The 72,089-nt window shown below is 34.3% G+C and overlaps 2 protein-coding genes and 1 pseudogene across 2 annotated transcripts; 2 read left to right on the top strand and 1 right to left on the bottom strand.

Moving 5' to 3' along the window:
• Positions 1-40,889: 40,889 nt before the first annotated feature.
• LOC139842388 (uncharacterized) lies at positions 40,890-41,414 on the top strand. Its single transcript, XM_071832532.1, has one exon. It carries the CDS (start codon positions 40,890-40,892, stop codon positions 41,412-41,414), a length of 525 nt encoding a protein of 174 aa, XP_071688633.1.
• Positions 41,415-56,033: 14,619 nt separating this feature from the next.
• LOC139839523 (probable alpha,alpha-trehalose-phosphate synthase [UDP-forming] 8) lies at positions 56,034-60,256 on the top strand. The gene is made up of 4 exons (XM_071829604.1): positions 56,034-56,177; positions 57,241-59,302; positions 59,383-59,656; positions 59,730-60,256. Exons 2-4 carry the CDS (start codon positions 57,333-57,335, stop codon positions 60,051-60,053), a joined length of 2,568 nt encoding a protein of 855 aa, XP_071685705.1. The 5' UTR covers positions 56,034-56,177; positions 57,241-57,332; the 3' UTR covers positions 60,054-60,256.
• Positions 60,257-60,965: 709 nt separating this feature from the next.
• On the bottom strand, positions 60,966-61,941 carry LOC139842387 (RING-H2 finger protein ATL46-like; annotated as a pseudogene).
• Positions 61,942-72,089: the final 10,148 nt, after the last annotated feature.

Below are 72,089 nucleotides of genomic sequence, written 5' to 3'. Positions count from 1 at the left end.
TTTATCTCTATGTATGGGATGTGTATTGAAATATTAAATCTTGTGGTCTATTATTATGATTTGATATATATAGGTTAAACCTATAACTCACCAACATTTTTGTTGACGTTTTAAGCATGTTTATTCTCAGGTGATTATTAAGAGCTTCCGCTGTCGCATACTTAAATAAGGACGAGATTTGGTGTCCATGCTTGTATGATATTGTGTAAAAACTGCATTCAAGAAACTGATTTCGATGTAACATATTTGTATTGTAAACCATTATGTAATGGTCGTGTGTAAACAGGATATTTTAGATTATCATTATTTGATAATCTACGTAAAGCTTTTTAAACCTTTATTTATGAAATAAAGGTTATGGTTTGTTTTAAAAATGAATGCAGTCTTTGAAAAACGTCTCATATAGAGGTCAAAACCTCGCAACGAAATCAATTAATATGGAACGTTTTTAATCAATAAGAACGGGACATTTCATGATGTTCATAAAATCATTCGATTCATACATATAAAGCTATCTTATTCGAAGGTTTAAACTTGTAATCACTAGAACATAGTTTAGCTAATTCTAAACTTGTTCGCAAATAAAAGTTTATCCTTCTAACTTGACTTTTAAAATCAACTAAACATATGTTCTATATCTATATGATATGCTAACTTAATGATTTAAAACCTGAAAACACGAAAAACACCGTAAAACCGGATTTACGCCGTAGTAGTAACACCGCGGGCTGTTTTGGGTTAGTTAATTAAAAACTATGATAAACTTTGATTTAAAAGTTGTTATTCTGGGAAAATGATTTTTATTATGAACATGAAACTATATCCAAAAATTATGGTTAAACTCAAAGTGGAAGTATGTTTTCTAAAATGGTCATCTAGACGTCGTTCTTTCGACTGAAATGACTACCTTTACAAAAATGACTTGTAACTTATTTTTCCGACTATAAACCTGTACTTTTTCTATTTAGATTCATAAAATAGAGTTCAATATGAAACCATAGCAATTTGATTCACTCAAAACGGATTTAAAATGAAGAAGTTATGGGTAAAACAAGATTGGATAATTTTTCTCATTTTAGCTACGTGAAAATTGGTAACAAATCTATTCCTACCATAACTTAATCAACTTGTATTGTATATTATGTAATCTTGAGATACCATAGACACGTATACAATGTTTCAACCTATCATGTCGACACATCTATATATATTTCGGAACAACCATAGACACTCTATATGTGAATATTGGAGTTAGCTATATAGAGTTGAGGTTGATTCCAAAATATATATAGTTTGAGTTATGATCAATACTGAGATACATATACACTGGGTCGTGGATTGATTCAAGATAATATTTATCGATTTATTTCTGTACATCTAACTGTGGACAACTAGTTGTAGGTTACTAACGAGGACAACTGACTTAATAAACTTAAAACATCAAAATATATTAAAAGTGTTGTAAATATATTTTGAACATACTTTGATATATATGTATATATTATTATAGGTTCGTGAATCAACCAGTGGCCAAGTCTTACTTCCCGACGAAGTAAAAATCTGTGAAAGTGAGTTATAGTCCCACTTTTAAAATCTAATATTTTTGGGATGAGAATACATGCAGGTTTTATAAATGATTTACAAAATAGACACAAGTACGTGAAACTACATTCTATGGTTGAATTATCGAAATCGAATATGCCCCTTTTTATTAAGTCTGGTAATCTAAGAATTAGGGAACAGACACCCTAATTGACGCGAATCCTAAAGATAGATCTATTGGGCCTAACAAACCCCATCCAAAGTACCGGATGCTTTAGTACTTCGAAATTTATATCATATCCGAAGGGTGTCCCGGAATGATGGGGATATTCTTATATATATGCATCTTGTTAATGTCGGTTATCAGGTGTTCACCATATGAATGATTTTTATCTCTATGTATGGGATGTGTATTGAAATATGAAATCTTGTGGTCTATTGTTACGATTTGATATATATAGGTTAAACCTATAACTCACCAACATTTTTGTTGACGTTTAAAGCATGTTTATTCTCAGGTGAATACTAAGAGCTTCCGCTGTTGCATACTAAAATAAGGACAAGATTTGGAGTCCATGTTTGTATGATATTGTGTAAAAACTGCATTCAAGAAACTGATTTCGATGTAACATATTTGTATTGTAAACCATTATGTAATGGTCGTGTGTAAACAGGATATTTTAGATTATCCTTATTTGATAATCTACGTAAAGCTTTTTAAACCTTTATTTATGAAATAAAGGTTATGGTTTATTTAAAAATGAATGCAGTCTTTGAAAAACATCTCATATAGAGGTCAAAACCTCGCAACGAAATCAATTAATATGGAACGTTTTTAATCAATAAGAACGGGACATTTCAGTTGGTATCCGAGCGTTGGTCTTAGAGAACCAAAATTTTGCATTAGTGTGTATTATCGAGTTTGTTAGGATGCATTAGTGAGTCTGGACTTCGACCGTGTTTACTTGAAAAATGATTGCTTAACAAATTTTGTTGGAAACTATATATTTTTAACATGTGAATATTATGTGATATATTAATCTCTTAACGCGTTTGATATTATGTGATAGATGTCTACCTCTAGAACAAGTCCCATCGACTCACCTAATAATAATGAAGAGTCAAATGTAAATTGGAATGATTCGTGGACTGATTCAGAAGTTCCCGAAGAGGAACCGGAAGAAGAGTCGGAACTGGAAGAAGAATCAGAACCGGAAGAGGAGGAACCGGAGGAGGAAATAGAACCGGTGGGGGAAATAATAAAAATGTTAAGTAAAAGAAAATCCTCAACCAACCGACCAAGGTTAATTATGGTCAATGGTGTTTCCACCAAGGAAGCAAAATATTGGGAGGATTACCAATTCTCCGATGAATCGGATTCCGACGAGAATTCCGATGATGTTATAGAAATTACCCCAACTGAATTTAAAAAGGCAAAAGAAAATAATAAGGGAAAGGGTATAAAAATAGAGAAATCTAATTCCAACCCCGATGAACTTTATATGTATCGTCAACCCCCGAAGCCCTTAAGTTGTAACAATGACCCGGGAACCTCTAAACCACCAGGTTTTTCTAAACCAATGTGGAAAACGACGGCTCGTATTAGGGGAACATCATATATCCCTAGAAACTTGGCAAAATGAACCAAAACCGAAGAAGAAGAAACGAGCGAGTCGGAATAAGATAATTGTATTCGTGTGGTGTAATATATGTAATATAGTGTGCTTATGCTTTATGATATATGTAAAAATTGCTTGTATTAATAAGTAATTTTTTTTATGAATCTAACTCTTGTCTATTTTACAGTTTAAAAACACAAAATGGATAGACAACCCAATATTTTAAGAGACCTACCCGGAGACGTGATTGATGAAATCTTGTCTAGAGTCTGTCAGAATTCCTCGGCACAACTATTTAAGGCGAAATCAGTTTGTAAGACATTCGAAGAACGTTCCAAGAATGTCTTGATTTATAAGAGACTTTTGTTTAAAAGATGGGGGATATCACATTGGGAAACCCATAAGTTACGATGTGTTTACTTTGGCGCATATATTGCGGGGAACCCAAATGCTATTTTACGCAACGGGTTAAGAAATTATTTTGACTCAATGTATCCGAATATAGGACTTCATGATTTAGAAAAAGTAGCTAACATGCAACATAAAGAAGCATGCTATGCTTACGGGTTAGTAATGTTCGCTTCTCACCAAAGTGAGAACAAGAACATCTGGCTACAACTATTAAACAAAACGTTCCCACAAGTAACGGAGTCGGTATTTGGGGTAAGAAATGAGGTTTTTAGATTGTTACGGGACTGTTGGACATTACGTAACCCTCGTTCCTTTGACGACGTTACAACACGCTGTCTTGTTGATTTCTAAATGCTTGAGCATTTTGTTCATTGGTTTGTTTCTGAGATGTGAAAAATTGCGTTTGAGTTTCAACTAGCTTTGTCATCATATCTTCTAAATTCGGCTTTTTATCATCGGTTTGTTGTGGTGGTTTGTTTTGAAAATTCGGTCTTTGCTGGTTGTAAGTATTATTGGATACTTGTTGATTGGTAGGACCTTGTTGGTTGTTGTATGGAATATTTCGGTTATAATTCTGGTTTTGATTGTAAATCGGTCTTGGCGGTTGATAATTATTCTGATAATTATTTCCAGGCCTTTGGTTTATGTATGAAATATTCTCTCTTTGTTCCATTGTTAATTCAATACTGAGACAATCTTTTGTCAAATGTGGTCCTCCACACTGCTCACAACTAATTCGTATTGAGTGAATATCTTTAGTCATCTTTTCCATTCGTCTCTCCACAGCATCTATCTTTGCAGAAATGGAATCTAAGTCATGGCTAGAATCGGCTCTAGCTGCTTTAGATGATCTAACGATGTCTTTTTCTTGGTGCCACTCATGTGAGTGGGAACCAGTGTTATCAATAATTTTGTAAGCATCAGTTTCAGTTTTCTTCATAATAGAACCACCAGCTGCTATATCTATGTCTTTCCTTGTAGTGATGTCGCATCCTTGGTAGAATATTTGTACTATTTGACAGGTGTCTAAACCATGTTGCGGACATCCTCTTAACAACTTTCCATATCTTGTCCATGCCTCATATAGAGTTTCATTTGGTTTCTATGTGAACGTAACAATTTCTGCTTGAAGTCTTACGGCTTTAGATGCAGGAAAGAATTGTTTAAGAAATTTGTCAACTAAAACATCCCATGTATCGATCGCCCCTTCAGGTAACGATTCCAACCAATCTTTGGCTTCTCCCTTTAAAGTCCAGGGAAATAACATGAGATATATCTGTTCATCCTCCACTTCTCGGATTTTAAATAGTGTGCAGATCCTATTAAAGGTACGTAGATGTTCATTTGGATCTTCCTTCGGCGCACCACTAAATTGGCATTGATTAGTCACCATGTGTAGAATTTGTCCTTTGATTTCATAATCTGGCGCATTAATGTCTGGATGAGTAATTGCGTGACCTTGGCCAGTGCGTTTAGCTCTCATTCGGTCTTCCATACTTAAAGGTTCCAGATTCTCCATAATTGAATTTGTTGAATCAGAATCACTAGAGGATTTTGATTTAATGGTTCGTTCCTCAACAATCTCTGTTTGAATGATTGGTGGTTCCGGGGGAAAGTTTAGTGGTTCAGGATCTACGAACCGTTCCTGAATATTCTCCGGATTCTCAATTGTGAGGTCGGGTTCAAAAAATGGATTATCGGAAATTTGAACTGAAGTACTTGGTCGACTGGATGACGATTCTAAAGAAAAATCAACGGCGGTTATATTTGCTAAATGTCTTGATCTAGTTACAGGTGGTGAACGTACAAAAGGTGGTGAACGTCTTGCTCGGTGCATTCACTGAATATCCTATTAGTTTTAAAACGGAAAGAAAAATTATAATAAGTTATCCAATTAATAGACTTTTCTGATTTTGCCCACGTTTCGAATAGCCAAAAGATGCAGCAGAGGGGTAGGATTCGTTTGGTCTCAATATAATTGAGGACTGTTTGGCTCCAATAACCCGGTCCACGTACAAATCCAACTATTACTACGAACCAGAAAATTTTGATGTCTATCAATTTAACCACTCAAAATAAATTTTCGTAATTTTAAGAAATTTAGATAAGAAGTAGAATAAAAATCTATGTCCTAAAACTAGAATAGCGAGAAATAAGAAAGAAAAAGAGTTCGTCGAAAAAGAAAAATGGTTGAAAAATAAAAGGTGACGGAAAAATAAAAGAAACTTATAAAACTAAAAAAAAAACTTGACTAACCTAACCTTATTACTACAACTAACTTAAAATTATAATCGCAAATTGAAATTACTAATTGGAATGATAATTGATACATAGGTAAAAGTCGTCTAAAAATATTAAAGCTTACAGGAAAAACTAAATCCCAAATGGAAATATCTTAAAAAGAAACTAAAACTTAAAAAGGCGTCGTAAAATTCTAGAGTACCTAAATCTTAGTCTAAAGAAAAAGCACTTAAGGGATTTTACGGCAAAGCCTAAAAATCTAGAAGTAAAAATAATTATGGCAAAAACTATGAATTAAAACTAAATATGAGCTAAAAATACAAAAGTTACGCTAAAACGATTAAAAAGGAAAAAAAATATAAAAATATATAAAAAATTGTAAAAAGTACAATTTTTATAAATATATTATTTTTATATTATTTATTTTATAAAACTATTAATTTTACAATTTAAATAAACTAATTAAACTAAAAATACAAATTAAACTTAAACTAATAACTTAATTAAATAATAAAACTTAATTAGGGTTAATAATAAAATTAATAATTAATTAAAACCCTAATCGCATTAATTGCTGTACGATGATGGCCTGTCAGATACGCTCATGCGATCGCATGAGTTCTAAGTTACCCAGCCATGCGATCGCATGGGCTAGGGTTTCGGGCCAGAGTTGGGCTGCTACAGTACAGGCCGATTAAAATTTTATTTTATTTTTTTTTCTGTTTTTGCTGTAAAATATAAAATATATTTATTAATTAAATAAAACTTATATTTTTACAAAATAATAAAAAAAATAGAAATAAAGAAACTTTATAAAACTTAAATATTTACCAAACTCTAAGAAAAAAAATATTTATATTTTTGTTTTTCTTTTTTTTTCTTATTTTTGAATATTTAAAACGTATTTTTACAAATGCGTACTAAAAGTAAAAATCTTTTTTTTATAGCGTTGCGCTTCCGGCTTTTAAGACGTTCCCCGGCAGCGGCGCCAAAAATACTTGATGTTTTAGCAGAGTGGTATAAAATAGTTATTAATTTTAGCAGGAAATACTATTAAATACGATACAATTTTACACAAGATATTTATTTATTTATAGAATGGATATACTTAAACCTTGCTACAACACTTATAGGCAGTGTACCTAATCGTAAAGTAGTGTAGTTTTTAGTAAGTCCGGTTCGTTTCACAGGGAAATCTTTAAACAAAGCTTAACGCTATATTAGTTTACTTTTATAAAAATACAAATATATATATATAAGTAATATTATTATTATAAAGGGGGGTTTTTACCGTTTAATGATCGGTTTGTCGATTTTAAAACTTTAGTAGCAGTTAAAACCAAATGTAAAATATTAAAAATAAATACAAGACTTAAATTAAAGCGTAAAGTAAATAACGATAATGAAATTGCGAATAATAAAAGTGCGATAAAATAAACTTGCGATAATTAAAGAGTACGATAATTAAAAGTGCAATTAAATAAAATAACAATAAAAATGCGATAATTAGAAGTACAATTAAATATAAAATAAAAGAAATTAAATATGAAATAAAAGAATTATGCTTATTTAAACTTCCGTAATCATGATGTTTGACGTGTTGATTTTAGTTTTATGCCCATGGGTTAATTGTCCTTTGTCCTGGATTATTTAATATGTCCGTCTGGTTTTTGTCCATAACAGTCCATCAGTCATAAATATAAAGTGCGAGTGTCCTCGTCAAATTATCCTTATACCCGAAGTTAAATATTCCAACTAATTGAGGACTTAAACTGTAACAAGATTTTAATACTTTGTTTAATAATTACACCAGGATGTCGACTGAGTGTAACCCAAGGTTTTAATATTTTGTTATCAATTATACCAAGTGTCCTTTTACATAATTTCACCCCTGTTTTAATTATTCTAGTGGCTATTAATCCATTCCCGTGTCCGGTTAAATGAACGATTATTCGTACATATAAATACCCCGCCCATCGTGTCCGATCGAGTGTATATGGTAATTTATAGGGACGCCCAATTGTAAATCTTTATATTAACATTAACAAACTATCATTTAGTTAAACAAATATAAAGCCCATTAATAGCTCATAGTCTAATTTCCACAAGTGTCGTTCTTTTGTTCAAACCCCAATTATGGTACAAAGCCCAATTACCCAATTTTAGTAATTAGCCCAACATCATGATTACTTTGTTTTAAATAAGCATAATAATAACTTAGCTACGAGACATTAATATAAAAAGGTTGAACATAACTTACAATGATTAAAAATAGCGTAGCGTTACACGGACAGAATTTCGACTTACACCCTTATAATATTCGCTAACATACCCTTATTATTAGAATTATAATTAAAATTAAAATATAAATTATAAATATATATATATATATATATATATGTTTTACGTATATATGAGAGAAAAGAGAAAGATGGATATGTTTTTGGTTCACCAAAGCTCGATTTTTATAGGCATGTGGGCTGGAACTGGGGCTCATGCGATCGCATGGATTTATGCCTTCCAGGCCATGCGATCGCATGGCCAGCTGGGGAGGCTCATTTTTGGTTGTTTTCTTCTGCCGACGGTTTTATAAATAATATAATATATTAAATAATTATAAGAATTATTTAAATATTATATTATATTTATGTGCATAGTTGACTTGTAATTTTTAGTCCATTGCGTCGAGCGTTGAGAGTTGACTCCGGTCCCGGTTCCGGATTTTCGAACGTCCATGCGTACAATTTTATATTTTGTACTTTGCGTTTTGAATCTTGTACTCTTGTAATTTCGAGACGTTTCTTATCAATAATTGGAATCTCTTTGATTGTCTTTTGTACTTTTGAGTTTTTTGGTCGTTTGCGTCTTCAATTCGTCGAATCTGTCTTTTGTCTTCACCTTTTATTATTTAAACGAATATCACTTGTAAATAGAATAATTGCAACTAAAAGCTTGTCTTTCTTAAGGAATAATGCTATGAAATATATGTTCGTTTTTAGCATTATCAAATATTCCCACACTTGAGCGTTGCTTGTCCTCAAGCAATATCGTCTTGAAATACTAGAATCACTTCTTTATTCTTCACACTTTGTACATCAGTGATTTCTATACGGCGGTATAAACAATGACAGTAACGATATAACCATGGTTAAAGGTGGGTGTGTCATCCACAGTTGCCTCGGGTTTAGGTCAACGACACTTGCAATCAAATAGCCGATTTACTTTCGGTTTCCAAAGCAAAGTGCACATTTGAAAGGCGGTTTACAGTCCCACATGACTATGAAAATGTTGATCCTTAAGGAAATTGGATCTTTATGAAAATATTTGATCTTTTGAAAATTCAATCTAGCTTTTACTCTAGATAAGTTTTCCGGAATAACCCTTCACCGGTGTTTGCAAAATATTTTTGTGGGTTTGGTGGGTTTCAGATTTGAAAATTTTAGCTCAAAACTTGCGGTTTTGTGTCATCCACTTGCTAACCTTGTATTTGGAAAGCAACACGTCCAGTTTACTTGTCCCGTATATTACCTTTCGATAAACTACCGTCCGGTTGTAAAGGAAAGCGTTGAACAAGCAACTGTTAAGGTAATGTCTCCTGACATGCTTTTAATTATGGTCTATCACGTGTCGGATGCAATTACTATCCTTGGTAGGAGCAATAGTAAAGCTCACCCTTATGATTTTTCGGTCTGGCACAAGGTCCTGTCTTTGACTACTATGCAACCACCGTTCTTACGGTTGACACCCGATTTGGTTCAGGTGACCTAATGAATTCCAGGTGAATTCCTAGGATTTTACGTTCAATGGTAATGAACGCATCGAAAATGGGTTTTCAGAAAACAAATCGGTTTTAATTTGATCAAAATATTTTCTCGTTCAAGCTCGAGTTTAGATATCATCGAATTCCATGAGTTTGTAATTCTCAATCTTTAAGGTCAATCTCTAGGATTGAGTAATATCAGTCTTAAAAGCTGATTTTTAAACTTTAAGGAGATTATCCTTTCTGGGGATCTGATTCATTAGTCTTATCCAGCTAATTTGCATGGTGCCCCCCCATTGTACGAGATAAATCCTTCTCATGGTTAGGATAAATCTGACCACTTGGCGACCCTGTTTTATGCTGACGTCCGTGGATTTCCTGCTGATTTTAGAGATGACTTTTCTAGATTTTTCGTCAACCTACAGCTGGTCTAGACGACAACTTCTTGACCTAAATCAAGAAGCGCGTGTCTTTTTCGGAAGACTTTACTTCCTTTTAATGATGGAATTGATTCATCGTGTAGATCCATCTCTTCTTTTCTCTCATCGGGTAAAATGGTTTAGTTTAGTCCAAAGCAAAAGTATTTTCAGTTATTTGTTACAGATATATGTGACATATGTTTAAGATAACTTGGTAAATTTTCCCACACTTGGCTTTTATTTTCCTTTTTTATCGTCCTCTATTCCATTTTAAATGAATTTCAACATTTTGATTTGTTTCTTAATTTATGTCCTTTCCGAGGTTACAATAATTTCGGTGTTAACACCTAGTTTTATCGTTCATAAATATGTATAAACATGATTTTGAGTTCATTTAATTGAAAATTTTGAAAAATTTTACTAGAATTGGGTAGTCAGTATATAAGACTAGGGCTGTTCTTTATTATCAGAGAGCACTAGATTCTAATACAACTACTATGTTACTAGTATTTTTAATGGTAACCAAGTGTATAAAGATAAAAAAATTTAAAAATCCGAAAGAATTTAACCCCTTCCCACACTTTAGATCTTGCAATGTCCTCATTTGCAAGAAATCAGTACAATTTAAATTATTGAGGGTGATTAGCGTAGAAATGATTAAATTTTACCAAAGTTTCCAAACATATTGGCGTTTGTTTGCTGAATGATAAACGGTGCATATCATTTGTTCATTTCGTCTATTGTTACATCACATTTATTTGTCATCTTGTCGTCAAAATTAGTAGCTTTTGCTGAACTTAATGCCAGTCTTTGAAAATGCGCTGTTTTACCCTGTTTTGTACAATCGACAATATACATACATACAAATATAATCATGCATGGCAATTTGAAATGGGACTTAATATCCCACTTTCAAATTCTAAATATGAAATATTAGTACACAATAATAATAAAATAATAAAAATTACACAAATATATCCAATAACATAAGTTTAAACATGAAAAAGTCAAAAGATAAAAACATAAAAATCATAAAAATAACCAAATGGAACTAAATCAGTCTGGATAGGGGTTCCAGTTCATCTCATCGGGTGGGTTCTATTGTTGGTTATAGGTGTTCTGATAGGCTTGGTCATAGTCATACCGGTTAAAGGGTGGTCGGATATCGGGGCTATGTGGCGGAAAATGAGCAGGTCGAGTAGGTACATAGTTATTTGGTACCTGATATGATAGATGGCTCATGATTTGGTGCTGATGAACTAACCAGCTATCGTGTTGGCGTCGCCTATAATCCTCGTATACTCGCTCGGAGTTCCACTGCTCATACATACTATGTCTTGCCGCGTTCGTCATTGCTTCCTCATCTATACGAACGTGGACGTCAAGAATAGCATCTCGAAAGACATCACTAATGTCTTCCGCCTCCTCCATTTCCTCGTCTGAGCCTCTCTCTACCTGAGGATGAGATCCCTCATAGGGTACTGCCTGGTTACGTCTACTTTTCAATACCTTAGCACCCACATAAACTTTCAATCCTAAGGGCTCAACCTGTTCTCTACAAATCTGTAATGGACCCCCTTGGTTCCTATCAACACCTAAATACTCTCCAATGAGAGTAACAAAAATACCTCCTCCTATTATACTCCCGTCCTGCATTCCCTCTACCATTTTAGATAAATAAAAAGCAACACAGTAAGGGATATTGACCAAGCTTCTAGGATCCCGAATACACTTTAGGTAGAATAAATCATATAAGGTAATTTTTTCTTTATTATGACCTCTTTGTGTAATCGAGTTAGCCAAAAATCTATGAATAATACGAAGCTCAGCTCTGTCAATATGTGTATAGGAGTGTCCTCCTGCTCGTGTAAAAACATCAAAATGTGACATACGCCTCCAAATGGTGTCAGCGTCAAAGTTACTATCTACCCGTTCACCATAATGAATCAAGTTTGTACAATCGGGTAATAGCAACTCACCCGGAGTATATATCTGTAAGGCCCTGGCCATGTCCAGCATTGTAATAACCCGACTTTTTCCGTTAACTTTTCGTTGAGAACTTAACAACCGTTGCTTAAAACTTACAATTTTGTATGTATTTTTTTTAAATATACTATTATTAATATTGGTTATATTTTATTTTTTTAAAACACTACGGTTAGTGAAAACGAGAAAAATATATTTTAAGACAACAAAACGTATGATTATTAATTTTAATAGTTATTATGTTATATAATAATTGAGTTTTGAAAATCAACTGTATTAATTAGGATATTCTTAAACTAAACGCGAGAAAATTAGTTTAAACATTCATGTTTTCAGTATCTAATTTAAAAATATAATAAATAAGTATTTTATGAAACACATCAACTAAGTATAACGTCAAGATTCTAAAAGGTTTTGAACAATATATAAATGTATTTTTTTAAATACAAAATAAATCAATTAAGTAAATCATATTAAAGTAAAATACATTGGGTTTTAGATAACGGATAAGAATTTAATAAAACCCGTGACCATACAGTTAAAAATTGTGACATCTATAATTATAATTGCAAATAGATATAATACCCGTGTTTATCAAATTATTACACCCGTGATATCTTATAACTACCCGTGACTACCACAGTTTAAACCGTGACTTCCCTTTTCTACTTATATTTCTGATCTAGATTCATTTCACCAAACAAACACACATACGTATCTATCTTATTCTCTTATCAAGAACACCCATTACTATTCATCATCATCATCAATCTTTCATCCTCAAGAACACCTTCAATAATCACTTGATCATAAAATCGTTTACATATTCGGACTCCTCTCGAAGAGCTCTACACATCTATACCAATAATTTCTTGATTAGGGTAATTTTCAAAAACTCTAATTTTTGGGTTTTCATGTTTTTGTTACATTTTAGGGTAGATATAGTGTCTAGTGCTCAAGTCCTTGTATGTATGCATGATAGTATTCGTTAATTTAATCGTTTGATGACTTTTTGATGAATCACGAATTTGTTTTGTGTGAGGTCAGAAACTTAAACTTGTTGAATGTATACTATTATGAGATAATTAGAATCCTCTTGAAAAACTAATAAGTTTGGGCTTTGGAATTTCGAATTTTCGTTACCGTATGCTCATGTTATGCTTAATTGAAGTTTTAACTCGTTTTTATGAATGATCACGTTTTTGAATAATATGCTACTGATATGAACATGATATTTTCAGTTTATGAAATAATTATAAATGAAATCCTTGTGAATAATTAATAAGTTTGCTCTTTTGAATCGCATATTTTCGCTATGTATAACTCAAGTTATGATCAATTGAATTATCGTTGTGTTTTATGCATTAATCTGAAAACTGGTATTGATTGGTGATGAATTGGTTTATGTATGTTACATGGTTGAAAAGACAAGTGAAAAACACTCAAGATAGACTCGGATATCATGTTAATTGGATTTTTAAAACTCCCGTTATGCTTAATTGATTATTAGACCCGACTTTTGTTGATCAACGTTTTAAACAGATGAAAAACGCCATTTAAATTGATTTCTGGATTATGAGCTGAGGATTTTTGAAAATTATATGATTAGTACTTCACTTTTCATGTACAGTATGCATGCTAATTGTTCCTAGATGTTCGGTTATATGCGTTCGAATATGACCTCCTGAAACGAATTGAATCTGTCCAAAAAATTTGCAGCGAATGACATAACTTGATTTGTAGATGGACTTAGGAATTGTGCTTCTGGTATGTGGTTATTTACATGTTATTGCACATATGTCATTTGTATGTTAGCTTCTGAAACCGTTGTTTGCTATGCGTTATATGTGTTACAAAACAACATGTCTAAATTCTATCCAAATCAGGAAGTCCGTAGTATTTTGTAAAACTGTACGAATTGGCTATATGAATTGCTTAGATTTATTTACCAGTGATTATTTAAGATGTTTGTGGCCATCTCCAATTGGCCGTTCGTCGTTTTCATTTTTCTAGAATAAATGGCAGAATTTAGAAAATTGGCGCGCGCTGAAAATTTTCTGAAAAACTGTCGGGCGCATTTGAGACTGCTGCGATTTTTCTATTATGAATTAGAGTCTAATATCTGGATATGTTTTAGGACTTTGAGTTACGGAGATTTTGGCATGTATTTTAAGTCAAACGGACCTGTACTTATTTTTATAAAAATTCTGGAAGTTGACTACATTATTTAAGCTAAATATTATGTGCAATTGACTTTGTTTGACCAAATGGGTTTAATGGGTCAAAATGGGTAACGATCAGTGTAGAAAATTCTCAAACGTCGATTTAAGTAAGTTTAAAGGTTGTGGTGTTTAAAAAATAAGTTGTGGCATGTTTTGGTCAAAATGGGTATTTATGATCCATTTGGGTCATACGAGCCTACTTTGACCCATATGCGAAATTTTGAGAACCAAAGGTATGTAACAGATCCCGTATATTGATTTAAGTATGTTTGCATGTTTTGGTGCTTTAAAAATGAGTTTGGGTCAAATTTGGTTTAAAGAAAGTTTTATGACTCATTCGGATCAAACATGCATAAATTGACCCATATGCATAATTTTGGAAAACGAAAATCACCAACACATCTAAAATGTCATTTTTGAGCTGCGATAAAAATTTGGTTAAGTCAGGTCAGCCGAAAATTTTAGTATTTTAACAAAATTGTCAAAATGACTCTCGGACCTACTTTGAGGACTCGCAAGTTGAAATCAGTTAAGTTTAGATAAAAACTATTATTTGGTATTGAAATTATTTGCGACAAACTTTAAAACGATATATTATTTGTATAATTTTGTTGAGTCTAAACAGGTATAAAACAAGCGAGAAAATGGGCAATCGTTGCTGATTTTGAACACTTAACAAAAATTTTATCAGCATTTTATGTTTCGGGAGACTGTTTTCGCGAGGTCATAACTTTAAAACCGTAACTCCGTTTTTGTCAAATAAACTGTCTATAGAAAGGTGGGATGACATAATTTCCAATGGTCATGAACTAAGGTATTATATCAAATTTGATAGGACCCGGAATCAGCTGCAAAATACTAAAAAATACATATATGTAAATAATATAAATTTTTTTAAGTAAAAATGAATAACTTAAGTTTGACCTATGTTTGACTACTTGACCAACTTGTGTAATTTTATGCGGTTGTTGACTTGTGTTAACCATGTTGACTGTGTTTGACTTGCGTTTGACTTACACTTGACTTACTTTGACTTGCGTTGACTTTTGTTGACTTTTGCTAAATTTTGCTAAATTTATGAGTCGGACTTGAGCAATAGGACTATACGAACCCTATGACCTGACCTAGCTTGTTAGACATTTATTAACCAACATATATTCTTTAGGATGAGGTCTACGGTTACTTGCATTCCGAGTATTGGTTACATCTACGTGAATTGTTTATTGGGCTACAAAGGTGAGTTTCATTTGCTCCCCTTTTAATTGCTTTTGCAATATATATTTTTGGGCTGAGAATACATGCGCTGTTTTATAAATGTTTTACGAAATAGGCACAAGTACTGAAACTAATTCTATGTGGGTTTAAACCAGAAATATACCCTTAGCTTGGTAACATTAAACTACTTGTCTATGTACGGTAGGCGCGAATCCTAAAGATAGATCTATTGGGCCTGACAAACCCCATCCTGACTAAAGATGACCATTTTAGAAAACATACTTCCACTTTGAGTTTAACCATAATTTTTGGATATAGTTTCATGTTCATAATAAAAATCATTTTCCCAGAATAACAACTTTTAAATCAAAGTTTATCATAGTTTTTAATTAACTAACCCAAAACAGCCCGCGTTGTTACTACGACGGCGTAAATCCGGTTTTACGGTGTTTTTCGTGTTTCCAGGTTTTAAATCATTAAGTTAGCATATCATATAGATATAGAACATGTGTTTAGTTGATTTTAAAAGTCAAGTTAGAAGGATTAACTTTTATTTGCGAACAAGTTTAGAATTAACTAAACTATGTTCTAGTGATTACAAGTTTAAACCTTCGAATAAGATAGCTTTATATGTATGAATCGATTGATGTTATGAACATCATTACTACCTCAAGTTCCTTGGATAAACCTACTGGAAATGAGAAAAATAGATCTAGCTTCAAAGGATCCTTGGATGGCTTGAAAGTTCTTTAAGCAGAATCATGACACGAAAACAATTTCAAGTAAGATTTCCACTCAAAATAAGATTGTTATAGTTATAGAAATTGAATTAAAGTTTGAATATGATTATTACCTTGTATTAGAAAGATAACCTACTGTAAGTAATAAAGGTTTCTTGATCTTGGATGATTACTTGGAAGGGATTTAGAAAATTTAGAAGTAAACTTGCAATCTTGGAAGTATTCTTGATTTTATGAAACTAGAACTTTTGGAATTTATGAAGAACACTTAGAACTTGAAGATAGAACTTGAGAGAGATTAATTATATGAAGAAAATTGAAGAATGAAAGTGTTTATAGGTATTTTTGGTCGTTGGTGTATGGATTAGATATAAAGGATATGTAATTTTGTTTTCATGTAAATAAGTCATGAATGATTACTCATATTTTTGTAATTTTATGAGATATTTCATGCTAGTTGCCAAATGATAATTCCCACATGTGTTAGGTGACTCACATGGGCTGCTAAGAGCTGATCATTGGAGTGTATATACCAATAGTACATACATCTAAAAGCTGTGTATTGTACGAGTACTAATACGGGTGCATACGAGTAGAATTGTTGATGAAACTAAACGAGGATGTAATTGTAAGCATTTTTGTTAAGTAGAAGTATTTTTATAAGTGTCTTGAAGTCTTTCAAAAGTGTCTGAATACATATTAAAACACTACATGTATATACATTTTAACTGAGTCGTTAAGTCATCGTTAGTCGTTACATGTAAATGTTGTTTTGAAACCTTTAGGTTAACGATCTTGTTGAATGTTGTTAACCCATTTTTTATTATAACAAATGAGATGTTAAATTGTTATATTATCATGATATTATGATATATAATATATCTTAGTATGATATATATACAGTTAAATGCCGTTACAATGATAATCGTTACATATATGTCTCGTTTCGAAATCATTAAGTTAGTAGTCTTATTTTTACATATGTATTTCATTGTTAATACACTTAATAATATATTTACTTATCATTTAACATAATTAACCAAGTGTATCAATATCTTAATATGATTCATATGTACCTAGTAAGACGTTGTTATAACGATAATCGTTATATATATCGTTTTCGAGTTTCTTAAATTAATAGTCTCATTTTTATGTATATAACTCATTGTTAAAATACCTAATGAGATACATACTTATAATAAAATCATGTTAACTATATATATAACCATATATATGTCATCGTATAGTTTTTACAAGTTTTAACGTTCGTGAATCACCGGTCAACTTGGGTGGTCAATTGTCTATATGAAACCTATTTCAATTAATCAAGTCTTAACAAGTTTGATTGCTTAACATGTTGGAAACACTTAATCATGTAAATAACAATTTCATTTAATATATATATATAAACATGGAAAAGTTCGGGTCACTACATTAAGTCTAGCTTGAATCTGAGCAATCTTCTCCGTTGTTTCATGGACTACCTCGGGTCCGGTGATTTGCTTTTTGCCTACTTCGGCCCAACAAATAGGAGATCAGCACTTACGGCCATACAACACTTCAAAAGGTGCAGCATTAATGCTAGAGTGATAACTGTTGTTGTACGAGAATTCGGCGAGTGGCAAATGTCTTTCCCAGGCCTTTCCGAAATCAATGACGCATGCACACAACATGTCCTCCAAGGTCTGAATCGTTCATTCACTTTGTCCATCAGTCTGAGGATGATAAGCAGTACTCATGTCAAGACGAGTTCCCATGGCTTCTTGCAAAGAAAGCCAAAATCTAGAGGCAAAAAGGGGATCGCGATCGGAGATGATCGATAAAGGTACACCATAACGAGATACAACCTCTTTGATGTATAACTGAGCAAGTCTCTCCATTGTATCAGTTTCCTTCATCGCTAGGAAGTGTGCAGATTTGGTAAGGCGGTTAACAATAACCCAAATAGTATCGTATCCGCCCACCGTCTTTGGTAGCTTGGTGATGAAATCCATTGTTATCCGTTCCCACTTCCATTGTGGGATTTCCGGTTGTTGAAGCAACCCAGAAGGTCTCTGATGCTCGGCTTTAACCTTCGAGCAAGTCAAACACTTACCAACATAAGTCGCAACGTCCTTCTTAAGATTCGGCCACCAATATTGTTCTTTAAGGTCGTGGTACATTTTACCCGCTCCAGGATGAATCGAATATCTCGATTTGTGTGCTTCATCAAGTATCAGGTTTCGTAGATCTCCATAAAGAGGTACCCAAATTCTTCCGGCATAACATCGGAGTCCAGACTCCCTAACCTCGAATCGAGAGACAAGTATGTTCAAATGTTCATGAGATATGTTCTCCTCCTTGAGAGCCTCATCTTGGGCTACTCTGATCTGGCTGTTGAGGTTCGAATGGATGGTGATGTTCAGAGCCCTAACACGAAGAGGTGTCGTCCTCTCCTTTCGGCTTAGAGCGTCAGCTACAACATTGGCCTTGCCAGGGTGATAACGGAGTTCACAATCGTAGTCGTTGAGCGTCTCGATCCATCGACGCTGTCTCATATTCAATTGCTTCTGATCGAAGATGTGCTGGAGACTCTTGTGATCGGTGAAGATAGTGCTCTTAGTTCCATACAAATAGTGTCTCCACAATTTAAGTGCAAAGACAACGGCTCCAAGTTCAAGATCAAGTGTAGTGTAGTTCCGCTCGTGAATCTTCAATTGGCGGGAGGCATAGGCAATAACCTTTGATCGTTGCATCAGTACACAACCAAAACCACTATTCGATGCATCACAATAAACAACAAAGTCGTCACTGCCTTCGGGAAGTGATAGGATAGGTGCGGTGGTCAACTTCTTCTTCAAAGTTTGAAATGCTGATTCGTGTGCGGGTTCCCAAATGAACTTCTTGCCCTTGTGAGTCAGCGCGGTCAAAGGACGCGCAATCAGAAAGAATCCTTTGATAAACCTTCGGTAATAACCGGCGAGACCTAGGAATTGGAGAATATGCGTCAGAGTAGTGGGGGTCTCCCACTTGCTGATGGCTTCAATCTTGGCAGGATCAACTTTGATACCCTGGTCGCTCACAACATGACCCAGAAATTGAACTTCCTTCAACCAAAATTCACACTTGGAGAATTTGGCGTAAAGTTGCTCTTGTCTCAAGAGTTCAAGTACTAGCCGGAGGTGTTGCTCATGCTCTTCTTCGCTCTTAGAGTAGATGAGGATATCATCTATGAAGACGATGACAAACTTGTCCAAGTAAGGCTTGCAGACACGATTCATGAGGTCCATGAACACGGCAGGTGCATTTGTCAAACCGAATGGCATCACGAGAAACTCATAATGACCATAACGGGTTCTAAATGCAGTTTTCATCATGTCACTTTCCTTCACCCTCAACTGGTGATAACCGGATCGCAAATCGATCTTTGAGTAAACGCTCGATCCTTGTAGTTGATCAAAAATATCGTCAATTTGTGGAAGAGGATACCGATTCTTGATTGTCAATTTGTTGAGTTCACGGTAGTCGATACACATACGGAAGGATCCATCCTTCTTCTTCACAAACAACACAGGTGCGCCCCAAGGCGAGAAGCTTGGTTGGATAAATCCACGGTCAAGCAGTTCTTGTAGTTGGCTTTGTAATTCTTGCATCTCGGAAGGTGCGAGTCTATAAGGTGCGCGAGCTACAGGTGCAGCTCCTGGCATTAAATCAATCTGAAACTCTACGGCTCTAGGCGGCGGTAATCCAGGCAATTCTTCAGGGAAGACATCGTAAAATTCGTTCACAATTCGAACGTCGTTCACGCTTTTCACCTCAGTTTCTACCGCTTTCACATGTGCTAGGACAGCAAAATGTCCCTTCTTCATAATCTTTTGCGCTTTCACGCAACTAATGAGGTTCAACTTCGAGGTACATCTCTCTCCATAGATAACCAGTGGTTCGCCATCTCCTTGTGGTATGCATAGTGCTTTATCTCCACAGATAATATCAGCCCTTATCTTGCTCAACCAATCCATACCGACGATCACGTCAAAACTTCCCAGTTTGATAGGTATCAAGTCAATTTCAAAATCTGCTCCAGCTATGTTGATAATAGCTCCACGACTAATATGGTCAACCTTTTCAAGTTTACCGTTGGCGACCTCGACAAGCATACTCTCTTTTAACGGGACTAATGACCAATTAATCTTATCGCAAAAATGTCTACATACATAACTTCTATCCGCACCAGTATCAAACAAGACAGAAGCTAAAAGATTGTTGATTTTGAATATACCTGTCACCAAGTCAGGGTTATCGCGTGCATCCCTTGCATTAACATTAAAAGCTCTACCACGGGGTGGTCCTCCGTCTTTTCGCTTATTTGGACACGCATTTCTGAAATGGCCCGTCTGTCCGCATTCGTAACACTTCTTCGGCCTTGTGGGGTTCGGCTTCCCATTCAAAGTGGTGACCTTGCAGTCTTTCCCGATATGCCCAGCCCGTTGGCATTTCTCACAAACAACATTGCAATACCCAGTGTGGTGTTTGTAACACCTCTTGCATTGTGGTAAGGTTCCTTTGTAGTTCGGGTTGGTGTTGGTGTTGTTGTTGGGGTTGAGATTTCCACCATTGTTGTGCCTCTTGGCGGGGGTCGGGACATAGGATCTCCCCCTGTTGTTGTGGTGGTGGTTGTTGTTGTTGTTGTTATTATCCCACTTTCGCTTCTCGCTACTACCAGCTTCAAACTTAGCCTTCTCCGGCTCATCAATAATGATTTGGTTCATGAGATTATGCGCCATGCGCATTGCTTTGGGAACATTCGGTGGTTTGGACGATGTGACGTTTCCTTTGATGGACTTAGGGAGTCCCCAGAAGTATCTCTCCATACGCTTGAATTCCGGGGTGACCATGGTCGGACACATAAGAGCTAGTTCCAAAAATCTCCTGTGGTAACCATCAAGGTCGTTCCCAACGGCCTTTAACTGCATAAATTCAATTTCCATCTTCTGGATTTCGGTTCTCGAACAATACTTATCAATCATTACCGCTTTGAATTCCTCCCATGGCGTAGCATACGCCTCATCAATGCCTTTCGCTTGAGCTAACGTGTTCCACCACGTTAGCGCGCCGTCAGATAGCGTGCAAGATGCAAACTTGGTCTTGTTGTCCTCCGAACAGTTGCTAACTCGAAATACTAATTCAAGTTTCTCGAACCATCTGGTGAGACCAACCGGTCCCTCGGTTCCACTGAAGTTATGCGGTTTGCAGCTCTGGAATTCCTTGTAAGTACACCCATTTCGAACGGGTGGGACAACCGGTGGTGGTGGCGGTGGAGCTTGGAGATTTCTTTCTGCTAGGGCTGCAGCGACACGTTCTTGGATCATCTCTTCAATTTGAGCAGCAGTAGGTGTGGATCGACCGTTAGCCATGATGTTCTAAACAAAAATTTTGACTCAAGTCAAAATCCAGCATGCAAGTAGTAATAATACAGTATATAGTGACCAACATGGAATCAAAACGTCACATGTTATTAAATAACACATCTAGGTACAAATACCACAGAATCATCGTACAGTAATGTAAATAGAACATCGTGCAAGAATTAAATAACGCAAAGTTCCATTAATAATAATAAGTTCCATACATCTGAATAAGTCCGTACAATACATGATTAATACAATAAACTACAACTAGATTACATAACGAAATCTAAATACAAAAGTCCTACGGTGGAGGTGGGTGTAGGATGTCCAAAACCTGAGCCATCTGCTCCTCGAGCTTAGTAACCCGAGCTCGGAGGGTTCCCACCTCCCTTATCAATTCCTCGACAGTGGGAGTTGGTGGGGCAGGCGGTGCAGGTGGGGCCGGTGGAGCGGATGGTGCCGGTGGTGCAGGCGGTGCAGCCCTCACGAAACGAGGTTCAGATGTCCCGGCTCCAGAAATAGTCAGCACATAACGAGGTGCCTTACATATCTGTGGGTCGGCAGGGTACGGCACAAGCCGCTTACGGGCAGTAACCCTCCGACGCCGATCAAAAGCTTCAGTGAAAGCACGACCTCCATTCACCCCTGGAATAACGGTTCCATCAGGACGGTACCGCTTCTTCGGCGGGGTGGAGGGTTCCTGTATAGGTACGTCAGCAGGGTCCTCGTCGTCACTGGAGTCATCCGAAGAGATGTCGTCTGATGGAGCATCAGTGGAAGACCCGTCGTCTGAATCATGTGGTGGGGACACGGGTGGCTCAACTGGCAGTCCGAAGGCGGCCAACATCTGTCTGTGTCTGTCTGGCGGAATTGGCATTAAACGTCCGTCGGGAGTGCGTCGGCAAGGCGTGCGCATATGGTTACGAAATGGCCCTTCCCCGAACTCCGCGGGAATCTCAATCCCACCGATGAGGGGCTGTGACCCCGAGGGTCTGGGAGCAGACAGAGCTGGAATCTCCGTAGGGCCTACGAGTCCATCGGAAGCAGCCACTGGGGCAGGTGTACCACTACTGGCTCCGAAAGTAGAAGCGCCGGGATCACTAATGGGTAGCGGGACCGGTGGATTGACAATGGTGGTAGGTGGAGTAGCTGAAGAGTCTGAACTGCCCAAAACGCTAGCAGGTGGTACATCCGACATCTGAACAAGGAAAATAAATTTTCCATGTCAGTAAGTCATAAAGCAAGCACGTATTAGGCCAACAGTTTAAATCATGTATAACAATTAGTAGCATGGCAATAACAACAAATCGTACGAAGGTAGCATGCAATCGAAAGCAAGTAATAGCATGCAGTAGTGAAATCATGTAATAGCATACGGCATATAGCAGTAACAGTAAGCAGCAGCATGCAGTAAGTTCAGCGCAAACAAGTAAACTAGCAAGTTGTAAATTAGTCCTATTAGTGAATCCTACTCGGGTCGGTCTTAGACTCACTAATGCAACCTAATTCCCTACAACCAATGCTCTGATACCAAATGTGATGCCCCGTACAAAACCGTCGTGTACGATTCATCAACAACAGGATCATTACAAGGTTAAGTACTATATGCATTTTCAAAAAGAGTTTGCATTCAATAATAAAGTGATGTCTAAACCAACATCGAATGTTTTACAATCCAAAAGCATGCTTCATTAAGTAGAAGCAAATAATAAGTGTATGTGACCACAACGGTCGTTACAAGTCATAGTTCAAAAGTACGAATGTTTGAATGCAAAATAAAGTAGTTCATGCGATAACAACTCTAGGCAGCGGGTGTCTACAGCACGACTAGTACACAGCGGAAGCTAACCTCAAGCACCTGAGAAAAACATGCTTAAAAACGTCAACACAAAGGTTGGTGAGCTATAATTTAAGTATAACAGTATGTAAGGTAGGCCACGAGATTTCAGTGCTACAAAGAGCGTTTCAAAACAGTATGATAAAGTATATGTTAACCGTGGGCACTTGGTAACTAAATTAACGTTTATACCCCCTGAAAGTACACATGGCAAGTGCGTATGTATACGAAGTATTAAACACTCGTTAAATGCTAGCGCTACTAGCCCGAGTGGGGATGTCAAACCCTATGGATCCATATCTAAGATTCGCATTCACCGGTTCAAAAACCAATGACTAAACGTTACCGAGCTAAAGGGAATGTTTCTGCCATTGTATAACCCACACATATATAAAGTTTAAGTACTCGTGCCTAGTATGTAAAACATAAAATCCACATGCATTCTCAGTTCCCAAAATAAGTTAAAGTAAAAAGGGAATTCTATAACTCACAATGATAATGTAGTCGTAAAGTCGGTTCGGAAAAGGTGTGCAAGTAATCGGTCCGAAGGTCCTCAACCTAAGGCAAATAGTACTAAGTTAGTAAATCGTCTTAATAGGTTTAAAAGTATGTAAATAAGGTCTTAAGGGTCATCATCATTCATCATCAAAAAGGCGTAAAGTAAGTTTCGTTTATGAAAGTAGTTTTAAAACAAAGGCTGACTTCAGTCAGTCACCACGGCCTCTACCCTTACTAAATTAAGGTGAGACCAGTGGCCATGGCTCCGTCTATGAGTCCTTTAGTTGTGGTAAAATTTACAGAAGCAAACTCATCTTTTTTTGACCGTGGCGACGGTCTAAGTGCGAGTAGGTCAGAAATTTCTGCACAACGTTAAAGGACATAGTGACGATCGGAGGGCCATAAATCCTAAATCATAACTCGGATTAAGACGAGTCCTATATGAAAAGTTATCTACTAGAAAAGTTCTATCTAAAAATCATGGTCTCAGTAGCCCAGGTCTACTGGTATGTTACAGAAACATCAGGTCAGTAGGGTTTGGACAGAAACAGTAAGTTTAAGTGAGTTCTGGTGGTCTTGGTGCTTGATGTTCATCATGGTTCTCATCCTTGATGCATATAGCTTCAAGTGTACAACTCATTGATGTGTCTACATCATCTCAACAAAGTCTTGACCATCATAACACTAGTGCAAGTCTAAGACATGAAGCACAACTCACTTAAGAGTTGCATGTAGTTTGATGAACCAAAGTTACATCAAAGTCTTAGGTTTGACACTTACATGAACTATAAAAGAAATATTGAACTATAAACTTGAAAGTAAACTAACTAATCAAGATCTTAAGATGTAGAACATAGTTCTTAGTTAGATCTTGAAGATCCAAGACCCAAAAGTCTAGATCAAGCATAAGTATACAAAGTTATATTTAAAGAAAACTTATTTATATGTTCTTGAACTTTCAAGTCAACTTTTAGTTCAAGATTAATGAGATCAAAGTTAACTAGTAACATTTGACCAATAATAACATAAATCATGAAATTAAAGTGCAAGTAAATGAAGTAAATAGCTAAGTAAACAAGTAATTAAGTTCATGGTTTGCATACTTTAAAGATTCAAGCCTAAGCTTGATCTCTAAGGAAAGTAAACTTTAAAGTTTATTTCATGAATCACAAGTATGCTTTCAACACATGAACATAAAACTTTAAAAAAAAAAAAAAAAACAAGTGTAGAACATAACTTGAAAGTATATGTTCTTGGTGTTCTTGTTTTAACAAGATAAAATGAAGAATCAAACTAACAAGTTTGATTCTTGAAAGCTAGTAAGTAAGTAACAAAGTAACAAAGTAACAACAACTAGTAACTACAAGTAAACAACAATCAAAGAACAAAGATGATGATGATTCATGTGTAAGGTCACGGTTTTGTCAAGAGAAAAAAGAGGAAGAGAAAGCTTTGAAAGAACTCACACTTTAGAGTGCAAATGAGAGAAAAGTTGTAAGTGTTTGTGTGTGTGTTTGAATGAAAGAGTAATGCAAGTAATGTAGTGATAAAAAAAAAATTTGAAACTCCTTCTATGTGCCTAAAGGCCCATGGCCAGCTGCAGTATAGAAGAGGGAGGGAGTTGTTTTGTGGATACTTGCATGTTAAAGCTAAAAAGAGTGGTTAATGGATGGCCATGCATGGGGATAAGGTGCTAACAAGATTCTAAGTCTTTTAACTAACTAGTTTAATCTTAAAATGATACTTACAAGTGGAAGAGTGGGCTAATAAGTCCACTTAAAAGGTAGGGTGGGCTCATAAGTCTTATTTCACGAGTCCATTAACTTTAAACAAGCCCAAGTCCAATTAATAACAAGTTAATCCAAATAAAACCCAAGTAATTAACTAAAAACCTTAGTTAATTAAAATGATTAATAAAACTAATCATGAATGTAAATAATATCCTACAAATATTATTCGTGAAGTTCCGGGTGTCACAAAGACGTTTCGGGCAATTAAAGTCAAGTTCGGGCAATCATGGCAACATGTAAATGTAATAAGATACATTCGTTTAATCACACGTATTAATAATAATAATTATTAATAAATAAACGTTAGAAAATCCAGGGTCGTTACACGCAGTACAGGCTGCGATGCAAAATAACAATAACTCTGGATCTAGCAGTGGAACTAATTCCACAAGAAATCGTGTCGGATGCTCCTACAAAGAATTCACTACCTGCAAACCTTTGGAATTTGATGGAACCGAGAGTCCAATTGGATTGAAACGGTGGACCGAGAAGGTTGAATCGGTGTTTGCCATAAGTAAATGTACTGAAGAAGATAAAGTAAAGTACGCTACGCATACCTTCACAGGTACGGCGCTAACATGGTGGAATACCTATCTCGAGCAGGTAGGACAAGATGCTGCTTACGCACTACCGTGGTCAGCATTCAAGCAATTGATGAACGAGCAGTATCGTCCCAGAAACGAGGTCAACAAGCTCAAGGTAGAGCTTAGAGGATTACGAACGCAAGGTTTCGATATTACCACGTACGAACGACGATTCACCGAATTGTGCCTATTGTGTCCCAGAACGTTCGAAGACGAAGAAGAGAAGATCGACGCATTTGTAAAAGGGTTGCCGGAAAGGATTCAAGAAGATGTGAGTTCACACAAGCCAGCCTCCATACAAAAGGCAAGTCGAATGGCTCACAAATTAGTGAACCAGATCGAATGAAGGATTAAAGAGTTGATGACTGAAGAGGCTAACATGAAACAAGTCAAGAGAAAGTGGGAAGAAACCAATGACAAGAGTCGCCAATACAACAACAACAATCACAACCACAATCGCAATAACTATCCCAACAACCGCAACATCAATCGCAACAACAACTTCAACAAACGTCCTAACAACAACTACAATAACCGTCCCAACAACAATAACAACAACAACAATAGCAACAATAACAATCCCAACAACAATCTCAATAACAACAATGGCTACAAAAACCAAAAACAGTCATGCCAAAGGTGTGAAGAGAATCACCAGGGGTTCTGCATGACATTTTGCACTAGGTGTAGAAGAAATGGTCATAGTGCGGCAAAGTGTGAGGCCAACGGACTAAAGTTTAACATAATTAAAAGAAAAAATAATGTCGAAACAAATAATGCCACCATAGTTTGCTTTGCATGTGGAAAACCGGGCCACATTAGTAGAAATTTCCCGAATCAGGGGAATACTAGTGGGCAGGGCGGCGGAAGAATTTTCAATATTAATACGGCAGAAGAACAGGAAGACCCGGAGCTTGTTACGGGTACGTTTCTTATTGACAATAAATCTGCTTATGTTTTATTTGATTCGGGTGCGGATAGAAGCTATATGAGTAGAGATTTTTGTGCTAAACTAAGTTGTCCAATGACGCCTTTGGATAACAAATTTTTACTCGAATTAGCAAACGGTAAATTAATTACAGCAGATAATATATGTCGGAATAGAGAAATTAATTTGGTTAGCGAAACATTTAAGATTGATTTGATACCAGTAGAGTTAGGGAGTTTTGATGTGATAATCGGTATGGATTGGTTGAAAAAGGAGAGAGCAGAAATCGTATGTTACAAAAATGCAATTCGCATTGTACGAGAAAAAGGAAATTCCTTAATGGTGTACGGAGAAAAGAGCAATGCGAAGCTAAATCTTATTAGTAATTTAAAGACGCAAAAACTAATAAGAAAAGGTTGCTATGCTGTTCTAGCACATGTCGAGAAAGTACAAACCGAAGAAAATAACATCAATGATGTTCCCCTCGCAAAAGAATTTCCCGATGTATTTCTGAAAGAATTACCGGGACTGCCTCCACACCGATCTGTTTAATTTCAAATAGACCTTATACCAGGAGCTGCACCAATAGCTCGTGCTCCATACAGACTCGCACCCAGCGAAATGAAAGAATTACAAAGTCAGTTACAGGAACTTTTAGAGCGTGGTTTCATTCGACCAAGTACATCACCATGGGGAGCTCCTGTTCTGTTTGTCAAGAAGAAATATGGTACATTCAGGTTGTGTATCGACTACCGAGAGTTAAACAAACTTACCATCAAGAACCGTTACCCATTATCGAGAATTGACGACTTATTTGATCAACTACAAGGCTCGTCGGTTTATTCGAAGATCGATTTACGTTCTGGATATCACCAAATGCGGGTGAAAGAGGATGACATTCCGAAGACTGCTTTTAGGACGCGTTACGGTCATTACAAGTTTATGGTTATGCCGTTTGGATTGACTAACGCACCAGCTGTGTTCATGGACCTCATGAACCGAGTGTGTGGGCCATATCTTGACAAGTTTGTCATTGTTTTCATCGATGACATACTTATTTACTCGAAGAATGATCAAGAGCACGAAGAACATTTGAGAAAAGTGCTAGAGTTGCTGAGAAAAGAAAAACTGTACGCTAAGTTTTCAAAGTGTGCATTTTGGTTGGAAGAAGTTCAATTCCTCAGTCATATAGTGAACAAAGAAGGTATTCTGGTGGATCCAGCAAAGATTGAAACCATTGAAAAGTGGAAAACCCCGAAAACTCCGAAACACATACGCCAATTTTTAGGACTAGCTGGTTACTACAGAAGGTTCATCCAAGATTTTTCTAAAATAGCAAAACCCTTGACTACATTAACGCATAAAGGGAAGAAATTTGAATGGAAGGATGAACAAGAAAAAGCGTTTCAATTATTGAAGAAAAAGTTAACTACGACACCTATATTGTCATTACCTGAAGGGAATGATGATTTTGTGATATATTGTGACGCCTCAAGGCAAGATCTCAGTTGTGTATTAATGCAACGAACGAAGGTAATTGTTTATGCGTCTAGACAATTGAAGATTCACGAGCAGAATTATACGACGCATGATTTGGAATTAGGCGCGGTTGTTTTTGCATTAAAGACTTAGAGGCACTACTTATATAGGGTCAAAAGTATTATATATACCGACCACAAAAGTCTTCAACACATATTTAATCAGAAACAACTGAACATGAGGCAGCGCAGGTGGATTGAATTACTGAATGATTACGACTTTGAGATTCGTTACCACCCATGAAAGGTAAATGTGGTAGCCGACGCCTTGAGCAGAAAGGACAGAGAACCTATTCGACTAAAATCTATGAATATAATGATTCACAATAACCTTACTACTCAAATAAAGGAGGCGCAACAAGGAGTTTTAAAAGAAGAAAATTTAAAGGATGAAATACCCAAAGGATCGGAGAAGCATCTTAATATTCGGGAAGACGGAACCCGGTATAGGGTTGAAAGAATTTGGGTACCAAAATTTGAAGATATGAGAGAAATGGTACTTAGAGAAGCTCATAAAACCAGGTACTCAATACATCCTGGAATGGAAAAGATGTACAAGGATCTCAAGAAACATTTTTGGTGGCTGGGTATGAAAGCCGATGTTGCTAAATATGTAGGAGAATGTTTGATGTGTTCTAAGATCAAAGCTGAGCATCAGAAACCATCAGGTCTACTTCAATAACCCGAAATCCCGGAATAAAAATGGGAAAACATTACCAAGGATTTCATCACTAAATTGCCAAGGACTGCAAGTGGTTTTGATACTATTTGGGTAATAGTTGATCGTCTCACCAAATCAGCACACTTCCTGTCAATAAGAAAAGATGACAAGATGGAGAATTTAGCATGACTGTATTTGAAGGAAGTCGTCTCCAGACATGGAATACCAATCTCTATTATCTCTGATAGGGATGGCAGATTTATTTCAAGATTCTGGCAGACATTACAGCAAGCATTAGGAACTCGTTTAGACATGAGTACTGCCTATCATCCACAAACTGATGGGCAGGGCAAAAGGACGATACAAACGCTTGAAGACATGCTACGAGCATGTGTTATTGATTTCAAAAACAGATGGGATCGACACCTACCATTAGCAGAATTTTCTTACAACAACAGCTACCATTCAAGCATTGAGATGGCGCCGTTTGAAGCACTTTATGGTAGAAAGTACAGGTCTCCAATTTGTTGGAGTGAAGTGGGGGATAGACAGATTACGGGTCCGGAGATAATACAAGAAACTACCGAGAAGATCATCCAAATTCAACAACGGTTGAAAACCGCCCAAAGTCGACAAAAGAGCTACGCCGACATTAAAAGAAAAGATATATAATTTTAAATTGGAGAGATGGTCATGCTTAAGGTTGCACCTTGGAAAGGCGTTGTTCGATTTGGTAAATGAGGGAAATTAAATCCAAGGTATATAGGACCATTCAAGATTATTGATCGTGTCTGACCAGTAGCTTACCGACTTGAATTACCACAACAACTCGCGGCTGTACATAACACTTTCCACGTCTCAAATTTGAAGAAATGTTTGGCTAAAGAAGATCTCACTATTCCGTTAGACGAAATCCAAATCAACGAAAAACTTCAATTCGTCGAAGAACCCGTCAAAATAATGGATCGTGAGGTTAAAAGACTTAAGCAAAATAAGATGCCAATTGTTAAAGTTCGATGGAATGCTCATAGAGGACCCGAGTTCACCTGGGAACGAGAAGATCAGATGAAGAATAAATACCCGCACTTATTTCCAGAAGATACGTTAACACCTCCAACTGCTTAAAATTTCGGGACGAAATTTATTTAATGGGTAGGTACTGTAGTGACCCGAACTTTTCCATGTTTATATATGTTAAATGAAATTTTTATTTACATGATTAAGTGTTTCCAACATGTTAAGCAATCAAACTTGTTAAGACTTGATTAATTGAAATGAGTTTCATGTAGACAATTGACCACCCAAGTTGACCGGCGATTCACGAACGTTAAAATTTGTAAAAATGACATGACGATATATATATGGATATACATATAGTTAGCATGAGATTATGATAAGTAAGTATCTCCATAAGTATATTAACAGTGAGTTATATACATAAAAATGAGACTACTAAGTTAAGAAACTCGAAACGATATATATAACGATTATCGTTATTACAACGTCTTACTAAATACATATGTATCATATTAAGATATTGTTACAATATATTTAACATGATAAAATGATAATTATATATATCATTAAGTATGTTAACAATGAACTACATATGTAAAACAAGACTACTAACTTAATGATTTCGAAACGAGGCATATATGTAACGATTATCGTTTTAACGACATTTTAATGTATATATATCATATTAAGATATATTCATACATCATAATATCTTGATAATGTAATAATTTAACATCTCATTAGATATAATAAACAATGGGTTAACAACATTAAATGAGATCGTTAACTTAAAGGTTTCAAAACAACACTTACATGTAACGACTAACGATGACTTAACGACTCAGTTAAAATGTATATACATGTAGTGTAGTTAGATGTATTAGTACACTTTTGAAAGACTTCAATACACATATCAAAGTACTTCTACTTAACAAAAATGCTTACAATTGCATCCTCATTCATTTTCATCAACAATTCTACTCGTATGCACTCGTATTCGTACTCGTACAATACCCAGCTTCTAAATGTATTTACTATTGGTATACACACTCCAATGATCAGCTCTTAGCAGCCCTTGTGAGTCACCTAACACATGTGGCAACCATCATTTGGCAACTAGCATGAAATAACTCATAAAATTACAAAAATATTAGTAATCATTCATGACTTATTTACATGTAAACAAAATTACACATCCTTTATATATAATCCATATACCAACGACCAAAAACACCTACAAACACTTTCATTCTTCAATTTTCTTCATCTAATTGATCTCTCTCAAGTTCTATCTTCAAGTTCTAAGTGTTCTTCATAAATTCTATAAGTTCTAGTTTCATAAAATCAAGAATACTTCCAAGTTTCCAAGTTTCCTAATCCATTCCAAGCAATCATCTAAGATCAAGAAACCTTTGTTATTTACAGTAGGTTATCTTTCTAAATCAAGGTAATATTCATATTCAAGCTTTGATTCAATTTCAATAACGATAACCATCTTAATTCGAGTAATAATCTTACTTGAACTTGTTTTTGTGTCATGATTCTATTTCAAGAACTTCCAAGCCATCAAAGATCCTTTGAAGCTCAAGTTATTTTTTCATCATTTCCAGTAGGTTTACCTACTAAACTTGAGGTAGTAATGATGTTCATAACATCATTCGATTCATATATATAAAACTATCTTATTCGAAGGTTTAAACTTGTAATCACTAGAACATAGTTTAGTTAATTCTAAACTTGTTCGCAAATAAAAGTTAATCCTTATAACTTGATTAGTATTACATATTATTGATTATTTAATATAACTATATAATAAACATTACATAATAATGTATATGGATTATTAAATTTTTATACATTTTAACATATATTACAGTATACATATAATAATAATTATATATATATAAATCATATATGTAAATTCCTTTTAATTACAACTTAATTATTTATATCTTATTTTACATATAATACTTCAAATTATATTTCGAATTATTATTTATATATACATACACACATATCGATTTACAATTAATTGTTCGTGAATCGTCGGAATCGGTCAAAGGTTAAATGAATCCATGAAAATAGTTCACAATTTTTGAGACTCAACAGTACAGACTTTGCTTTCGTGTCTAAACCATATTAAGATTAAGTTTAAATTTGGTCGGAAATTTACGGGTCGTCACATTCTCCTCGTTCACGGCTACGTTATGGTAGTGATGGTAAGTTCTAACTCCGAAATTCATCTTTAGGATTTGATATTCAAGTTAGGGTTTTGAGCTTTTTAGTTGTAAAACCCATTTAGATGATGAAGTGGGTTTATGGAAACTAGTTATTTTTGTTACATGGCGGGTTTTGGGTTGATTGACGTTTTGGCCATGATTAGGCTTTAGTTTTGGGTGTAATCACTTAGTTTAGTGATTTTGAAAGTGTTGAAACCCTTTTAGGTGTATTTGGGTTGACTAATTTTGAAATGGGTCAAAATTAGGGTTTATGTGTCAAATTGGGTAAGCTAAGTGTTTAACACTTGTGATTTGGTTTAATTTGTGTATTAGGGCCATTTTCACTTGTGTTAGTGATTATTGGCTAGTTTGGGCATTTTTACAACTTTGGTCAAAATGGGTAAATTGAGTTGGGTCAAACTTGATGATGACTCTAGTTTTGGTCAAAGGGGTGTTAAACACTTTTGTTAAGTGTTAAATGGCGTTTTTAATTGAATGTAAACATGGAAAATAATTTCGGGTTAGAATTGGCATTTTAACCAAAAAGTCAAACTTGGTCAACCATGAAGCGGGTTTTTAGGTAATATACGAGATAGTATGCGTTTAAAGGCTAAAGTTGTTGTATTTTGGTATTTCGGGAACGCGGGAACTAGTCTCGTTAGTTTGGACCTTCGGGTGTCATTAAATGTATAAAAAGGTGAACTTTGCACTTAGGTGTCTGAATGGGCAGATTGCGGAGGTAGGTATCAACCCTTGGTTAAGGGTGTTGTGTCGAATTCTCTTGTAGAGAATGTATGTTGATTATGTGTATACCTATATGCGTATTATAGGTAAAGGTTTGCTCGGTGGCGTTTGGAGGCGATTTACATACATGATTTGTGCGGGCGTTTCGAGGTGAGTGGAGTAATTATACGTATGTGTATATGCGTATTTATTTGTGAATGTTATGGTATGAACCATCAAGCCGGTAGTGCCATAACATGTATATGACGAGTGTCAAAGTGTGAACCATCGAGCCGGTAGCACTATAAAATGAGGCGTGAACCATCGAGCCGGTAGCGCCGAAGTGTGAACCAAAGAGCCGGTAGCACTATAAAATTATGATATGAACCATCGAGCCGGTAGTATCAAAGTGTGAACCATCGAGTCGGTAGCACTATAAAATTATGATGTGAACCATCGAGCCGGTAGCATCAAAGTGTGAACCACGAGCTGGTAGCACTATAAAACAAAGTGTGAACCATTGAGCCGGTAGCACTATAAAAGAGTATGTCTCAAATGCGTATGGTGTGAACCATCGAGCCGGTAGCACCATAGCGTTTATGGTTAACCATATGGGGGTTTGTTGATTGTTTAGCATATTATATATATATATATATATATATATATATATATATATATATATATATATATATATATATATATTGTGATGAGTATATGCTAATGCGGTTTTTGTGATATTGTACAACTTGTTAGTAATACGAGTATGATGACATGCTATTTGAGTTACAAGTTTGTATGCGGTATTGTGTAAGTGGTTGCAAGTAAGTAGGTTATATATGTATATGTATAACTATTGCACTCACTAAGCTTTAAGCTTACCCCTATCGTTGTTTACTTTTTACAGGGTTTGAGATTATGAAGCTAGCTAGTTGTTAGACTAGACGAGTAGGAGCACTTGGCTCGATGGGGTAGCTTTTGGATTGATTTGGATGCGAATTGGGGATTTGGTAGTCCCCGGGATTATGCTCTTGGTATTGGGTTGGGTTATTGAGTATTAACCCGTGTTTGTATAATTGGATTATTATTACAAATGCTTTTGTAAGGTGTCATTTGGATACCAATGGTCATTGTAAGTTGTTAAACGTAATGTCACGATGTTATGTTTTTGGTTAAAACAGAGTTGGAAATATTGTGTATTATTGGGACCTAACTTATATATAAAAAAAAATGTACTCCATTTTTGGTTTAACGGATTGGGGTTATTTCATGTAATAAATACTCCATCCGTCTCAAATTAATAGTCCTGTTTTGAATTTTTAAAATCTTAATTTTTCAGCTTTAGCTTTAAATATATATTTTTTTGTGTTACATAATATTTGATGAAATTAGAATGAATATATTAAGTTTTATAAATATTTTCATTTGATATAACTTTCATCAAATATTATGTAATACATAAAAAGTTATTTAAAGACAAAGTTACGAAATAAAGAATATGAATAGTCAAAATAGGAATATTAATTTGGAATGGCGAGAGTACAATTTTCTATAACTCTTAATATAATTAGCATGACAATTAATATAAATAAACAAAATTTACTACTTTCTTCGTTATAAAAATAGTGTTTCTTAAGAATTTTGTTTTAATTTAAGACATGTTAGTGATTAGTGAATTATTACTTTACCTTTCATTTTATAACTATTCTAATTCTAATTACGTTAACTTTTCAAAATAAAGTAGTTAATAATTAATAGATGAAATTAAGGAATGGTTGCTATGTAAACTCTTTTTTTTCTTCTATTTATAAAACAAAAATTTAATTACAACCTCGAGAATTGTGATTAAAAAATTTGAACATGCTTAAATTATTTGTATATTTACAAATAGTCAACGCACTTCCTGTAAATACTTTCCCACAACCATCTTATTGTACCACATTTTATTCATGCATTTACTTTTTAATGATGGTCACAACACTAACAAAGGGCTGTCATTAGAAAAATCATTATAAAAAACGTAAAATTGATAGTTTAGTGTCTTCTTAATATTATTTTTGATAATGAACAATTACTTTGGATATATATAGTAAATAAAAAAATATAGTAAAGAGTAACGCGTACTTTTTTGAAGCTGATACCTACACCATTTAATTTTTGTCATACATGAACAAAATTTATTTTTAGATCATTATACTTTTATCACAATTGAGTTAATTAACGCCCTTTTTATTTTTGTATCAAAACCTTCTCCCACAATGGAATACGCCGTACACAAATTTCTACCAAAATTGTATGAACCCTAGATTAGATACATAACTATTTGTATCGTTAAACTACAAATTTATGCTACTAATTTTTTGTTATGAGTATCTGATCTGTTTATTTGATGATAATCACTTTATCAAAAATATTTATTAACTAGATTCGGAGGCCCGCGCGTTGCAGCGGTTCTCAACGTTTTCGTCATAACGTTTTTGCAAAAACGTGATTTGACAAAACATTTGTTGTATGCATTTAGCATTTTAAAGTTAACGTCGTAATGGTACTTTGAATTAGATTTAGAGTTGATTATTTACTCATTTATCTCCACAATAAATTTATAGACATGAGAACAAAATATATGAAAAATGAAAGGATAAATTAGAAAAATAAGATGTAAAAGGAACAAAAATAAGGCTTCCCCTTTTTGGTTTTATTCCTTTATTTATACTCCGTAATATTGCAGTATTTTTCGATTTAAAAGAGTTGGAAGATGCAACGGTCAACCGCACTCCGTATTTGGTAGCCACATGATTTGATCAACAATTACTTTACTACTCTGCCTTACCCCTTTACTCTCTCGGTCTCTCATCTTTCTTTTTTCTTTCTACCTACTACAACACCTGTTTGATGATAAAATCGGCTAAACCGCCTTCTTTTTTGGCAAAACATCCATCTCTATTTTTTTCCTCACATCAGGTGGTGATTTCTATAGGTGATTCACTTGGTGTCGTTGTTGTTTCGACTTTTATCCGCCAATTTCGGTAGGTTAATCTAACGTTTAAAAAATAGTTATATGTCGGTTAGATGAACAGGGGAAAGAAGGAAGTGAGAGAAAGTTGTATATTTTTGTTACTGCGGGATGGTTAACAGTCAGTTAATTAAACGGTTAAAATGCTTGTTCTTTGTTTACATTGAACGTTAACTTTCCTAGATACCCTCTAACAATTATCCCACATCCATTCTCAAGAATGACATTGTCCGATGTCGTGGGCCATTCTGTCGACTACGACCATCCAAGCGATCTAACGACTCTCCTACATTGCCACTATCTTTTTCTTTTCAAGTCAACCGCTATATACCACCTATGTTTTTTTACTTTATTTTTTTTAAACACAACTTGCAATATTGACTATCGACTAATATAACATACAAATTTATAATTTATCATTTAGTTAATGACTCATTTTAATACGGAGTATTAAGTATTAGTCTATATATTAGCCTACATATCTATAAATCTATACACTTCATCAAAATTTAAATTCTAATATGTATATGTACTACCAAAGAAACAATTGATTATTTGTTATTGGCGGAGTAGATATAAACATATGTTGGTCCTACCAAAAGTAAGCAACTTCTGAAAATAATTTTATTTATATGACTACCAATGTCTACAATTAAATTACTAAGTACTACTAATATTTTTCTTATCTCTCATCTTCAGATTTTAAAACCTAAAGCTCTCAACTCTCTCTCTCCTTCCCAACTTCCGCCGCTACCTAACACCACCATATCATCGCCGCCGTTCACCAAGACACCGCTCCGAATCAACAACAAAAGTCTTACTCTATACGGATCTGAAGTTTGTCGACCTTTACCTCCAAACCGCCACCTATCACCTCCAAATCCCCGCCAACATAACAGATCTGAACCGTCTCCCCATTATCACCACGTCGCTCTTTCCTTTTCAGGTCAAAAGCCCTCTTGATGGTGGTCACGCAGCCTCACGGTGGTGACTGGTCGTGTTGGTGGCTCGACTCCGTTGTCTCTTTTTTTGTGTGATATCAAGGTAAACCCATATGTACAAATCGTGTAACATCTGTTTTTTTATTATTATTTTGGATATAGTGGATAGCGGATGATGATTGCTGAGAGTGTTTGCTGGTAATTTTTGTGTTCAGATTTGGTGGTCGTTGGAAGCGGTTGACGGTGAAGGCTGCAGACGGTTGCTTGATGCTGGTGGTGGCAGTGGTTGTGTGTGATGACCCGAAAATTTCTGACCAAATTTAAACTTAATCTTTGTATGATTAACATTTCCGACACTATAAGAAAAGTCTGTAAAACTGAATCTCAAAATTTTTGAACGACTTTCATATATTCAAATACCTTTCGGTTGTTCTTGACAATTCGCGAACAATTATATGTATATATATATATATACTATAACTTGAAAACGTAATAATGTATTAATTGTTTGATACCGTACATTAAACTTATTGGTTTAAATATTTATTTGAATATATATGATAAGTTGGAATATTAATTGTATGAATAACTTGCGACGTATATTTTAAAACGTGTTTAAAAATATTGAGAATAGATATTAACTTGGTTATGAAACGTTTGATAAATACTATTATATTAATAAATAACGAGACAATGATTTATAGAAGAAAATGACCAAAACACTCGAAAGATTAAGATATACTTTGAGTGATATAGTTTATGGATAATTTAAGGCTATATTTTGACAAAGGTACGTGTCACGAAACGTAAAATGCAAGTTTTCTAAGTGTACGAAAATGCGTTCGAGAAACCGGAACTGGAACATAAGTCAAGTAACAACGTATGAGTCATCGAAACGAAAATTACAGGTCAACTATGCACATGAATTTAATATAATATATAATTAATTATATAAATTAAATATATTATATATATATATATATATATATTTAAATAATATGTCGACAAACAAGAAAACAAAAGTTTGTGAGCTGGATCAGAGGGCCATGCGATCGCATGGCCTTGATGCCCAAAAACCATGCAATCGCATGGGGTCTGAAATCTGGCCACATCTATTTAAACTCGAGCTGTTTCTGTTTCTGATGCAATTCTTTCTCAACCTCAATCGTTCTCTCTATATATATATTTATATTATTATTATTATTATTATTATTATTATTATTATTATTATTATTATTATTATTATTATTATTATTATTATTATTATTAAGATTAATATTATTATTATTAATCTTATTATTATTATTAAGATTAATATAAATCTTAATTAGTAGTATTAGTATTATACATAAAATATTACGACGAGGTTATGAGCGTGTCACTTTCAAAATGGGTTTTCAAGCGGGATAGAGCTAAGAAAATTATGGGTAATGTTCGGGGGTATATTTATGAATCAAACCTAGTGTTTATCATCTCCGTTACGTGTACGTACTTTTCTGAAATATTGAATCACAATATTGATACGTAAGCATTTATATTTTATCTTTTATATACTAATAGTGTATTCATGTCTAGTGCTCGAGTATATATATTTATACAAGCTTGTATGCTAAATTTCGTCGTTAAACAGTTTATAATGAATCACGAATTAAATACATATATTACCGGTAAAAGGTATATGATATACATGTTTTTGGAAAGGTGGCGAAAAATCAATAACTTTTCATTTAGATATCGAATAGTTTCGATGAACGGATTAAAAGATATGATCAACTGAATTATAATTGACGTTAATTAGAATTGCTTTTTAATCTGCAATTAATATTTAAACAACTTGTTTGTAAGATTGATAAATTGGATTTTTGAATATTACCAACCGAGTAAATGAATCCTTATATAAGGTACGTCTCGTTTTGTTGAACTATTGTCAAAATTGACTTTTTGAAACGACTTTGGATAACTTTTGTATGTCGATCTCGAGCATTAGGATTGTGATACACTATGACCTGACCTAGCTTGATAAACATTTATTGACCAACATATGTTCTCTAGGTTGAGATCTACGGTTATTTGGTAATCCGAGTTTTGGTCACATTTTGGTGAACGACTTTATATGCTGCTAAAGTGAGTTTCATTTGCTCCCTTTTAAAATGCTTTTGAAATCTATATTTTTGGGCTGAGAATACATGCACTTTATTTTAAACGCAATGGATACAAGTACATACTAAATTCTACACCGAGTTTGAACCGAAAATCCCTTAGCTTTGGTAACTAGTAACTGCCGGTTATAAGAACTGGTGGACGCGAGTAGTAGTATATGGATCCATAGTGCTTGATATCCCCGTCCGAGCTAGAGCACTAGCCTTTTAACGGACGTATGCTATTTGAGAAGCGTACACGTTGGTTTGCGTGTATTATTAAGATGATTATACAAAGGGTATAAATTATATATACGTTAAGTTTAGTTACCAGGGTGCTCAATTTCGTAGAATATTTTGATAAACGTTTCTAGATGAAACAACTGAAATCTTGTGATCCATCTTTATGTACAGATTATGCAAAACATTAAAACTATGAACTCATCAACCTTTGTGTTGGCATGTTTATTCTCAGGTTCCCTAGAAGTCTTCCGCTGTTTGCTTATATGTTAGACAAGCTATGTGCATGGAGCCTTACATGGCATATTTTTCAAGGAAACGTTGCATTCACCAAATCATCACCATGTATCTTATTTTGACTGCATTGTCAACGGAAGTACTATTGTAAACTATTATTTACGGTGATTGTCTATATGTAGAAATCATCAGCTGTCAAAATCCTTTGATTTAAATATTCATTTATGGTGTGCCTTTTCAAAAGAATGCAATGTTTACAAAACGTATCATATAGAGGTCAAATACCTCGCAATGAAATCGATGAATGACGTGTTCATCCATGTGGATTTGGAGCGATCGTCACATTGTGGGTGGTGGTAATTAATAAGTTTTCAGTTTTGGGTTTTTTTTTTTTTTTTTTTTTTTTTTTTTTTTTTTTTTTGCAATTTATGGGGTGTAAAAACACAAAAGTGTCAATTTTGGTGTATGATCTTTTTTATTAAATTTGTTTCAATTTTTTTTTTGTATAGGGTGTAAAAAGACAAAAATACCCCTGTCGGTTACTGTTATACTGTAGCAATCTTGATGATGTGGCGTGATATAATTGGCCGGTCTTGTTTTAGTATATAGTATAATATACCAAGGGTCCAGAGTCTTCTTCTCAAAAAAAAAAAAAAAAAAAAAAAAAAAAAAAAAAAAACCTTGCTGCTACAAGTGAACAGTAGATTTTAGGGTAGAAAAAGTTACGCTAATTAGTATATAGTATAATAGTATTTTATCTTCTTTTTGTCATCATAGTGTTTTCAGTTATTAAGAGTGTATCTATGATTAATAACATAAAAAGTAACTTGATTTCTCTAGTAAAATCTCACTAACTTGATTTCTCTGGTTGATAAGAACGATTGTTGGACGTGGAATCTGGACACTCGCTGAATTCTCTCATACAAAAGATTGACTAAATCATCGATGACATACTACTCTCGAATACCAATTCCTTTACTAAAACCATGCGCAACAAAGAGGTCCCCAACGAAGTTGAAATATTCGTTTGGAGATCAAATCTTAACTGTCTACCCACTCGTGTTGAACTTGATAAAGGAGGAGTTGACCTCGACTCAATACTTAGTCCGTCATGTCAAGCATGTACAGAATCTGTCGAACACATTTTGGTGCATTGCACCTATGTCTCCAAGGTTTGGGATCAGGTTATTAAATGGTGGAACCTTGAAAATCACCGTACATCCAACATAGAGGAAGCTTTTGTGATCAACCCCAACGTTATCAGCTCAAATATCACCAAACAAATATGGCAAGCCGTACGGTGGATATGCGGATACATCATTTGGAAACATAGAAACCTCGAAAATTTTAGCAGGAAAGTTTGGATCATATTGACAATTCTAAACGAGATCCAAATTCAAAGATTCTTCTGGATTTCAAAGCGACTCAAAAAGACGAAGATCGACTGGCATCAATGGCTAATTAATCCTAATTCATATGTTGTTCCACAAGATAGGTTCGGCATCGGCTAATAGACTCTGATCATCTCAACCTTATCGAAATCGTGGCTACATATTATTGGGTATTATACACTATGTCTTTATTTCATTTGGGCATAACCCAAATCACACTTTGTAATGCACTTTAATGGTGGCCAAATAAATAGGTCTATACACTCCTTGTAAATACTTATATTGATCAATTATATTTTGCTTGCTTTAAAAAAATAAAAAATAAGAGATAACAAAAAAAATTATAGAAAAAGTAACAATGTCTAATAAACTTACTTATTGGTGTATAACCAAAAGGAGATACTATAATGATCACGTTTTTTTCTTTTTTTTTTTTTTTTAACAGCTTAAATTTTTTATAAAAACTAGCAAGAAGCTAGAACATTACAAGGAAGTAAAAGGGTTCAATAACCAAATATTCCAATCTAGATTAACATTCTTATAACGAGACGAAAGTCAATCAAAAGAAGATAAAATAATCGAATCAATAATGTGACTTTTCTTGAACTTATTTGGATCAAAAATGGTTCTGTTCCTGAAGCGCCATAAAGCCCAAAGAGTAGCATAACACACAACTTCCAGAATTATCGTTTTCGGAGGAGATTGGAATGTCGACATAATCCATTGCCATAACTCTTCCACGGAATGCGAAACAGGAATTACAATGTCTAACCACGAAGCAATATAACACCAAACTTGAACCGCAACTTCACATTCAAAAAAGATATGTGAGAGATCTTCTACCTTGATTGAACACGTCGAACATAACAGGTTTAATGATGGCACACCCCTCTCCAAAAGGTTACATTTATCAGGAAACCTGTTTAAACGCGCCCGCCAAATGAAAAAATTAATTTTAGGAGGAACCACCTTGCACCAATGTGTTGGCCAATTACTCAAAGCATCGTGATTAATCAATGTACGAAAACCGCTTACAGAGAAAGAATCATTAGGTAATTTAGAGCAGATCCAACAATCCTTTTCATCCAACAATCCCAATGTGATTAATCACGTTTTTTTTCTAACGGTGGGAGTAATAAAGTTCCTAGGCTCATGTATTATTGACGAATTTAAATGTCTTAATATTATGCAGTTATTATATTATACCTATATCTAAAAGAAATAGGTTAAATGAATATTACCCAGAGGTACTTTCGACTTTTCACCTTTTTTCCCCCTTTAAATTGAACAACAAAACCCCCACACTTTATCCAAAAAATCAAATCCACCCCCCAAATAGGGGGATAAAGTGTCAAATACTCATTCTCATAAAAAATCTTAAACAAACTCCACCCAAATATTCAACGGGTCATATCTTCGCGCTCGCAACGAGTTAAATTTTTCCGCCACCATCGTTAAACTCGAAATAATTTAGGAACACAATGTCACTAGCTATACGCAAAACGGACGTTTTTTAAAAAACACTAAATATTTGGGGTACTTTTCATACACGTTAATTCTCCGTTAAATTTTTAAAAGTCGACAATTCTATAGCGAAACGCGGAGATGCACGTATATTGTTAATTTAAAATAACATTTAAATCTTTCACGGGTTATACCTTTTAGTTCGACTCGAGTTGCGCTTCAACGACATCATCGTTAACCACAAAATGATTTTACAAACTAAACTCAATAAAATACATTGAAAACCGAACCCCCGCCGCGAAGCGAGGGCTCGAACACTAGTTATGACCAAAATATTGTGGACCATATTTATTACGCTTAAATGTCGGTACAATAAAATCGAGTAACTACCTAACCTTATCTAACTATTAGATTTGCAAATGGAAAAAGATATACCAGCTTATTATATATGACACATGTTGTAATAAAACGGGACATAAATGGATACATCTAGTTTCCATAATTATATCTTGCAAACAATTCATTTATTCAATTTGGACTACTGATTTGTAGAACATGTTGGCATGTTGCCTACATAATTTTCACTAGCAGCGTATATTGTGAATAAATACACCAATATCTTCTTAAGAATTAGTCTCTGAATTAAACTTGGTGAATACAAACAACCCATAGAGGATAACAACCTCCCACATAAATAAAGGACTTCATGTTACGTACAACCTAAAGGTGAAAATTACCAAACCAAAACACCCAAACATCTATTCTATCTATCCATCCATCTATCTATCTATCTATATATACTTATATAAAGAAGAGTGTGTTAAAGCATAGTTGTCAACATGAGAGTAATTATAGAGAATGAGGACAAGTGGATTTTACACATGTCAAATTCTCAAATTTTCTAATTACAATTAATCTATAATTTTTTTTTGAACAACAGAAATTTAATATAAAAAAAACTAGCAAGAAGCTAGAGATACAAGAGAGGGCATTGGAGCCATAAGTTTCGATTTACATTTGCTTTCCTATTACGACTAGAAAACCAATTAAAAGAAAACGACACAATACAATCAATTAAATGGCTTCTCTTCAATCTATTATCTTTAAACAATTAATCTATAATTAACAATAAATAAATAAATAAAAACATTAACTGAAAAGAGGTTTAATAAAATATATCGAATAAAAAAAATAAATACAAATATTGAATATATAGATTAAAAATTGAACGTGTATACCGAGAGTTTGTCAAACAAAAACTTATCTCACTTTTATTATAACTATGTAAATTAGTTTTTATCTCACTTTTTTTTAGTGTTTGTTTCTAAATGATCTATCTTAGTCTAAATATGCTTTAAGTTGTGATCAATATTGCTTTGTTATCAATATGTAGTTATCGAAAACAGCAGGTCGATATATAATGGTTTTTTGAGCAGCCGTGCATCGCAGGGCTCATAATCTGATACCATTATATTCTATGATATGCGTTCCGGATTAAAAATCGGAGAGTAAATTTCCAAATGTACCATTCATGATTTTGACATAACATGAAATTTACTACCCCATGTGAACACCTTACATATAATTAATCAGACCACTTGTATCCAACATCTAAATTCATTACCAAATACTGCTATATTCCTTGTGTTCTAAATACACCAAATTGTAGCTGGGGCGATAAGTCGCCAAAATTTGAGATCATTTATTCCCATACCGTGGAACCACGCATACGACCTTTGTGCCAGTGAACTCGAACTTACCCAATCCAAGTTCCACCATCGATATAATTCCGACCAAATTAGAAAACGAAATAGGACAATGAATGAGTAAGTGTTCCACATTGATCCGATGCTAAAACATGTCTATATCGGAGTACATGTCTCACCAGGATGCTTCCTTGAATGACAAGTCAATGAAAAATGGTGATCTTCAACGGGGTTTAGTTGTTCCATATGTGCAGTGGCGGAAGCAGGATTTTTCTTCACCGGTGGCGAAATTTTTTTTTAAAACCATAGCAACTTTTTTGGGCAAAATACGGAGTTTTTGGGACAAAAATTGGAGGTTTTTAGGCAAAATTTTGAGGTTTTTGGATAAAATTTGAAGATTTGTGAGCAAAATTTGAAGGTTTTGGGGCAAAATTTAAAAAATTGTGGGTAAAATTTGAAGGTTTTGAGGTAAAATATGTAGGTTTTGGGGCAAATGGCTTTTGGGTTTGGGGCAAATGGCTTTTGTGTTTGGGGCAAAATAAAAAAAATCCAAATTTTTACACTAAAATTTCGAAATCGACTGGGGGCGGGCGCCCCCCTGCCCCCCCTCTAAATTCGCCCCTGCATATGTGTTTCGGCCATGAAGGAACCGTAGCCAAATTATCTTGAACCACTCATCCTGAAGCAAAATGTGTACATGAAAAATGGTGATTTTCGACGGGATTTGGTTATTTCATGTGTTTCGCCCATGTTACTTCTAAGAGTATTAAACGAGCTGAGAGACCCGCTGCGCGTTGCCGCGTGGGCCGTCTTTGTTCACAGTAACGTGTTATGACGAAATATTTGTTATATGCGCTTGACCGTAACAATAATTGTATTTCGGAGCACATAATTGCATCTTAAAATTTGTTATGTGCGTTCTAAAGTTTACGTAGTGGGGTACCTTGAATTAGATATTATTAATGTTAATTTTTTACCCTTTTATCAACACTATAATTTATGTATAAACAAATTTAATTTTTATTAGTTTTTAGACAAGCAACTAATTAAGAATAATAAATCAATAAATAATTATTTAAACATAATTAACCTAATCTTTTATATATTTTAATTTTTGTACTATTTTTATTGTAAAAAAAATATGTATGTTGAGAGAGGAATGATTAAAAAAACTATGGGGGGAAATTTAAAACAATTAAAACTTAGAGGGCGAGAATAAAAATAAAAAGTTGAGAGGGAGAAACTACAATATTAGAGAATTGAAGTCTTATAATCTGGTATGTGCGTCTTAAATTTTACGTGATGATGATACGTTGAATTGGATATTATTATTATTATGTTTATTATTTACCGTTTATCAACATTATAGATCATGTATAGACAAATTTAATTTTTATTATGTTTTAGAAAAACAACTAGTTATGAAAAAACTTTTTAAACAAATTTACACATTAACTAACAGACAAAAGTTATGAATAGTACTAGGGTCATTTTCGACTTTTCACCTTTTTTTTTTTTTTTTAATTTTAACTAAATTTCATTTTACCAACAAAGGCCTCCACACTTTTTTGAAAAATCCAAATCGACCCCCACACCGGGGGGTAAAGTGTCAAATAACTATTTTCATAAAAAATCTTAAATAAACTCCACCCAAATATTCAACGGGTCATATTTTCTCATTCGCAACGAGTTAAATTTTACCGACACCATCGTTAAACTCGAAATAATTTTAGGAACACAATGTCACTAGCTATACGCAAAACGGACGCTTTTTAAAAAACGCTAAATATTTGTGGTACTTTTCATACACGTTGATTTTGCGTTAAATTTTTAAAAGTCGACAATTTCATAGCGAAACGCGGAGATGCACATATATTGTTAATTTAAAATAACATTTAAATCTCTCACGGGTTATACCTTTTAGTTCGACTCGAGTTGCGCTTCAACGACATCATCGTTAGCCACAAAATAATTTTACTAAACGCAATAAAATACATTAAAAATCGAATCCCCGGCGCGAAGCGAGGGTTCAATAACTAGTTGAACCTAATCTTTTGTATATTTAAATCTTTGTATTTTTAATGATAAGAAAAAAATGTATGTTGAAGGGGAAATGTTTTTTAAAAACTTTGGGGATATAATAAAATATTTTAAAACTTAAAACGCATAAAATTTTTTGATAAGAAAAATTAAGAGTTTTCATTGATAAGAAAAACAACTGGTTGTGAAAAAACTTTTTAAAAAAATTGAACCTAATCTTTTGTATAATTAAATCTTTGTATATTTATTGATTATAAAAATTTATATGTTGAAGGGGAAATGTTTTTTTTGTTTTAAAATTTGGGGATATGATAAAAAAATTTAAAACTTAAAGGGCATAAAATTTTTTGATAAGAAAAACTAAGAGTTTTCATTTTTGGAATCCATACAATTTTTCTTTACAGCGAGAGGTCAGGAGTTCGACTCCCGTGGGGTACAACATTGCACACAAGGTTGTCCATTTACCCCTGAATTCCACCCAATGGTATCTTTCTCACATCGCGTTGCGGGAGCAGTGGGAGAGGGGGTTTTACCGCCCAGGCCCTCGAATTGGGTCCGGTTTCCTCTTGGCAGCAGTTGGGGGCAAGTTATCCAACTACACGAGATGAACGCGTGGGTGGTTAAGTCCTTCTAGATAATCCTGTACTGCTGTTAAAAAATTGATTATTTAATGAAGTTATGATTAATAAGTATGTATAACTCAAGTTAGTTATTTTAATATATAAATATTATGATACACTTTTCCCGTTTCACATTAATAGTCCCTAGACAACAAACAATGAATTTAAAAAATCTCATAATTACATTATATTTTTTAATCTTACATGTAAAAGTTAAAGGCATAAAGAAAATCTATCTTATTATTCTTATTTATTTATCGATGTGAACTATTAATTTGACACAGTCTAAAATAGAAGAGTGTATTATCAATATGAGACAAATAGGGTAGTTTGAAAAGAATGTTCTTATACATTAGTTTAAATTTTTTTTTTTTTTTTGAAAAGCAACATTATATTACTATAAATAATATATACAGAGAAGATTAGTGGACTGTAAACAGGCTTACAAGGCCCAACACGATGGAATCACAATAACTGAGCATGATTATATCTACATTTAATACTCTAAGCTAGGAAAAAGAAACACACGAGTTATCCTGGATCGAAGCATAAGTTACCCTGTGACGCCAATATATGTGGATGTAAAAGCCAGTCGTGCCAGTTGAGATTGTATTTTCTCGAACGATTATTCACCCACTCGAAAGACTTAATTTGAATCTCATTTATAACCTTTGAAGCACCCCACGAATCATTATGAAAGACTTGTTGATTTCTCTTTTTCCAGATTAGATACCCCGTGACCCAAATAACCGATTTCCAGATTTCCTTTTGCACGCCCTTGTAACCGGTTCCCAAGTCGTTTAAGAATACAGAATCGAAATTAGTATTTGTAGGTAAGTTATATTGCCACCATCTTGCAATCCATTTTCGTATTTCTTTGACTTCTGGACACGAGAATAACGCATGTTCTATAGTTTTAGGTTCATTACCACACATAGGACAAAGTATCGAATCGAGATCTATACCGCGTTTATCAAGTTCAACCCTTACCGGAATCCGCTTCAATCTTGATCGCCAAATAAACAGACTAATCTTTAAGGGAAGCAAGTTGTTGCGAATTGTAGGGATATTAGATCCGTTTCCAGCAAGAATAAATTCATCGATCTTTAACGCCATAGTCTTTGTCTTGTATTTACCACTTGTATCAAGCTTAAAAGACCATGAATCATTACCTTGATTGAGACCTGTGAACCCCTCTATCAACCGCATCAGATTAGATAATTCGCCAGTGACTCTGCCCGAAACTTCCCTAGACCATTGCCAAGTAAAAATCTTAGCATTCCCATTTTGTTGTACCCTTTCACTAACCGAAGCATCCTGATTTGTCTCGAGCCGAAAGAGACGAGGAAACCTATCTTTGAGCTGCATATTATCAATCCAAACATCCTTCCAAAAACAAATGTTATGACCGTCACCGATATTACGTTCAAAAAGAGATTCGAAATCAATACCCACGTTTAGCAGATCCTTATGGATTTTAACAATGTTACCCCAGACAGTGTGAGACCCCGAACCGTTGTTAGAATGATTTTGACCCAATCCCCCGTTCCGCCCATAAATACTTTTGATTGCGTTGACCCAAAGGGAGTCGCTTTCGTTACGAAAGCGCCACCACCATTTTCCTACCAAAGCTAAATTTTTTGATTTGAGTGACCCAATGTTAGGACCCCCATCCCCGTAAGACATTAAAATTATATCCCATTTAACTCACGAAAGTTTAGTTTCCCCATTTGACCCGCCCCAGAAAAACTTACGACGTGTTTTCTCGAGAAGGTTGATGATGCCGGAGGGAGCTCAAAACAGTGAAAAAAAGTAAAGTGGAAAATTATTAATTAATTAATTTCAAATAACAGTAACAGATACAATTGATCTTTAATTTATTAACTACATTAAGCAAATGGCTATATTAAGCAAATGGCTACCTTGACATGGTAACTTTAATAATAATAAAATAAAAAATCATTTTAGTCACATAGGTAAGGTATAATTTACATATTAACTAATACACAAAAGTTATGAATCGTAACTAGGGTCATTTTCAACTTTTCACTTTTTTTTTATTTTAACTAAATTTTATTTTACCAACAACGCCCCCACACTTTTTTTGAAAAATTCAAATCGACCCCCCCAAACAGGGGGTAAAGTGTCAAATAACCATTTTCGTAAAAGATCTTAAATAAACTCCACCCAAATATTCAACGGGTCATATCTTCTCGCTCGCAACGAGTTAAATTTTTCCGACACCATCGTTAAACTCGAAATAATTTTAGGAACACAATGTCACTAGCTATACGCAAAACGGACGATTTTTAAAAAACGATAAATATTTTGGGTACTTTTCATACACGTTGATTTTGCGTTAAATTTTTAAAAGTCGACAATTCTATAGCGAAACGCGGAGATGCACATATATTGTTAATTTAAAATAACATTTAAATCTCTCACGGGTTATACATTTTAGTTCGACTCGAGTTGCGTTTCAACGACATCATCGTTAGCCACAAAATAATTTTACTAAACTCAATAAAATACATTGAAAACCGAACCCCCGGCGCGAAGCGAGGGTTCGATAACTAGTTCAACTTATTAACACCTTAATAAGTCGCATATTAATTTGTTTGATGTAGAAAAAAAGGTTAGTATCTCATATAATTCGACAGAGAAATAGATATTATGGATGTTATTAAGGAGTAAGTATTTTATTTGAGGTGTACAAGTGTCGATGTTATCCTAAAAGCTGACTACGGGTGTCTCTGCAATGAGGTGTCATAATTTTATTTGTTGGAGTGGGATCCATAAGTTTTTAGGTCGCGACGAGGTATTTTTTATTTTTTAATGAATGATCTTAGTGGACCGTGTACGTGGAAACTGGAGAAAGTAAATCTACACAGTTATTAACTTTTTACCCCTCAACCAGCGTCAATTTTAACTCAGCCATTCTACTTTCACCAGAGTATCAAAATTATCATCAGAACATTAAGGTGGTGTTTGGTTCATGAGATTTGGTGGGATTTACATTTTAAAAAATATATTTCATTTTTTCAATTTATATGTATTCAAACATATATATTTCATTTTTTCAATTTTATATCATCAGAACAATATATATGTATTCAAACATATATATTTCATTTTTTCAATTTTATAACCATGTGAAAATCAAGTGCGACTTGGGGGTTTGACTTTGAAAGTCAGTGCGAATTACAGTAGAAGATGAAGAGGAGGATAGGATTGTCATTTACTAGTATTCATTTTTAAATCCTTGATAGATATATGCGAACCAAACAAGGCATGGGATTTTAAATATTTGGTATTTCAAATCCTATGGATTTCAAATCCCATAGGTTTTTAAATCACGGGATTTCAAAAACTTGAACCAAACGGCACTAAACGTTGGATGACATGCATTTTCTTTTCTAAAGACAACGATTAGTATTAGAAATACTAGGGAACTTCGTCGGAAAATGAAAGAACCTACATATGGATACAAACACTTCACAAGACGATAAAGGCTTGATGACAGTAAGAAAAACACCAAAATATAATTAAAACCGAGTTAAATACGGGCTAAACGCCAACCCCAAACAACCAAACAATAAGAATAATAAACATACAAAAAGATGAGGACTCCATGATTATTCGTTTGCCGGAACCAGAAGTAAAAATTTTGGACGATAGGGATCACATAAAAACTTCATTCGAGGCATGGGCTAAACCGGGCCATTTCTCAAGAACACTAGCTAAAGGCCCTGAAACTACCACTTGGATCTGGAACCTACATACTGATGCTCACAATTTCGATAGCCATACCAGTGATTTGGAGATATCTCGAAAAGTATTTAGTGTGCATTTCGGTCAACTCTCAATCATCTTCCTTTGGCTGAGTGGCATGTATTTCCACGGTTCTCGTTTTTCCAATTATGAAGCATGGCTATGCAATCCGACTCACATTGGGCCTAGTGCCTAGGTGGTTTGGCCAATAGTGGGCCAAGAAATATTGAATGGTGATGTGGGCAGGGGCTTCCGAGGAATGCAAATAACCTCTGGGTTTTTTTTCAGATTTGGCGAGCATCTGGAATAACTAGCGAATTACAACTCTATTGTACCGCAATTGGTGCATTGATCTTTGCATTGAATGACCAATCCAAACAAAATAATCTAAGAACAACCCTTCCGACTTTTGAAATCCGGACATAAAACTTTCTCGTCCGATTTTTACTGCAACCACATCTTTACTATTTCGCCATTTGTACGAGTACAAAGGCAACTTAGATGAGTCACTTCCATTTAAAGTACCCTCTGTAGGACTAACAAACTCCGGTTCACTAAATTTTGAAAAAAAACACTAGCTTTTGCATTTGCATCCTTAGTACGCTCCACGTCTTCATCCCTTCTTGCCGGCACTCTTTTATCCACAATTGTCTTCAACGTAGTCTTCTTGACCAAATTAACATCCACATATTCATTGAAAAGATTATAGAGGGATTCACCAAAATCCCAAACGCCCATATCATTATACAAACACACTGATCTACCCTCATCAATCCGTTTATTATGTTTACACAATTTAACATCAACACGACTATACGAAGCCATATCAAGACCAACCGAAACCTTATCAACTCCAACCGAAACATTATACTTGATCGGGCAAGACTCCATGTTAACCATAAACTTAGAGTCATCGTCCTTTTCCATCATGAACAACATTCACATCATCGTGCATAAAACCATCGTTAGGATGAACTAAACATGAATCTCTTACATCATTTTTAACACCGAACCTGAACCCGTCATGATAGCTCGATTCAATCTAATCAAAATATTCTGAGAAAACTGCTCATTCGTGATCTTCTCAAAATCCGACAATGTGCCTAATTCGTTAACTTATACAAAAGATCTTGAAGCCTCCGAATCGTCAAAAACCACTTCTACCATTTCGTGAATATGCTTTACACAGGAACACTTGATGAAACCGAGAAAAGAACCGACATTACCAATACTTGAAGATGTCTTTACAACCGATAAATGGCCACCGACTAAACTAGTAACCTTCAGAGCACTCTCATCCGAAACGATAGATGATCATATACATAGACATGTTTATGCACATTTTAAGTGCAAAAGGAAATACAAATGCAAGTGCAAACAGAACCGTGCAAACAAATAACAATTGCGTATTACGCTATTAGATTGCAGAAACTCGCATAAAGCTCAACATTGCGAAAGCGTCCCGCATAAACATTGCGGATCCATAAAGTATGCGCGAACATTGGTTCCGCGAAGATTCCAAACCTATAAATAGGGAGCTTGGCCTCTCATTTTAGGTTGTTGATTATGTGCAATTGCTCTGGACTTTGTGATTCACTTGTGACTACGCCCAAGTATCAATCATAATTCGGCTAAGGTAATCAATCAAGACCGGGACATGGTGATTGATCACTTGAATTTAAGTGAAAGACGATCATAAGGTCCCAAAAACATTATCAACACCACCATCCACCCATCATTGCACTTAACTCCTAAATTAGATCTTGCATCTAATTTAGGATTGATCAATTGGTGCCATCCGTCATATACGATGAGAAGTTATTCGCAGTTGTTGAGGTTAAAGATTTGGGAGTAGAGGGGGAAGCCATAATCAATAAAGAACAATTAAGATTGTTTGAAGGTAATGCAAAGTAGTTGTAAGTGCAAATGGCAAAGTAAAATTGAGTATTGAGCAGTGGTGAATTTATGGCGACAAGATTTAGATTGTAGAAGGAGATGCATAAGAAAGTGTAAAGTTGAATTGTTCGGTAATCGGTCCTATTTATAATGTTAATAGAGACGTTAAAAGATTATTCGCAATGATGAAAATCAACGGCTATAAGTTTGCAGAAATACATCAACGGCTAGAAAAGGGCCGTTAGAAAATGCTGATGGGACGCGAACAGGCTGTCAGGCGCATGATTTTACGCGTAACGGATATATTTTTGCGGATCGTTTGAAAAAACCATTTTTAACTACATTTTTTTAGACTTTATTATGTTGTATTTTCTGCGTAAATATAACACAATAAACTGAGGAGATTTGATCATATACATAGACATGTATATGCATATTTTAAGTGCAAAAGGCAATATAAATGCAAGTGCAAACAGAATCGCGCAAACAAATAACAATTGCGTATTGCGCTATTAGATTGCGGAAACCCGCATAAAGCTCAACATTGCGAAAGTGTCCCGCATAAACATTGCGGATCCATAAAGTATGTGCGAACATTGGTTCCGCGAAGATTCCAAACCTATAAATATGGAGCTTGGCCTCTCATTTTAGGTTGTTGATTTTGTGCAATTGCTCTGGCCTTTGTGATTCACTTGTAACTACGCCCAAGTATCAATCATAATTCGGCTAAGGTAATGCAATCAAGACCGGGAGATGGTGATTGATCACTTGAATTTAAGTGAAAGACGATTATAAGGTCCTAAAAACATTATCAACACCACCATCCACCCCTCATTGCACGCAACTCCTAAATTAGATCTTGCATCTAATTTAGGATTGATCAATAGAGATGAAGGCATACCTCTTCAACGATAGAGATGAAGGCATACCTCATTCGATGTCAAAACTTATTTCGGCCAAAACTCCCATCTTGCCAAAGAACTTTCAGTCATATGGCGAGTAGTGTTATTCTATAGACGTCCAACAAAAATAGTACATCATTATTTTTACTGGCCGGAATCGATCACCGAAATAGTCTTCGGAGCATCTCCAACAACTCCGAAAAGTGCATATACGTTTATAATAAATTAATTTATTATTATTGATAAACAATTTTTTTATTTGCCGAAAAAATGAATTTAAATTAAAATAGATCTATGTGTTATAACTGTATGAGTCACTATTACATACTATTACATACTATTAGGAAAAGATTCAACAATCTTTGTGACATCAATTGGTGTGCCCTAGTTACAATCAGATTACAATAAGCGAATGCAATCATACACATTACAATTATACGGTAACAAATAAATACTCAACCAACTTCTAAACTACCAATATCACCTATTGAACAAATTTAACACTCGAAGCACACATAATCGAAGAGTCGGCTCCAAGCACCACCAACACCGGTGTCCATGTAACAACAAAGATCCTTAAACAGTTGAAAAATAAAAGAACCTCAAGACAACTACACCACCTTTAAATCACAACCAAAACTTAGATCGAGAGTCACCCTAACTACAACCATGAAATACCAGAAAACTATCCCCCAGTCCAAACATAACCATAAGGAAGAAAGTCACGGAGTACCCGCTGAGAAAAATGATCAGTGTCATTAAAAAAAAATACACAAATAAACTCTTTAGCTTACTTTAACAAATGGGGATGATTCTCACACACACTTTTTTGATCCTTACACACCAATTGAGTATTATTAGAAGTGTAAAAGGGTTAAATAGGTGTGTGAGGATCAAAAAAGTGTGTGTGAGAATCATCCCCCTTAACAAATACGTTGTGCAAAATCTTTATAAAAAAGAGTTGTTTGTGCGTTAACAGGATACATTGTTAACGTATAATTGAGTTTGATAAAATGTTAATATCTTATAACTTAGTCATTAAATTTAAATATTTAAATATTATAATTATAAAAGCAACCCAATTAGATAATCACAATCGGTTTAGTGGGTGTGGTCTAATCTCATTGGTTTTGGGATTAGTCAATGCGGATAAAGAACGACTACTCTTTTGTTATCTACAATTGGATACCACCTACTTTTTATTGTTTCTTTATATCTTTATTTAATAATTAATTGCTACGATGTACAGTAATATTTTTAAAAATATAATATAAATATAAATATAAATATATATTTGTAATAATAATAATATAATATAAGTGTGCCAAAAGATAATGTTTTATAATATAAACAGCTCTTGTTTTAACCCTCTAGGTTATTATATTCCAAGCTTTAGATAATCCATTCATAAAATATAAAAATAACAAGATTATAGTTACGTTGACGGATAGTTTAAAAAAAGAATGGCCTAGTAAAACAAAATACTAACCCATTTCCCACTCACTAAGAATAATTCCCCTCCCAAACTAAATTCAAATTTAAATGTAAGTTTATACGAGTATTATTAAACTTGTGTTATCTTCGATGTAAACAATAGGGGAAAAAAGATATGTAACCTTTTTTAAACACTTAACTATTAAAAATATGTAAGAGTAACTTCTATATATTAGTTTCCTCAACCCCTTTTCGTTTAGATCCTTAGACTCAAGTTAAATTTCATTAACTATAGTTTGAGGACAAAAAGATATATTTGCGATTATCGTAATCATTATTCACTATTTGCGATACGTGGGTATATAATAGTGAAAAAATATTTGTAAGGTGTGAGTTTGTCTAAAAAAAAATTCGAATGCAAACCAAAAAGATATAATCAATCAATATCAAATCCATTTATATTAATTAATATTAATATTAATATTAGGATTTTTCTAAACATAGCCCTAAGGGTTATGCTTAAGAAAAAATCTTGTGCATAATTATTAGTACAAAAAGTACAGGAAGGAAATTATTAGCAAGTTAGTGAGACGGTTTTCAATAAGTTACAACATTTAATGCATGTCCTAAAGGCTTAAGTATAGCCCTTAGGGCTATATTTAGAAAATTCCTTAATATTAATATTTAATTTTTTAATTTTAATACCAATATAAAAATATAAAAATGGAAAAGGAATGGATAGGAGGTGCAAAATAGTAGCGAGTTTGACAAAGGGTAATTTAGTAAATATGAGTTGCAAAACTTGGCTTGAAAACCACGGTTAACCACGTACAAAACTAACTGCGGTTAAGTAAGTGGTGTGGGGTGGCAACTTTATCCTGTTTCTCTCTCTACAAACCTTATTAAATCATATCTTTCTCTCTCTACAATACCCAAATTTCTCTTTCACATTCACATTTATATCTCTCTCGCTGTATCTATCTTTCCGTCTACCGCCGGCCAACACCCTCACCGGTCACCTTCGTTACCGTTCTCACCAACCGTTTCACAGTAAGTTTTGTTCGTGATTCAATTTTATTTATTCGACTCCTTTTTACATTCATATTCTTTGCTAATTGATTTTGCTAATTAGTTGATTTGAAAACATTGATTTGCGTTTCTTCATGAATTCTATTATCGTTATCTTTATCTTTGTAAGAAGATCAATATCTTGATCTGGATTAACATTTCTGAAATGATTAATTACAAACATAACCGTATTATACGTACACGTATATTATGTATATTATATGTATATGTATATATATATATATATACCTATGTATCATGATAACTGAATACTCTGTTTAATCAATCATATGTGTTTGAATAAGCAATTAAATTAATTGTGAGATTTGCGTGTGTGCCCTTTTAGGAATATACTCCGTGTATACTATCCATTGGTTTGCAATTTTCACAATATTTGATGTCATTTTTGGATGTTCTGAATTTTGACCTTTTAAAACTATATAAAATTGAAGTTTATCTTAGAACAAAATTATCTGTTTTTGTTTTCCTAGCAATTGTGGTTATCTTAGAACAAAATTATCTTTTTTTTTTTTTTAATATAATGATCAAGACCTTTTTGGATGATTATTATTCTTTTCTGCAGTAGATATATAAATTCAAGGTATTTAACAACCTCTTATTTGATAATCGCATATAAAATTCGAGTTGTTACCTTTCAGCTTGACATCTAAGCAGAAACTATGATTACTGATTAGATGATAGACCTTGTTTGCATTTTATCATACATTTTGCCTATCAGTGAAATAACGTGTTTACGTTTCCTATCAGTTGGTTGTGCGGCTATTAAACTGAAGTTCATAGTGAAAGTTTCAAGAATTTGCAGTATGTGATTTATATGCGTCTTGAATTTCTTGTAAAAATTTGAATCTTTTAAATGTTCGTTTATATGCTTTTGGTTGTTTGACGTGGAAATGTAATTATTAATTGATAGTCTCAGTTAACGTTCAGATATTTATATCCTTTTGCACCTATTTACTGCGTTATACGGATTACATTGAATCTCCATTCAAAGAACTTACCAACTTTTATGTTATATGTTTTTCAGGTTTGTATTAATCAAGTACTCTTTAAAAGGTTATTCGTTTGTTCGATACGTGAAGCTGGACGATCAAGTGAAAAAACACATATATAGTAATAATGGCATCAAAATCGTCTGCAGACATTTTGGATTTGGTTTCCGATAAGCTACTCGACATCCCTCAAACTCCAAGGCCCCTTCCAAAAGTAATGACATTACCTGGAATTATCAACGGTTACGATGGGGATTTAGATAACACATCATCTGGTTATCGTGAAAGAAAAATCATCGTGGCAAACATGTTACCTTTACATGTTCAGCGGGACCCAGATACCCTAAAGTTGACCTTCACTTTTGATGAAGACTCGCCTTATTGGCAACTTAAAGATGGTTTTTCGCCTGAAACTGAGGTCCTGTATGTAGGTTCACTCAAGGTTGAAGTAGATACTAGTGAGCAAGAAGAAGTTGCTCAGAAACTTCTAGAAGATTTCAATTGCGTTCCCACTTTTCTTCCACACGATCTTCATAAAAAGTTTTATTCTGGTTTCTGTAAACAACAATTATGGCCACTTTTTCATTACATGCTTCCCATTTGCCCAGACCATGCAGATCGGTTTGACCGTGTTCTTTGGCAGGCGTATGTATCTGCAAATAAAATATTTGCAGATAAAGTAATGGAAGTAGCTGACCCAGATGATGATTACATATGGGTTCACGATTATCATCTTATGATCTTACCTACATTTTTGAGAAAACGTTATAATCGAGTCAAGCTAGGGTTTTTTCTTCATAGTCCTTTTCCTTCTTCAGAAATATACCGAACTCTTCCTGTAAGGGACGAGATTCTGAAAGGACTTTTGAATTGTGACCTCATCGGGTTTCATACGTTTGACTACGCACGACACTTTTTGTCATGTTGCAGTAGAATGATGGGCCTGGACTATGAATCCAAACGAGGACATATTGGGCTCGATTACTTTGGTCGTACAGTGTACATCAAGATTCTACCTGTAGGGATCCATATGGGTCGGCTTGAATCCGTGTTGAGTCTTTCAATCACATCGAGTAAAGTCAAAGAAATAGCTCAACGTTTCAAGGGGAAAAAACTTATTGTTGGGGTTGATGACATGGATATTTTTAAAGGGATCAGTCTTAAGTTATTAGCTTTTGAATGTCTGTTACAGATGCATCCCGAGTTACAAGGTAACGTGGTTCTGATCCAAATTGTAAACCCTGCAAGGAGTACAGGAAAAGATGTGCAAGAAGTGAAAAAGGAGACTTATCTAATTGTAAACCGGATCAACGAGTCATTCGGGTCGCCCGATTATCAACCCGTGGTTTTGATTGACCGGCTTGTTGCTCGTTATGAAAAGTCTGCTTATTATGCGATGGCTGATTGTTGCATACTCAATGCGGTTAGGGATGGAATGAACTTGGTACCGTACAAATACATCGTTTGCAGGCAACATTTGCCTCAACTTGATAAATCTGTTGATACAGAGAACCAAACACCTCGCACAAGCATGTTGGTTGTGTCTGAGTTCGTGGGTTGTTCGCCGTCTTTAAGTGGTGCTATACGGGTCAACCCGTGGGATATTGAATCTGTAGCTGGAGCTTTAAGTTCTGCTCTAAGTATGAAAGATTCAGAAAAGCAATTGAGGCATGATAAACACTATCGATACGTAAGCTCTCATGACGTGGCTTATTGGGCGCGTAGCTTTATGCAAGACTTAGAAAGAGCATCGAAGGATCATTATAATAAAAGATGTTGGGGTATTGGTTTTGGCCTCGGATTTAGAGTCGTTTCACTTTCTCCGAGTTTCAGAAAACTGTCTCCCAACTACATTGTCTCTGCATACAAAAAGTCAAACAGGCGGGCCATATTTCTGGATTATGACGGTACACTTGTGCCACAATCATCTATTGTAAAAAGTCCAAGTGAGGAACTTGTGAGTATCTTGAGGGCACTTTGTAATGATCCTAAGAACACGGTGTTCATCGTTAGTGGACGTGGGCGGAAATCTTTAAGTGAGTGGCTTGCTCCTTGTGAACGGCTCGGTCTTGCAGCTGAACATGGTTATTTTACTAGGTACTCGTAATTTTTTATTTTTGTTTTATTTTTACTTACAAACACTTCTGGTTTTGAAGTTCTGAACACCCGATTTGCAGGTGGAGTTCAACTTCTGAGTGGGAATCTACTATCTCAGTTACGGATCTTGAGTGGATCGAGATTGCAGAACCCGTTATGAGACTGTACACAGAGGCAACTGACGGATCAAATATCGAGATCAAAGAAAGTGGTTTGGTCTGGCACCATCAAGATGCTGACCCGGACTTTGGTGCTTGTCAAGCAAAGGAGTTATTGGTGCATTTAGAGAATGTGCTCGCTAATGAACCGGCGGTTGTTAAACGTGGTCAACACATAGTTGAAGTCAAGCCTCAGGTATCTTCACCTGGTTTCTCTACCAACTTATAATGAATGAGCAGGGGCTTATTTGGGATATTACTTGTTGCAGGGTGTGACCAAAGGATTAGTTGCAGAGAAAATTCTATTAAAGATGGCGGAAACAGGAGATGTGCCGGATTTTGTGACGTGTATAGGGGATGATCGATCGGATGAAGACATGTTTGAAAGCATAAGGAACACTGTTTTAAGTGTACCCGCAACTTCAACCCCAGAAATATATGCTTGTACAGTTGGGCAGAAGCCTAGCAAAGCTAAATACTACCTGGACGACACTGCTGATGTCATAAAATTGTTGGGAGGTCTTGCAAACGCATCAGATCCGAAACCTGGTAATGCTGCTCGATTTCAGGTTACGTTTGATACCATTTTTTGAGTTATACTACTACCTTCGTGTACAGTTTGGTGTTTGAGGGAAAAAAAAAAAAAATTAGGATTTAGTTAGGTTAAATCGTTAACCTGGTCTGTTCTGTTCTGGTCTGGTGTGTATACTACTACTCTTGTAACTTCCCTTCCTTAAGAATGTATTCGTTTGGGTTGGGTTCCATTTGTGGTAATGAAGGTGAATCTTTTAGCCAATTGACTGATTGAGTTCTCCTATCTTTATTATATGGGCTTGAACAGGGCCGTATTTAAGGGTGCGAAAGTGATGTAATCTCACTAGGCTTTGAGTCCTTCTGGTCTCCAGACGAAAATAGCTTTTTTCTAACACATACCAATTTAAAGGTATAAACGTTTAATATGCAAGACTAGTTTCACTATTGAAACAATTAACCAGTTTTTATTCATGTGTGGCAATTTAACAAGCACAGTCGTCTAATATCTATAACAACAATTTGTAAACTAATCGCTATTGGCATGTTTAAACGCAGTTGTAGAAGGAATTTTTCTTTAATCAGTAATGTTAATCGTGATCATTCACTTGTAAAGTATGTTGATGTGCAGTGATTGCTTACAAAATTCATATTACAAAATTATATTACAAAATTCATGTGCAGTGATTGCTTACTGGATAGTCATATGTTGATACATCAACAATAGAAGTCTTTGTACATTTGAGTTTCTGGATTTATTTAAAGTTATTGAATGCTTAAATTATGTAACAGGTGAAAATTTTCATACATTTTAATCAGTATGGTAAGAGTTATATGGGTATTAGAGAATCATGAAATTTATGCTCATGATTTTTGGATCAAACCCAAATCTTTTGAAACAGAAAAGCGCCTACCTTTACCTCAATTGCTAATTTCCTTTCCGTTTCTATCCTCGTCGTTTGAGCTATTTCCATTTACACAATCCTCTCAATTCTCATATCACTACTTTGGTTTCCAATATTACCCTTATCTTGGCATAATGGCACCTGCAAATTAGAGTTTGCCGCAACATACTCATTAAGATCCCATTGCTAGTCTGTCTCACCTCTTGTTTATATTCTCTTTTGTTTGTCATTTATGGCTCTAAATTTCCCAAGTCTAACCGAATACACCCTTTCAGATCGCTTGAAATTACCGGAAAGCCCATCATGGATGTTGTCTGAATTAGAAAGCCCATGATCATCATCATCATCATCTCCTTCCCTTGAATTGTCAAGTTCAAGGTCAAAGTCAAAGAAATGATTTACAATTGAAATCCATGAGGTACTAAGACATCCTCCACATAAAGGGCAAGTTAGAGCAACCAAATGTGTATGAAATGTGTACCGAAAGCATTGCTGCATAAAGGTAGTAACCTCAAATTGTTCTGTTTTGTAAATTCAAAAAGGCAAACAGCATAAATAAGTAGCTCTTCTGACCCAACTAATTCTTTGGAGATGAACATTGGGAGTGCATTAATGGAGGATTGATCTAAGCCAGAATTATGTAAACTGAGGAGTAGTTGCAGTTATCTTTGATAAACATCAACATCACCTTCACCATTTGCCTGATTTTATTATGCAAATGTCTTAAAATCTGATACAGAATCAGTGAATGACAGTCTTAATATAAGAGGTACACAGATAAGTAAAACGTAAGCATGCCTAATTATAAGTTATGACTAGGAGATAAATTACAAAAAGGACTCTTTAGCATTATTTGCCAACTTTCATAATTTTCTCTTTATTACCAGAACTAGAAAGCTTATAATACTAGTAATATAATACTAGAGTATTAAAAGTGGAGTGAAAGCCCAATAGTTTGAAGAGCTCATGAAAGCAATGTGTAGGCTTCAGTTACCCAATAAGTCCACATAATGGTTGTATTAAGCTTAGGACCAACTGGATACATAATTAACTGAAAAAAGCTACTTGTATGTGCTAATATAAGCTGGGACCAATCGAAAAGGACCGGTTTGGGTCTCAATAGCTAGCTACCATCCATGTGAATATTTGTTACAAATGGCAAATTATACCTTAACATTTACAACACATGAACAAACAAACAAACAAAATATAAGTCAGTCTCTCTCTCTCTCTCTCTCTCTCTCTCTCTCTCTCTCTCTCTCTCTCTCTCTCTCTCTCTCTCTCTCTCTCTCTCTCTCTCTCTATATAATAACTTTTTGGGGGGAAGTATTTTTTTTTTTTCGTTTTTTTCAATTTTTTTTTCGGGCATCAAGATTACATGAAAATATGAACATTTAAAAAAGACACTTTGTGATGAATGTTATTATTTTGGCGGTAAAACGCTCGAAGAAAAAAATGAAAACACTCCGTGCATTGAATGTTTTGATTCTGAGTTTTTTTTTAAGGGGTTAGAAATTAGGGTTTTGAAATTAGAGAGTTAAAAATTAGGGTTTAGCTATTAGGGTTTAGAAATTAGGGTTTTGGGTTTAGAAATTAGGGTTTAGGGTTTAGAAATTAGGGTTTAGATTGAATATTTTAACACGAACGGTTTAGAGTTTAGGGTTTAGGGTTTTGAGTTTAGGGACTAAACCCAAAACACTAAACCCTAAACTCTAAATCGGGCTAAATTTCGAAAAAAAACATTTCACACAAGATGAAAGCAAAACGATGCAAATAAACTCAGAATCAAAACATTCAATACATTGAATGTTTTCATTTTTTCTTCGAGCGTTTTACCGCCAAAATAATAACATTCATCACAAAGTGTCTTTTTTAAATGTTCATATTTTTACCTAATTTTGATGTCTGAATTTTTTTTTTTTTTAAAAAAACCAAAATTTAAAAAAAATATTACTTTCTCCCAAAAAGTGCTTTGATGATGACCATATATATATATATATATATATATATATATATATATATATATATATATATATATATATATATATAGGTACCAAAATTAACTTCCCCAAAAGCTCATGTCATCATCGAAGAGTTGTGTCACTTTCATGTGATCATTTAAGTCACGATGACCATCCGAACCGGCTTAATGACCTCCAATGATATATGTACTAGCTAGTTGCGACCAACTAGTATCGACTGAACACTATCTATTCTATACGAATTATAGCAATTGCAAAAACCTAATGGCGCCCTAACATATACCGACATTGATATTAGACGGTTTAATTAGGAATTTTTTTATGAACAACCAAAATTTTATTAAATAACCCCTGTAGCGAGTAGCTAGGAAAGGCAAACGAACATCATTACAACGACATAATAAGCAAAGAATTAATTAGGGTTAAGTTTGATTAGACTTACTTTGGTAATATATAAATATCAAATGAACATTATGCTACATCTAGTGGTTTACGTTGTTCAACAATTGAGTGATCAATGTTTAGACGTTCATAAGTAATTACACTAATGAATTTTTTTTATAGATCAAATATTATTAAGACGAAAACAAATTACAGCGGGAGGGATTCTATGAATCCATATATACAATGCACGACCATGTATACTTGTATACAGTAAACAATTAAAAAAAGGGGTTAATGCGAAGATCAGGAAAACACCCGAAACCCTTTACCAATACCTAGCTAGAGACATGACTCGAAAAACAAGTTGAGATGATAGCGATATAAAGTGCTGACTGAACAGCTACAAAGCACATCGAACCACCCCATTTTATCTCTAGAGAAGGATAGGTCAAGGGATCGTGCGAAAAACCTGCGGGTTAACCGATTCACACTTTAGGATTGGGATTAGCATAATATATCATCGGGTTGGATATCCACTTCAGCCACTCGAGCTTTACGTTTTTTCCTCGACTATCGCTCCATTCAAAGCTCTTGGTGTGGATGTCGGACACGATTTTAGGACTACTTAAATTGCTATTACCAGATACACACTCGTTTCAGTTTTGCCAAATGAAATAGCACATGTCCCAAACCCCCACTAGCCAAATTCTAGCACCCGTAGAGGTTTTGAGGCTCGGATTTTGAGCTTTAGAAATCTCCGAAAGGTTTGAGATGTTTAAATGATCTAATTTCCACCACTTGCGAATTCTATCCCATACATTCATGGCAATGTTACATGCTAAGAGTGAGTGCTGGAGCACATACCGGGCATCTAGTCGAATGAAGATCTATACCTCGAGCATCAAGTTCCATTACCGGAAGTTTATTTTGTTTGACACGCCATACGAATATTCCAATTTTTTTAAGGGAGCACGGGGTCGGTTACGGTCGGTGTAGTGACCCGAACTTTTCCATGTTTATATATATATTGAATGAAATTGTTATTTACATGATTAAGTGTTTCCAACATGTTAAGCAATCAAACTTGTTAAGACTTGATTAATTGAAATAGGTTTCATATATACAATTGACCACTCAAGTTGACCGGTGATTCACAAACGTTAAAACTTGTAAAAACTATACGATGACATATATATGGTTATATATATAGTTAACATGATTTTATTATAAGTATGTATCTCATTAGGTATTTTAACAATGAGTTATATACATAAAAATGAGACTATTAATTTAAGAAACTCGAAAACGATATATATATATATAACGATTATCGTTATAACAACGTCTTACTAGGTACATATGAATCATATTAAGATATTGATACACTTGGTTAATTATGTTAAATGATAAGTAAATATATTATTAAGTGTATTAACAATGAAATACATATGTAAAAATAAGACTACTAACTTAATGATTTCGAAACGAAACATATATGTAACGATTATCGTTGTAACGACATTTAACTGTATATATATCATACTAAGATATATTATATATCATAATATCATGATAATATAACAATTTAACATCTCATTTGTTATAATAAACAATGGGTTAACAACATTCAACAAGATCGTTAACCTAAAGGTTTCAAAACAACATTTACATGTAACGACTAACGATGACTTAACGACTCAGTTAAAATGTATATACATGTAGTGTTTTAATATGTATTCATACACTTTTGAAAGACTTCAAGACACTTATCAAAATACTTCTACTTAACAAAAATGCTTACAATTACATCCTTGTTCAGTTTCATCAACAATTCTACTCGTATGCACCCGTATTCGTACTCGTACAATACACAGCTTTTAGATGTATGTACTATTGGTATATACACTCCAATGATCAGCTCTTAGCAGCCCATGTGAGTCACCTAACACATGTGGGAACCATCATTTGGCAACTAGCATGAAATATCTCATAAAATTACAAAAATATGAGTAATCATTCATGACTTATTTACATGAAAACAAAATTACATATCCTTTATATCTAATCCATACACCAACGACTAAAAACACCTACAAACACTTTCATTCTTCAATTTTCTTCATCTAATTGATCTCTCTCAAGTTCTATCTTCAAGTTCTAAGTGTTCTTCATAAATTCCAAAAGTTCTAGTTTCATAAAATCAAGAATACTTCCAAGATTGCAAGTTTACTTCCAAGTTTTCTAAATCCATTCCAAGTAATCATCCAAGATCAAGAAACCTTTGTTACTTACAGTAGGTTATCTTTCTAATACAAGGTAATAATCATATTCAAACTTTAATTCAATTTCTATAACTATAACAATCTTATTTCGAGTGAAAATCTTACTTGAAATTGTTTTCGTGTCATGATTCTGCTTCAAGAACTTTCAAGCCATCCAAGGATCCTTTGAAGCTAGATCTATTTTTCTCATTTCCAGTAGGTTTATCCAAGGAACTTGAGGTAGTAATGATGTTCATAACATCATTCGATTCATACATATAAAGCTATCTTATTCGAAGGTTTAAACTTGTAATCACTAGAACATAGTTTAGTTAATTCTAAACTTGTTCGCAAATAAAAGTTAATCCTTCTAACTTGACTTTTAAAATCAACTAAACACATGTTCTATATCTATATGATATGCTAACTTAATGATTTAAAACCTGGAAACATGAAAAACACCGTAAAACCAGATTTACGCCGTCGTAGTAACACCGCGGGCTGTTTTGGGTTAGTTAATTAAAAACTATGATAAACTTTGATTTAAAAGTTTTTATTCTGGGAAAATGATTTTTATTATGAACATGAAACTATATCCAAAAATTATGGTTAAACTCAAAGTGGAAGTATGTTTTCTAAAATGGTCATCTAGACGTCGTTCTTTCGACTGAAATGACTACCTTTACAAAAACGACTTGTAACTTATTTTTATGACTATAAACCTATACTTTTTCTATTTAGATTCATAAAATAGAGTTCAATATGAAACCATAGCAATTTGATTCACTCAAAACGGATTTAAAATGAAGAAGTTATGGGTAAAACAAGATTGGATAATTTTTCTCATTTTAGCTACGTGAAAATTGGTAACAAATCTATTCCAACCATAACTTAATCAACTTGTATTGTATATTATGTAATCTTGAGATACCATAGACACGTATACAATGTTTCGACCTATCATGTCGACACATCTATATATATTTCGGAACAACCATAGACACTCTATATGTGAATGTTGGAGTTAGCTATACAGAGTTGAGGTTGATTCCAAAATATATATAGTTTGAGTTGTGATCAATACTGAGATACGTATACACTGGGTCGTGGATTGATTCAAGATAATATTTATCTATTTATTTCTGTACATCTAACTGTGGACAACTAGTTGTACGTTACTAACGAGGACAGCTAACTTAATAAACCTAAAACATCAAAATATATTAAAAGTGTTGTAAATATATTTTGAATATACTTTGATATATATGTATATATTGTTATAGGTTCATGAATCAACCAGTGGCCAAGTCTTACTTCCCGACGAAGTAAAAATCTGTGAAAGTGAGTTATAGTCCCACTTTTAAAATCTAATATTTTTGGGATGAGAATACATGCAGGTTTTATAAATGATCTACAAAATAGACACAAGTACGTGAAACTACATTCTATGGTTGAATTATCGAAATCGAATATGCCCCTTTTTATTAAGTCTGGTAATCTAAGAATTAGGGAACAGACACCCTAATTGACGCGAATCCTAAAGATAGATCTATTGGGCCTAACAAACCCCATCCAAAGTACCGGATGCTTTAGTACTTCGAAATTTATATCATATCCGAAGGGTGTCCCGGAATGATGGGGATATTCTTATATATGCATCTTGTTAATGTCGGTTACCAGGTGGTCACCATATGAATGATTTTTATCTCTATGTATGGGATGTGTATTGAAATATGAAATCTTGTGGTCTATTGTTACGATTTGATATATATAGGTTAAACCTATAACTCACCAACATTTTTGTTGACGTTTAAAGCATGTTTATTCTCAGGTGAATACTAAGAGCTTCCGCTTTTGCATACTAAAATAAGGACAAGATTTGGAGTCCATCTTTGTATGATATTGTGTAAAACTGCATTCAAGAAACTGATTTCGATGTAACATATTTGTATTGTAAACCATTATGTAATGGTCGTGTGTAAACATGATATTTTAGATTATCATTATTTGATAATCTACGCAAAGCTTTTTAAACCTTTATTTATGAAATAAAGGTTATGGTTTGTTTTAAAAATGAATGCAATCTTTGAAAAACATCTCATATAGAGGTCAAAACCTCGCAACGAAATCAATTAATATGGAACGTTTTTAATCAATAAGAACGGGACATTTCAGTTGGTATCCGAGCGTTGGTCTTAGAGAACCAGAAAATTTGCATTAGTGTGTCTTATCGAGTTTGTTAGGATGCATTAGTGAGTCTGGACTTCGACCGTGTCTTCTTTAAAAATGATTGCTTAACATTTTTGTTGGAAACTATATATTATTAACATGTATATATTATGTGATATATTAATCTCTTAACATGTTTGATATTGTGTGATAGATGTCTACCTCTAGCACAAATCCCATTGACTCACCTAATAATAATGAAGAGTCGAATATATATTGGACTGATTCACAAGTTCCCGAAGAAGAACCGGAAGAAGAATCAGAACCAGAAGAGGAGGAACCGGAGGAGGAAATAGAACCGGTGGGGGAAATAATAAAACGGTTAAGTAAAAGAAAATCCTCAACCAACCGACCAAGGTTAATTATGGTCAATGGTGTTTCCGCCAAGGAAGCAAAATATTGGGAGGATTACCTGAAATGTCCCGTTCTTATTGATTAAAAACGTTCCATATTAATTGATTTCGTTGCGAGGTTTTGACCTCTATATGAGACGTTTTTCAAAGACTGCATTCATTTTTAAACAAACCATAACCTTTATTTCATCAATAAAGGTTTAAAAAGCTTTACGTAGATCATCAAATAATGATAATCTAAAATATCCTGTTTACACACGACCATTACATAATGGTTTACAATACAAATATGTTACAACAAAATAAGTTTCTTGAATGCAGTTTTTACACAATATCATACAAGCATGGACTCCAAATCTTGTCCTTATTTAAGTATGCGACAGCGGAAGCTCTTAATAATCACCTGAGAATAAACATGCTTAAAACGTCAACAAAAATGTTGGTGAGTTATAGGTTTAACCTATATATATCAAATCGTAACAATAGACCACAAGATTTCATATTTCAATACACATCCCATACATAGAGATAAAAATCATTCATATGGTGAACACCTGGTAACCGACAATAACAAGATGCATATATAAGAATATCCCCATCATTCCGGGACACCCTTCGGATATGATATAAATTTCGAAGTACTAAAGCATCCGGTACTTTGGATGGGGTTTGTTAGGCCCAATAGATCTATCTTTAGGATTCGCGTCAATTAGGGTGTCTGTTCCCTAATTCTTAGATTACCAGACTTAATAAAAAGGGGCATATTCGATTTCAATAATTCAACCATAGAATGTAGTTTCACGTACTTGTGTCTATTTTGTAAATCATTTATAAAACCTGCATGTATTCTCATCCCAAAAATATTAGATTTTAAAAGTGGGACTATAACTCACTTTCACAGATTTTTACTTCGTCGGGAAGTAAGACTTGGCCACTGGTTGATTCACGAACCTATAACAATATATACATATATATCAAAGTATGTTCAAAATATATTTACAACACTTTTAATATATTTTGATGTTTTAAGTTTATTAAGTCAGCTGTCCTCGTTAGTAACCTACAACTAGTTGTCCACAGTTAGATGTACAGAAATAAATCGATAAATATTATCTTGAATCAATCCACGACCCAGTGTATACGTATCTCAGTATTGATCACAACTCAAACTATATATTTTTTGGAATCAACCTCAACCCTGTATAGCTAACTCCGACATTCACATATAGAGTGTCTATGGTTGTTCCGAAATATATATAGATGTGTCGACATGATAGGTCGAAACATTGTATACGTGTCTATGGTATCTCAAGATTACATAATATATAATACAAGTTGATTAAGTTATGGTTGGAATAGATTTGTTACCAATTTTCACGTAGCTAAAATGAGAAAAATTATCCAATCTTGTTTTACCCATAACTTCTTCATTTTAAATCCGTTTTGAGTGAATCAAATTGCTATGGTTTCATATTGAACTCTATTTTATGAATCTAAACAAAAAAAGTATAGGTTTCTAGTCGGAAAAATAAGTTACAAGTCGTTTTTGTAAAGGTAGTCATTTCAGTCGAAAGAACGACGTCTAGATGACCATTTTAGAAAACATACTTCCACTTTGAGTTTAACCATAATTTTTGGATATAGTTTCATGTTCATAATAAAAATCATTTTCTCAGAATAAAAACTTTTAAATCAAAGTTTATCATAGTTTTTAATTAACTAACCCAAAACAGCCCGCGGTGTTACTACGACGGCGTAAATCCGGTTTTACGGTGTTTTTCGTGTTTCCAGGTTTTAAATCATTAAGTTAGCATATCATATAGATATAGAACATGTGTTTAGTTGATTTTAAAAGTCAAGTTAGAAGGATTAACTTTTGTTTGCGAACAAGTTTAGAATTAACTAAACTATGTTCTAGTGATTACAAGTTTAAACCTTCGAATAAGATAGCTTTATATGTATGAATCGAATGATGTTATGAACATCATTACTACCTTAAGTTCCTTGGATGAACCTACTGGAAAAGAGAGAAATGGATCTAGCTTCAATGGATCCTTGGATGGCTCAAAGTTCTTGAAGCAAAATCATGACACGAAAACAAGTTCAAGTAAGATCATCACTTGAAATAAGATTGTTATAGTTATAGAAATTGAACCAAAGTTTGAATATGATTATTACCTTGTATTAGAATGATAACCTACTGTAAGAAACAAAGATTTCTTGAGGTTGGATGATCACCTTACAAGATTGGAAGTGAGCTAGCAAACTTGAAAGTATTCTTGATTTTATGAAACTAGAACTTTTGGAATTTATGAAGAACACTTAGAACTTGAAGATAGAACTTGAGAGAGTTCAATTAGATGAAGAAAATTGAAGAATGAAAGTGTTTGTAGGTGTTTTTGGTCGTTGGTGTATGGATTAGATATAAAGGATATGTAATTTTGTTTTCATGTAAATAAGTCATGAATGATTACTCATATTTTTGTAATCTTATGAGATATTTCATGCTAGTTGCCAAATGATGGTTCCCACATGTGTTAGGTGACTCACATGGGCTGCTAAGAGCTGATCATTGGAGTGTATATACCAATAGTACATACATCTAAAAGCTGTGTATTGTACGAGTACGAATACGGGTGCATACGAGTAGAATTGTTGATGAAACTGAACGAGAATGTAATTGTAAGCATTTTTGTTAAGTAGAAGTATTTTGATAAGTGTATTGAAGTCTTTCAAAAGTGTATAAATACATATTAAAACACTACATGTATATACATTTTAACTGAGTCGTTAAGTCATCGTTAGTCGTTACATGTAAGTGTTGTTTTGAAACCTTTAGGTTAACGATCTTGTTAAATGTTGTTAACCCAATGTTTATAATAACAAAAGAGATTTTAAATTATTATATTATCATGATATTATGATGTACGAATATCTCTTAATATGATATATATACATTAAATGTCGTTACAACGATAAACGTTACATATATGTCTCGTTTCAAAATCATTAAGTTAGTAGTCTTGTTTTTACATATGTAGTTCATTGTTAATATAATTAATGATATGTTTACTTATCATAATATCATGTTAACTATATATATAACCATATATATGTCATCATATAGTTTTTTTACAAGTTTTAACGTTCGTGAATCACCGGTCAACTTGGGTGGTCAATTGTCTATATGAAACCTATTTCAATTAATCAAGTCTTAACAAGTTTGATTGCTTAACGTGTTGGAAACATTTAATCATGTAAACATCAATCTCAATTAATATATATAAACATGGAAAAGTTCGGGTCACTACAGTACCTACCCGTTAAATAAATTTCGTCCCGAAATTTTAAGCTGTTGAAGGTGTTGACGAATCTTCTGGAAATAGATGCGGGTATTTCTTCTTCATCTGATCTTCACGCTCCCAGGTGAACTCGGGTCCTCTACGAGCATTCCATCGAACCTTAACAATTGGTATCTTGTTTTGCTTAAGTCTTTTAACCTCACGATCCATTATTTCGACGGGTTCTTCGATGAATTGAAGTTTTTCGTTGATTTGGATTTCATCTAACGGAATAGTGAAATCTTCTTTAGTAAAACATTTCTTCAAATTCGAGACGTGGAAAGTGTTATGTACAGCCGCGAGTTGTTGAGGTAACTCAAGTCGGTAAGCTACTGGTCCGACACGATCAATAATCTTGAATGGTCCAATATACCTTGGATTTAATTTCCCTCGTTTACCAAATCGAACAACGCCTTTCCAAGGTGCAACTTTAAGCATGACCATCTCTCCAATTTCAAATTCTATATCTTTTCTTTTAATGTCAGCGTAGCTCTTTTGTCGACTTTGGGCGGTTTTCAACCGTTGTTGAATTTGGATGATCTTCTCGGTAGTTTCTTGTATAATCTCCGGACCCGTAATCTGTCTATCCCCCACTTCACTCCAACAAATCGGAGACCTGCACTTTCTACCATAAAGTGCTTCA

This window comes from Rutidosis leptorrhynchoides, chromosome 4, assembly GCF_046630445.1.
Source record: "Rutidosis leptorrhynchoides isolate AG116_Rl617_1_P2 chromosome 4, CSIRO_AGI_Rlap_v1, whole genome shotgun sequence".
NCBI lineage: Eukaryota > Viridiplantae > Streptophyta > Magnoliopsida > Asterales > Asteraceae > Rutidosis > Rutidosis leptorrhynchoides.
Note: the sequence above shows the minus strand (reverse complement) of the source record. Positions and strands in the feature narration are given on the sequence as shown.

What these genes read in the sequence shown, in the direction of transcription:
- LOC139842388 (XM_071832532.1), top strand. Translation starts at nt 40,890, where the DNA reads ATGCGCAACAAAGAGGTCCCCAACGAAGTTGAAATATTCGTTTGGAGA.
- LOC139839523 (XM_071829604.1), top strand. Translation starts at nt 57,333, where the DNA reads ATGGCATCAAAATCGTCTGCAGACATTTTGGATTTGGTTTCCGATAAG. An exon ending in GAACATGGTTATTTTACTAG is followed by an intron (nt 59,303 to 59,382) that starts GTACTCGTAATT and finishes CCCGATTTGCAG; the next exon opens with GTGGAGTTCAACTTCTGAGT. An exon ending in TAGTTGAAGTCAAGCCTCAG is followed by an intron (nt 59,657 to 59,729) that starts GTATCTTCACCT and finishes TACTTGTTGCAG; the next exon opens with GGTGTGACCAAAGGATTAGT.